Raw genomic sequence first — 72089 nt, 5'->3', positions numbered from 1 at the left:
TCTTATTTGCACTCGCAATTGGTTACATGGTTATGCTATCGGTAATTTTGTTTAAAATTTTTTAATTATTCTCTTGAGTCTTGGCTTAGTTGTAAATTGATATATTAATTTATTTTGATTTTAATTTTTAACTACTTTCATCTTTGTGCATTTTATCTATAGATAAAGGTAATGAAGGCACTTCTATTATTTCATCAACTTTGTCCAAGCAAGGATCAAATGCTCAAGAGGATATTGATGAAGACATTGAAGATGAAAGTGATGAAGGAGAAGAATTTGATATGGACGATGTCATGGTTGATGAGATTTAAAGAACATTGGCTTTATTGAACTTTATGCATATGAATTCTTTAAGTTTTTTTAATTACTTTGTTGAAATATTTGGTTATGTATTATTGCAATTTCTGTTTTATGGACTGTAGTAGCCCGTACCCTAATTGAGTAATTAAAAGATTAATGCTAATTAAATAAATTGGGTATCGGACGGATCGAAAGCTCCGAACAGGATCGGAAGCTCCGATGAGCGATCGGAGGCACCGATGATATTACGTCATCCATGACGTGTGGTTGGATTGGAAGCTCCGATCACCCCTATCCGAAGTCAACAAGTGATATTTTGACACATGGAAGATCAGGATCTTCGGAAGCTCCGATGGCAGAATCGGACGTTCCGATCGAGGTTCGGATGTTCCGATCGAGGATCGATAGTTCCGATCGTTGTCTATAAATAGAGGGCCGAGGCTTCATTTTCAATTGCCAATTCCGAGTATTTTCCTCTCCTTTTTAGTCTATTTGAGTTGTTCTAGCCTTCCTAGGCTTGACCCGGCGGTCGGCGAGGCGTTCGGAAGTCGTAGCAGAGTTGTGCCCAAGTTCTGGAGGCATCGACATCAAAGGGCTAACGACGGACGAAGGTATAGCTTTTGCTTCCTATAAATATTTAGGAGTATGCAATAGCTTAGTTAAGGCTTTTAGAGCACTTTAATGATAGTAGTATCATTTGACAGTGTAGAGCAGACTATAGGCGTAGACCTAGAGTTGGTAGAGCTTGCACTGTTTTGAGGTACGGAAGTACTGTTCGAGATATCCTGACTGAGTATGCATGTATTATGTGACTGCATGGTTTATATGTCATTGATTTATGCTGCATTCATTTGCATACTGAGCTATCTCCTTCGAGATGTCTGTTAGTAGGGTTTTTCCCTATCCTGTTAGTGGTTGGACTTCCATCGATTTGGGTCCGGCATATCCACTGGTATTATGGTATGGGAGCCACCTCCTGAAGCGATGGCACAGCGTGCTACATACCAGGGCCCAGTCTATCTCTGTTATCTGATCCTTGACCTCGAGTTTATAGGGAGTTCACTTTGCATGCATGTATACTCATACTCTCGTACTGAGCATTTTATGCTCACGTCTCGTACTCTGTGTTTCTAGACACCCTATTCCATGGGGCAGGTTTGCGATTGGACGAGGAGGGTGGATCCAGGAGGGGCTAGTCAGTGGTTGGCCAGCTGGAGCTTCGTCTAGGTTTTATTACTGTTGTTAGGGTTGATACAGCTATTCGATTTGTTTGTATATTATTTGGATAAATTACAGATTCCTTTACTTGGGATTGTATAATGTTTATGGTTTCCGCAGTTTTATTCTGATATCTGTTTAATTAAGTTAATTGTATGCCTAAGTTCTGTTTAGTAGGTGATCCGGGTAAGGGTCACTACATTTATGGTATCAGAGCATGCATAGTATTCTTGGGATTTAGACTCTGCATAAGGTAACCGTGAGGTATTTTTGTAGATGGCAGATCGTGACGACCGGAGTTCTCATGGCAGTATTGGTGGGCGTTGGGGTGATGCCGACCGGGAGCCTCATCGAGAACGGCGTCATCGTCATCATGACGACGAGCATTTCACTGTGCGTCGATTCTTAGCTATGGGTCCTAAGCCCTTAGTTGGAGGTGAGTCTCCGGAGGATGCGAAGAATTGGTTAGACCACATGGAGACGACTTTTCAGAATTTTCAATGCACCGAGGAGCAGAAGATGGAGACCCTGGGTTATCTTCTGGATGGACGTGCGCGCAGGTGGTGGAGGTTTACTTCTGCACCTTTTGTGGAGGCGAGAGGAGTGGCCACCTGGGCCGAGTTCCGCACAGCTTTCCAAAAGCGGTATTTTCCTCCTGTACTCCGTCAGTCGAAGGCAGGCGAGCTACTGAGTCTGCGACAGGGAGCCATGTCTATCGATGAGTATCAGCAGAGGTTCTTTGATCTGCTATCTTATTGCCCCGAGATTGCTGATAGCTCAGAGATGAAGTATAATCTGTTCCTTCAGGGCCTTAACCCTGAGATCCATGACCGTGTGGCGGTTGGCGACGACATGTCCTATGAGGGTTTGGTGAGCCATTGTCACGAGGTGGAGGATAGCATTCGGCGGAACAGGTCTTTCCCTCAGTCGAGGCCTGCTAGTTCTTTGTGTCCCCGTGCCCAAACTTTCAAGAAGTCTGGATCTACTTCTTCCTCTCGTTCTGGAGGTGTTGTCCGTTTCGGTAAGAAGGACAAGTGTGATCACTGTGGGAAGAACCATCCATCCGACAAGTGTCGTAGAGCTTTTGGAGCTTGTTTCCGTTGTGGAGAGACTGGTCATATCCGGAGAGATTGTCCACTATCTGGGGGAGGCGGTTCTGGTTCTGGTTCAGGATCTGGTTCTCAGGCCACCGTTCAGTAGAGGTTGCAGGGACAGCCTGCTGGGAGTTCTCATTTGAGGCCATGAGCTTCCGGCCAGGTGTTTGCCCTGAGACATGATCAGGCGGTGGAGGAGAATGAAAAAGTCATCGCAGGTACATTTCTGCTTTATGGTATACCTGCTCTTGTACTTATTGATACTGGTGCATCTCATTCCTTCATTTCTGCACGTTTTGTTAAGAGGCATAAATTACCATGCATTGCACTAGACGTAGTGATGTCTGTTTCTACTCCTACGGGCCAATCTGCTTTGGCTAAGCGTCTAGTGATGGGTTGCCCTTTAGAGTTCGAAGGGAACATTCGGTTAGAGAATCTCATGATCCTGGCGATGGACGACTTTGATTTCATTCTGAGAATAGATATGTTGACTACCTATCGAGCTTCAGTGGACTGCTATCAGAGATTAGTATGCTTTCATCCAGAGGGGAGTGAGAGCTGGTTTTTCTATGGAGAGGGAGCGCGACCCCCGATGCCTTTGGTATCAGCTTTGAGAGCCTGTCGAGCTCTAGAGTCTGGTGGGGAAGGCTACCTTATCTATGAAGTTGATTTGTCCGCTGAGAGCATTGGGATAGAGAGCATTCCTGTTGTGGATGAATTTCCAGATGTGTTTCCTGATGAGATTCTGGGTTTTCCTCCTGTTAGGGAAGTTGAGTTTGGCATAGAGTTGATGCCGGGTACTTTGCCTATTTCTAGAGCACCGTATCGTCTGGCTCCGTCAGAGATGCGTGAGTTGAAGAATCAGCTACAGGATCTTTTGGACAAGGGGTACATTCATCCTAGTGTATCTCCTTGGGGAGCTCTTGTTCTCTTTGTGAAGAAGAAGGATGGGTCGATGCGGCTGTGCATTGACTATCGGCAGCTGAATCGAGTCACTGTGAAGAACAAGTATCCGTTGCCTCGTATTGATGACTTGTTTGACCAGCTGCAGGGCACGTCAGTTTACTTCAAGATTGACTTGAGATCTGGGTATCATCAGTTGAGAGTCCGTGATCAGGACGTAGCCAAGACTGCATTCCGTACTCGCTATGGGCATTACGAGTTCCTAGTGATGCCATTTGGTTTGACTAATGCGCCGGCTATATTCATGGATCTGATGAACCGTGTCTTCAGGGAGTATTTGGACAAGTTTGTCATGGTATTCATTGACGACATCTTGGTGTATTCACGTAATACGGAAGAGCATGTTTCTCACTTGCGGTTGGTACTGCAGACTCTTCGAGATGAGCAGTTGTACGCCAAGCTGAGCAAGTGTGAGTTCTGGATGGATAGAGTGGTCTTTCTTGGCCATATCATATCCAGGGAGGGGATTTCTGTTGATCCATGCAAGATTGAAGCGGTACTTAATTGGTCGCGTCCGACGACAGTTGCTGAGATCCGTAGTTTTCTGGGTCTAGCAGGGTATATCGTCGCTTCATTCTGAACTTATCTCTGTTAGCTCGACCGTTGACGCAGCTTACCCGCAAGGGTGTGGATTTCGAGTGGTCCTCCGAGTGTGAGGAGAATTTCTGTGAGCTTCGACGGCGGTTGACTTCTGCGCCGGTGTTGGCATTACCGTCAGGATCTGGAGGGTATGTGGTATACACTGATGCTACTCTTCAGGGATTAGGTTGTGTTCTGACTCAGAATGGTCATGTGATCGCATACGCTTCTAGACAGCTGAAGCTTCACGAGGACAACTATCCAGTCCATGATTTGGAGTTAGCAGCCATTGTGTTCGCTTTGAAGATCTGGCGTCATTATCTGTATGGCGAGAAATTTGAGATCTTCACCGACCATAAGAGTTTCAAGTATTTGTTCACTCAGGCGGAGTTGAACATGAGGCAGAGACGTTGGATGGATTTGCTTAAGGACTATGATTGCGAAATTAAGTACCATCCAGGAGCTGCTAATCTCACCGCTGATGCTTTGAGTCGAAAGGTGCGACTATCCGCACTTCAGACTTGTTCGATGTCTAGTGCGATCAGTGACTGTTGTACTTCAGGTTATACCTTCAAGCATAAGAAAGGTATGCAGAGTATCCAGATGTTTGCGATATTATCTGAGCCAGCTTTGTATTCGCGGATCCGAGATGCTCAGATGACTGATTTGAAGACCCAGCGTTTAGCTCGTCTAGCTAACGAGGGTAGCTCGTCTGGATTTCATTATCAGTCAGATGGCTTTTTGTGTTTGTCTGGTAGGCTTGTGATTCCGCGGGATGAAGAGTTGCGAGAGGAGATTTTGTCTCAGGCACATCGTACTAAGTTGAGTATTCATCTTGGGAGCAATAAGATGTACAAGGATCTACGCACTCGTTTCTGGTATAAGGTTATGAAACGCAGTGTTTATCAGTTTGTTTCGAGATGTTTGGTGTGTCAACAGATCAAGGCAGAGCACCGACGACCTGGAGGATTGCTTCACAGTCTGCCTATTCCTGAATGGAAATGGGAGTTTATCACAATGGACTTTGTGACCCATTTGCCGGTATCCCCGAGGAACTGTGATGCTATCTGGGTTGTGGTGGACCGACTCACCAAGTCAGCGCATTTCATTGCCTATAGCCGAGAGTACTCTGTGGATCGCATGGCACGGATATACATTCAGGAGATCGTTCGACTTCATGGAGTGCCTGTGAGCATTGTCAGCGATCAGGACCCCAGGTTCACTTCTAGATTCTGGGGGAGTGTTCAGCGTGCGATGGGTACTACTCTCAGTTTGAGTACTGCCGATCATCCGGAGACTGATGGTCAGTCAGAGCGCACTATCTGTACTTTGGAGGATATGCTTAGAGCGTGCGTCATGGATTTTGGTTCAGCCTGGCAGGATCATTTGCCGTTGATCGAGTTCGCGTACAACAACAGCTATCATACTAGTATTGGGATGGCACCTTTTGAGGCGTTGTACGGGCGACGTTTTCTTACTCCACTCTTCTGGGAAGAAGTGGGGGAGAGACAGGCTGAGGGACCGGAGCTTATCCAGCAGGCGGTAGACATTGTCGATCAGATCAAGAAACGGATTAAGACTGCACAGGATCGTCAGGCCAGCTATGCTAATATCAAGCGTAGGCCTTTGCAGTTCGATGTCGGGGAGAAAGTGTTTCTGAGAGTGTCACATTTCCGCAAGATTCTCAGATTTGGCCTTAAGGGCAAGTTGTCTCCCAGGTTTATCGGTCCGTTTGAGATCTTGGAGAGCATTGGCGATTTGGCTTATCGACTAGCTTTGCCACCGCATCTATCCAGTATTCACAACGTGTTCCACGTATCTCTGTTGCGACGGTATGTGGCGGATGAATCTCATATTCTGCAGCGGTCTGAGGTTCAGGTGAACAAGGATTTGACTTATGTTGAGAAACCTATTCGTATCCTGGATTATAAGAATAAGGTTTTGCGAAACAAAGTCATCCCTCTTGTTTTAGTTCAGTGGCAGCGCCGAGGCACTGAGGAAGCTACTTGGGAGCTTGAGGACAGGATACGTGAAGACCATCCTGAGTTGTTTTGATTACATTCTTAAGTTGTATTCAGTTGCAAACTCTGTAAACGTTTGATTTGAATAAAGAATGTTTCTGATTTCTGTATTGCATTCAGTACTTAAGATCTGATTTCGAGGACGAAATATCTTAAGTGGGGGAGAATGTAGTAGCCCGTACCCTAATTGAGTAATTAAAGGATTAATTCTAATTAAATAAATTGGGTATCGGACGGATCGGAAACTCTGAAGGCACGATCGGAAGCTCCGAACAGGATCGGAAGCTCCGATGAGCGATCGGAGGCACCGATGATATTACGTCATCCATGACGTTTGGTTGGATCAGAAGCTCCGATCAGGATCGGAAGCTCCAATCACCCCTATCCGAAGTCAACAAGTGATATTTTGACACATGGCAGATCAGGATCTTCGAAAGCTCCGATGGCAGGATCTGACGTTCCGATTGAGGTTCGAACGTTCCGATCGAGGATCGGAAGTTCCGATCGTTGTCTATAAATAGAGGGCCGAGGCTTCATTTCCAATTGCCAATTCCGAGTATTTCCCGCTCCTTTCTAGTCTATTCGAGTTGTTCTAGCCTTCCTAGGCTTGAACTGGCGGTCGGCGAGGCGTTCGGAAGTCGTAGCAGAGTTGTGCCCAAGTTCTGGAGGCATCGACATCAAAGAGCTAACGACGGACGAAGGTATAGCTTTTGCTTCCTATAAATATTTAGGAGTATGCAATAGCTTAGTTAAGGCTTTTAGAACACTTTAATGATAGTAGTATCATTTGACAGTGTAGAGCAGACTATAGGCGTGGACCTAGAGTTGGTAGAGCTTGCACTGTTTTGAGGTACGGAAGTACTGTTCGAGATATCCTGACTGAGTATACATGTATTATGTGACTGTATGGTTTATATGTCATTGATTTATACTGCATTCATTTGCATACTGAGCTATCTCCTTCGAGATGTCTGTTAGTAGGGTTTTTCCGTATCCTGTTAGTGGTTGGACTTCCATCGATTTGGGTCCGGCATATCCACTGGTATTATGGTATGGGAGCCACCTCCTGAAGCGACGGCACAGCGTGCTACATACCAGGGCCCGGTCTGTCTCTGTTATCTGATCCTTGACCTCGAGTTTATAGGGAGTTCACTTTGCATGCATGTATACTCATACTCTCGTACTGAGCGTTTTATGCTCACGTCTCGTACTCTGTGTTTCTGGACACCCTATTCCATGGGGCAGGTTTGAGATTGGACGAGGAGGGTGGATCCAAGAGGGGCTAGTCAGTGGTTGGCCAGCTGGAGCTTCGTCTAGGTTTTATTACTGTTGTTTGGGTTGATACATCTATTCGATTTGGTTGTATATTATTTGGATAAATTATAGATTCCTTTACTTGGGATTGTATAATGTTTAAGGTTTTCGCAGTTTTATTCTGATATCTGTTTAATTAAGTTAATTGCATGCCTAAGTTCTGTTTAGTAGGTGATCCGAGTAAGGGTCACTACATGGAATATTTTATGGTGATGCTTATGAATTATAATTATCACTAATAATTAGTTACATGTGGTCGCAAATGATTAGTCACTTTGTTGAACTATTTTAAATATTTTTAGGTGGGTTGGCCCGCCTAACCCGCAACCCACCATGGGTTGGGTTGGGTTAAGATTTTCTAACTTGCTAGGATGGTGGGCCGCCCCGCCCCACCAAATGGCAAGCTTTTGGTGGGCCGCCCCACCCCGTCATGGTTGGCCCCGTCTGACAGTACTATAGCTATGGGGATAAGAATACAAGGTTTTTTCACATGAAGGCAAGACACAAAATCATATTAGTGGGCTGATCTCTAACCATAGTGATCTTTTGCTTGATCAGGGAGGTATGACATCTATTATTCTGGATTATTTTGACACTTTTTTTTACGTTTACTACCCCCTCCCCGGATTTGATGCATCTTGTGATAGATTGTGTAAGACCTACAATGACAAGTTCTATGAATGATAATTTGTGTGCACCTTTCACGAGTTAGGGAATTAAAGCTTTATTATTTGATATGAGCCCGGATAAATCTCCTGGACCGGATGGAATGTCGACTGTGTTCTATTAGAAGTATTGGAATTTAATAGGAGAAGATGTTTCGAAAGCAGTTTTGGAAGTTCTCAATGAGGGAGCCCCTATGGAGGAATGGAACAGTACCATCATTACTCTGATTCTCAAGGTCCCAACCCCATTGCTAATGAAGGAATTTCGCCCTATTAGCCTCTGCAATGTTTGATATAAAATCGTGGCCAAGGCCTTAACTAACAGATTAAGATCTCTGATAGAGCTTGTTATTGATGAAACTCAGAGCGCTTTTGTTCCAGGAAGACTGATTACAAACAACATTATACTCGGGTTTAAGATGATGCACTGGATGTGGAATAGACAGAAAGGCAAACATGGGTATGTGGCCCCTGAAACTGGATATGAGCAAGGCAGCGTGTGACAGAGTTGAGTGGAATTTTCTAGAGGCAATCATGCTTAAGATGAGATTCTGTGAATAATGGGTTGGTAAAGTTATGCGATGTGTTATGAGTGTCAGCTATTCTTTCTCTATGAATTCTCAGGTGGTGGGTAATCTAAAACCGAGTAGGGGAATCCGTTAAGGTGATCCCCTATCTCCCTATCTTTTTACCCTTTGTGCTGAAGGTTTATAATCAATGTTCTCCATGCTGGCGACTAGTGTAAGGCTAAAAGGCATTTGGATGCCTTCAGCAGCCCAGTTCTGACTCACCTCTTCTTTGCAGATGATAGCCTAGTGTTCTTTAATGCAACAAAAGAGGACTTCTCGTGTGTAGTTGATTGTTTGAGTGCCTATGAAAAAGCATCGGGACAGGTTATTAATTTTGAGATATCGGCACTTTCCTTGTACTTTCAGAGTTCGGTGCATGTTTGCCACGTTTTGTATGGTACCACCACAGTATAATTTCAATAAAGGCAGATAATATATAATACATCACAGCGGTAAATTTTTCTTGTATGGTACCACCACAGTATAATTTCAATGACTGATGCAGTTCAATCAATTCATTATACTATAATTTGCAAATGAAAGTGATATCTCCAATTTATCAATACTTATCCTTAATGCAATCATTGGCATCTAAATAGAAACCCCATACAACTTGCATCGGCACCGGCCACCCTCGTAACAATTCAAAAAACCAAAAACCAAATATTCCCACAGACACGCCTCTCCCATATATTCCCCGATGAAAAGGCTAAATTAAATGCACTATCGCCCTTTGTAATTCTTATTTTGTACTTGACCTCGAATTCAATTATGTCTTTTCTCCACCCATTCACCAAAATCCCAAACAACAGTAAACCTAGACCTTAGCATCTACTAAAAGACCACGAAGCAAGAGAACGAAGCTAGAGAACAAAGAAACAAAACTTACACAGTGATGGTCGCGATTGTAGCGTCGATCTAAGCTGTAAACTTGAGATTGAAGTCACGATTGGAGTTGCTAAGGCATGGGCTAGCTGAAAGGAGGTCGGACGACTATTTTCCGGCGATCGATCGGCGTCTAGAGCGCCGGAGAAGAGCAAGGTTGAAGGGGCGACAGGTTGGGGCTAGGGATTGGGTTTCTATTTTTCCATCGCACTTAAGCCACTGAAGCGTGTGTGTAGTAGGTTATTTTTTTTTTAGAGTGTAGTAGGTTATTATGTATATATATGTGTAAATTTTTTTTAAAATTAAAAAACAAATAAAAAAATAAAAACGACAACGGATTAAAAAATGTGTTGTCGTAGATCCAAAAAAAACGCATATAGACAACAGTTAATTAAAACCGTTGTCATAGGTAAAAAAAACAAGCTCATAGACAACGGTTTTTTAAAACCGTTGTCTTTGACATATATACGACAATGGTTTTTTAAAAACCGTTGTCGTTTTTAATTAAAATACGAACAAAGACAAGTGTTTTTGTAAAAACCGTTGTTAAAGACTAAAAGACAACAGTTTACAAATAAAACCGTTGTCGTTTTAGTGTGGTTAATTACAATATTTGTTGTAGTGGGAAAGAAGCTATAAATTCTGAAATAGAATCTATTTTGCAAAATCATACATGGGAACTAGTGGACCTTCCTCCAGGAAGTAAACCTCTAGGTTCAAAATGGATTTTCAAAAGGAAGATGAAATCAGATGGAACAATAGATAAATATAAAGCCAGATTGGTAATCAAAGGTTACCGTCAACGTGAAGGGCTTGATTACTTTGACACTTATTCTCCAGTAACGAGAATAACTTCAATCAGGGTGATACTTGCAATTGCCACTTTGCGGAATCTTGAAGTACACCAAATGGATGTAAAGACTGCTTTTCTAAATGGGGATTTAGAAGAAGAAATTTACATGGAACAACCTGAGGGATTTTCTGCACGTGGGCAAGAAAATAAGGTTTGTAAATTGGTGAAGTCTCTGTATAGCTTAAAGCAAACACCAAAACAATGGAATGAAAAATTTGATAAAGTCATGCTAGGAAGTGGATTTAAAATCAATGAATGTGATAAATGTGTGTACGTTAAGGACACTGAAAATGAATATGTTATTTTATGTTTTTACGTAGATGACATGCTTATCATCGGGAGTAATGATAAGATGATTCAATCCACTAAAAAATTGTTGAACTCAAAATTCGACATGAATGATTTGGGATTAGCCGAAGTCATCATTGGAATTAAAATCCACAGAACATCCGAAGGAATGGTTCTAAGTCAATCACATTATGTGGATAAAATTCTTGAGAAATTTAATAAGGATGATTCTGCATTGGCTAGAACCCCGATAGATACAAGCCAACATCTATCGAAGAATCGGGGTGAGAGTATCTCCCAATTAGAATACTTTCGAGTCATTGAAAGTCTGATATACTTAATGAGTTGTACACGACCAGACATAAGGCTACACTATACAAGATATCCTGCTGTAATTGAAGGATACAGTGATGCAAACTGGATATCTGATATGAAAGATTCAAAATCTACAAGTGAATTTGTATTCACTTTAGAAGGTGCAGCAATTGCATGGAAATCTTCTAAAAAAACTGTAATAGCCAGATCCACGATGGAATCTGAGTTTATAGCACTTGATAAAGTGTGCTGAAGAGGCTGAATGATTGCGTCTATTCTTAGAAGATGTTCCAGGATGGGTAAAACCTGTACCGGCTATTTGCATTCATTGTGATAGTCAATCTGCAATCGGAAGAGCACAAAGCAATATGTATAATGGTAAGTCTAGACATATACGTCGTAGGCACACTACCATTAGACAACTACTCTCAACTGGAGTTATCTCTATTGATTATGTAAAATCAAAGGATAATATAGCGGATCCGTTAACCAAAGGTTTAACAGAGAGTTAGTTGCAAAATCGTCAAAAGGAATGGGACTGAAGCCTAAATAATAAATTGGTGCGAAGGAAAACCCAACCTAAGCTGACTGGAGATCCCAAGAACTAGGTTCAATTGGACAACCTAATCGCACTGGTTTGGTAGATCATTGTGGGGGTTATCCCCAGTGTATTATAAAACAGTGAGTATTGAGGATAATCATATGACTTTTAATGATTCTGATGGAATTAAACATAGAATCACCTATGTGAGAGAGAAATGGGGTTGCTTCGAAGGAATTGCAAGACACAATTCTAGACCCTTTCACAAAACCAGGCAAGTGTTCATGGCCAAAACGAACACGATCATGAGAACTGAATTGTATCAGGGAGAGTCCTGTGTGAAGTATATCTTAATTTACTAGAACGGCTGTGCAGTTCAAAGACATCGCGTCTACTGTCAACTAGTGAATTACTATGCTTTCACAAGGGAAGGTTCAAGGGGTAATACCTACCTATCCTATGCAGGATTCAACTGTTGAACTTTATCACGTATATCTTAGTTTCTCTTTCAATTTCCATTCATGTTAGGGATTGTTGGACTAATTTAGATGTGAATGGAAGTCATTAATGTGCTCGGACCCTCCTCATTCATTCTCCACGTTTTGATGTTGGGAAATAAAATAATGGTTGGCCCTAAACATTTATTATGACCAGCTGCTATGATTGCTTCTTGTCTGGCTGCTACTGGAGCTTTTGTTTTCAGTGCATGCATGTAATTGCCTATATGTTTGAAGTTCGTTTCCCTTCATCTAAAAACACATGCTTCGCACTCTCTTAGCTTCTGAGCTACTGCTTCGTCTGAGTTTCTTTTTTCTTTTTCTTCAGCTCTTGAAGCTTAGCTACCTATATATCTTCTTGTGTTTTGCTCTTTCAAGCCTTGAGAAGCTTCAGATGCTGAGTGCTTCAGCTCAAAGCATATACTGTTAATTCTTCTGTTACATGCTTGTGCTTCGACGTGTGTAGAGATTCTGTTCTTTAATACTTAAGCTCATTTACCGCTCTCGCTCTGCGGATTGTTTTCAAATTCATTGTTCTTCCCAGAATTTTGAGCTTCTACATGATATCGTTACGGTACAATTTTAGTTCGCCGGTGTAGTACCTTCGTGCTAGGTGACTACAGAGTTTTACCGTTGTATCCTGGAAAACAGACGTTCGTCGTGATCCTCCGAGCACATTCGAGAGTGGACGAATCTGTTTTAAGAAAACTGTAATTTTACGGGCCTCGGTTGTCTGTTATATGTTAACAGTGGTTTTTGATTTATTCAAAAGGTTCACGTGACTAGTTTGTACTACAATAACATGACAATATTTCCATATATATACCAACACAAGGAACTATGCCTTTAGAATTAAATTCGATACTTATAATGGATCTTTAGGAGTACCTCGTGAATTAATAGCTAAAAGAATAAGAAACTTGTACCATCATTCGTGGTTAGAGCCACCAAGACTTGTTGTTTACCTCTGATTTGATAATTATCTAATTCTGATTTCGACTCAATCATTACATTAACAAGGAAAAGATGGTACTTCCCTTAATTGCTTCACTCTGCTTCGTGGAAGAGAAATATGTACTTTAATTTCTTGTTTTATTTGTGGTAAGTAAGACTATGCACTCTTCTATCTAACCTATATATACTCACACACACTATAATTAACGTGCTATATATATTAATTATATATTTTACTTAGCTAATTGCTTGCACAACGTTATTGCACTCCAATTAATGAAGGCGCATATCAATACACGTGTAAATCATGAGCATGCAGATATTGGCTAATAATTGATGTAGTTGCCAATCACATAGTATTTGTGTTACTATACACACGTTAATTAATATTTACAACATAGGGTTTCTTTCGTTTATTTACTTATTTTGTTGCAATAGCACGGATCTGGGTTCGGTTTTAAATCCTCGTGGCGCGCATGTGTGTTATAAAATCAAATATATATGTATTTTAATATATATATATATATATATATATATAGAGTTTCTTTCAAGTGCCCACCTATCATGCCCACTACCATGCCCACCAATGATGTGTCACTATTCTATTGGACCACATCTTTATCACATCCAATAGAATAGTGACACATCATTGGTGGGCATGATAGGTGGACACTTGAAAGAAACTCTATATATAGTGCCCACCTACCATGCCCACCAATGATGTGACACTATTCTATTGGATGTGATAAAAATGTGATAAATTGTAGGTCCAATATAATAGTGCCACATCATTGGTGGGAATGATGGTGGGCATTGTAGGTGGAGACTTGATAGAAACTATATATCTATATATATATATATAAATTTTTAGGACTAAATTAAGAATTGTACGTCCCGGGGCTAATAAAACAAAATATATATATATAATGATTCACTAAACAAAATTTGGTTTATTTGTTTAATTACGTACCCACATGAAAGCTTGTTATTAAAATCATTATGATGATCTGTTAACCCAACGCCCACTCTGCGGCGCAATTTATGGCAGCATTCAAGTGCAACATAATTCCCCAGCATGCACTGGTACTCTTGTTTAATTCATTCTTGGAAAGGTTTCGTTTAAGTGTAGTACTGCATTATATATATATAATTCGTTTAATTTTCTCGTTCAAACCATAACAAAATAAACATGGAGATAGAGATATCTCCGCCTCCTCCTCCGGCCGCTTTCGACGATATTGAAAGCGGAGGAGGAGGAGGAGTTGAGGCCTGTTTGGCGTGGCAAGATTTAACAGTGATGCTCCCGAATTTCGGAAGCGGGCCCACGAAGAAGCTGCTAAATGGGTTGACGGGTTGTGCTTTTTCCGGGAGGATCATGGCGGTCATGGGTCCTTCCGGTTCCGGCAAGTCTACGTTTCTTGATTCCTTAGCAGGTTAAGTGCATGCCGATCTCTAGCTACTTTTTTTATATAACAAGTGTCTATATATATATATATATATTGGTAAATTTCATTCCACACGAAAAAAATTAGGATCAAAGAAGTTAAAGTTATTATAAGTAACATCTCATTTAGAGAATCAAAATAGGAACCAAAATAATGGTTATATATTCTCCAATGTTGTGGCATTACATGAGTACTTGTCCGTAATCCCTATAAGTTTGCATGCAAATTTATTGAGATCTCACACGTCCCTTTGAATGAATCTGCCTCATGTGTGTGGTTAGCTAGCAGATCTATTTAGTTACGTATTAAGATATTTTATATTTGTATTTCAAATATAATATAAATTGGAAACCTGCAAAATTAATTGGGTTTAATTAGGTCTTTTGGTATTTCTTTCAAGTCATGTTACCGTGACATCGGACGCCTCGGATCCGAGTGTCACGATATCATTTTTCGAAACTATCTCATCATTTCCCCCTACTTTGACATAAGTTACCTGAATAAAATCTAGTTTAATTACTTTTAAAAAATTCAAAATTCAAAATTCAAAATTAACAAACCGTAGGAGACAAATTTACTATTTTCTCACTATATTAAAACCCTCTGTAAATTAATTTCCGTTGCTCAACTCTTTCTTTCTTTTTTTTTTTTCTCTAGTTTTACATCTAAATTAATAACTAAAATTAAAAAAGTAGGTCTTTGAATCTTTGTCCGGGTTAACACTGTAAATAATAAAATTAAAAATAATATTTTTTATAAATTACCTAAATAGAAGATTTATCTAATAAAATTCACCGGTAAAACCATGTCCAAAGAGTTTTGTGAAATATAAAATCTTACATTTGTATCGTGCTGCAATAAATTGACAATTAATGATTTTCACGACGCTCATTTCAAGACAATGCTAAATTTATCATAATCTCGAATCTCGTTAGAAAAGCAAAAGAGTAAAATTCCACTTTTTATCTTTAATTAACACTATATAATAATTGTAAATAAAGACACGGACATTAATTGTAGGGTCCAATATAAAACATAAATTCCACCTGTATAAAATTCATACTCCTTTAATTTGGCCCCAGTGATAAATGCTTGTTAATTTCCTTTTCCAGTTGTTTCAAGTTCAAACTTATAATCCAATTTTTTTTTTCAGTCGTACTTTCTGTTTGTTTGTTTGTTTTTTTTTTAACTGTTACACCCTTATGAAAACTAAAGCTTGAAAACATTTTCAAAAAAAAAAAAAAATCCTAAAGCTTGAAAACGCGCCACTGGTTTTTTTGAATGAATTAAAAAAACAAAAATAGAAAATTTGCTTGTAATATGTGAAAAAAAACAAACAAACTTATATGTTCGGGTTGGAATTAAGGAATATATATATGTTGGGAGAAAATGATATTTTTAGTGCAAAAACTTTGTACCAGTTTGCCTCAATTTATTCAAAGATATGGGCGAAATACAATTAATTTGGATTCAATCCATGAAGAATTAAAATTTAGAACTCCGAGGGCTCCGTTTGGATAGATATTTTTTTAAAATTTGTTTTTATAAAAGTTTTTTTTTATAAAGTTATTATAAAATTTTTTTAGAATAAATATGTGTACGTTTGGAAATTATTCGATAAAAATATTTTAATAATTAAAAATTAATTAGTATGTTTCGTTTTCCATATTTGCTTTCCATTTTAAAAACATAAAAAAAAAAAAAAAAAAAACCACACCACAATTGTTCTTGAAAAACTATATTTGAATTTTCAATAATATTTTTTATAAAAAATATGTTTCAAAAACGTTTTAAAAAATATTATCCTAACATATTTTAAGTTTTTTCACTTATAAAAACTTAAAAATATTTTTAAAACATTTTTCCAAACGACCTTAATTTAATTTCTCGGTTTCCATTTACAAAAAAATCCAGGGATACATAGTAATCGTTTCAAAATTCAATAGGTATATATGTACAATTCTTGGTGTGCATTTAATGCACACATAAATTCACGAAACCCTTGTTTGGTCGCTATCCATAACAACAAATATAGATAGACATCATAATTCACACTAGTGCCGACTGCCGGCCTTTGCATGCGTTAATGCATGATTATACCAAATATTTATCCAAAGATGATATTTTGTTATTTTTAAATAAATGAAAATTTTAAATTTTTTTATTAGGAGTGATAAACTATTATGAGTGGGCGACATGACTCATATATATATATAATGAAAAAAATTAAAGTAATATTTTTTTTATAGAATCGGTCGATTAAGAATTTGTCTTGCAAAATTGAGACTATCTTATATGAGTTTTTATGAAAAATGAATTTTATTTTATGGGTTGAATAGGATTAGAGATTCATCTCACAAAACTAATATATGCGACTGTCTCATAAGAATTTTGTGGTATATATAATTCATTTTTATCTACTAATTTAATCTAGAATTTTTATATATATATTTCCAAATTTGTTATATCGATCATATTAGGAGTACTTTGTATATTATATATATATATATATATATATATATATATATAATATACAAAGTACTCCTAATATGATCGATATAACAAATTTGGAAAAAAAAACTAATAAATAAAAAAGTTTAAAGTTCTATGCAATTTATTGTTAAAAAAAGACACTATCGATATCAAGCTACTTAAATTGATTTTTTTTTTTCCAAAGAAATTTCAATCATTAAATAAATCCTAATTAGATAGACTGGATGAGCCATATGTGTATTTATTAAAAAACTTAATGCTGCTGACCACTAGTTGGAATACGAGAAATTAGGTAAGGTCAATTGTAGTGGGCTCTACGTACAGTGGATGTTTCAGTATAATAATTTTCTTTTTAGCAAAATATAATAAATTTCATATCATACATGAATATACAAAAACTCTTATATCTCCCTTGTTAATTTCATGAAACATATATATACTATTTAGGCCACTCACAAACAAATATTACTTTTTTTATAAAAAAATATTATCTTTTATTTTAAATATAAACAGGGTTAACTCGTCTCACGTATAAAGATCCATAAGCTGCTCATATAAATAAGTAGGTCTCTTGTGAGACGATATCTTGGATCTTTATCTGTGAGACGACACAATTCTATCCATATTTACAATAAAAAGCCAAAAACTCATATCAGACGGTCTCAAATGTCATTTTTTTGAGACATGTCTCTTATATGGGTTATCCATTAAAAAATATTATATTTTATGTCAAAAATATTACTTATTATTATAAATATGGGTAGAGTTAACTAGTCTCACAGATTAAACCGTCTTACAGGAGTGTTACTCTAAAAAAATAGAGTATATCCTTCTAAGACGGGTCCACGAAGTTATTAACGTAAGATAATACGTATTATTTTTTTACACAAAAACTCACGTGAGACGGTCTCAAAAATATTTTCGGTGATAGGTGTTGACCCAAATCATATTTAAAATAAAATGAAAAGTAATACCTTCGACATAAATTTTTTTTTATGGGTCAATTCGAATATGTTCATTTAACAAAATTCTTTAAGACTTTCTCATCGAAGTATTTGTGTATTTGTAAATATGATTTATATTTATGGAGACAACTAGGATGGATGTCTTAATTTTGATTTTTTTTTTTCAAAATGTCTTAATTTTTTATGGTTTTCTTTTGGAAAATGTTTTATTTTTTACTTTATTTTTATTTTCTGAAGATGAAAATGTCTTAATTAATTTTGTTTTGCTTGCAGGCAGACTGTCGGGGAATGTGGTGACGATGGGAAATATTTATATTAATGGTAGCAAAAGAAGAACTCATGATTACGGTGTCCTTGTAAGTAATGCAAACTCAAACTCAAATTCAAATTCAAACTCAAATCAAACACAAATATTTCCACACAAATATACATATATAAATATAAATTTTATTTTATACATATGTACGTATACATATATATGTATATCTATTATCATTATTATTAATATTAAAGTTGAGGTATTTTATTAACCGATTTTGTATGGTGATGAAGTTTGTTTTCAAATATTTTATAAATACCTTTAACTTTCATCATTTATAATGCATTTAACTCAAATTCTGGTTTGCATTATTCGGTATCATCTCTCACAATCTGAACTCTCTTTTGAATTCTTCTTTTACCCACACGTTCATATATATTCATAAAAATTAAAAAAAAAAATTCACAAAAAATTGTGTGTATATATCGATGAGAAAATAAGTTTTTTGTTCCAGTAACTTTACTTCCTTTGGTTTTTGGTCCATTAACATTTCTGATGTGGGTTTTGGTACAATTATTTTGCATTTTAGTATTTTTTGGTCCAACTGCATACGTGTCAACTTTTGATTGGTCTACTTCATCAGACATGGACCTATCAGAAATTGACACGTATGTAATTGGACCAAAAACACTGAAAATGCAAAGTTAGTGTACCAAAACCCACATCGAAAAAATTAATGGACCAAAATCAAAACATGAACAAGTTATTAGACCAAAAAACTTATTTTTCCTATATCGATTTGGTATGATTGTGAAGCTTTTTTCAAATATGATCTCATACATACGTATGCACGCAAACGTGCATAAAAGCACTATGTGTTATTTTCTAAACCATCCTAAAATTTTTGTTATATAAAATATTCATAATTCAAACTTTAACATGTTTCTTTCCAAAATACCTATTACATTTATTTTTATCTGTATTATTATATATATATATATTGAAAATATTAAAAGTACACCTTTGTGACCTCTCAGAATAAAAAAAATATGCTTCGTTCTCATTTAACAAAAAAGTACAAAATTTTATTTTAGTATGTATACAACTCACTGATCACCAACATATTTAATCGAGTTTTCAAAAGTTTTTAAAACAGATAAACTATTTAGTTTATCTTTTTTTAAATAATATTATAAATAATTTACTAAACACCCTATAAAAATAAATTATAATGTTTTTAATTTTAAGATAATATTTCTATTTTTTACACAAAATTATTTTATACAATATATATATATATATATATATATATATATATATATACATGTATCAAGGGTCCTTGAATGTTAGTAATATATTAACTATTAAGCACGAGGATATGACTTATAAGAGTGGCAATTTTGGTTCCATGGTATGACCTGAAACGTAATTACCATGTTGCCCGTACTCTAAAAGAATTATTAAAAAAAATTTGTGATATTGTTTTACTCTTTTATTTTGTTTGACAAATTTTTTATTTGATCCGACCAATAAAAAAATATTACTTTTTATGTCAAATGTATTATTTTTCAATATATATATATATATATATATATATGATCGAACGGTCTCACGGATAAATTCTATGAGACCTTAACACAATAGACCTCCCCAAAAATAATTACTTTAATATAGTTATTATTAATTAATTACCACGAAAACTTGTAAAATATTATAAAATGTTTTTTTAAATAATTTCTTTGAATTCCACTTCATCTTAACCGTAATTACCATACTGCCCCTAGTGTATAAAACAATATATTCCTCCAACTATAGAACATAATATGAATACACACAAAAACTTATACAATATCACAAAAATGACACATCTTTAAATAAATATCTAGATTTTTACAAAAATAATAGCGTATAAAAAAAAATTATACATGTACACAATGTGCACAAAAGCATTTAGTGTTAATAATTAGTTATATATTACTTTTTACAAATTAATCTATGACCAAAAGAATTACTAAATAATTGAAGTAAAAACTTTTTTTTCCTATGTTTGTTTTTTTGTGATTTTGGTCTTGTGTATTATCAAATTTCATTTTTAGTTTTTCTTGGACAATTTTTGTCATTTTGTAGACTTGACACTGAATGGAGCAATGCAGTATTGGTGTGTGTCCCCTCTCATCTTTTGTCATATTTACTCTAGAAAGCAAAAAATGTGTTGGCCCTCCGATCCCGATTCGTGGAATTTGTTCTTCGGATAACATGGATCCTTCATTTTTTACGAGTCCAAAAATTCGTGTGTAGCCGTGCTGTGCATCATAGAATTTTAGCAACAATGTAATTGATGGAATCCCAAAACAGTTATTTTTATTTATTATTTTTTCCGGTTTAAAACTATGATTAATATTTACATAGTTATAATGTGTTTATTTGAAATTGTCAGGCTTATGTAACTCAAGAAGATACATTCTTGGGGACACTTACAGTTAGAGAAACCATCACATACTCTGCTTTGTTAAGGCTACCAAGAAACACAACAAAGGAAGCGATCAATGAGACTATAGAAAACACAATCACTGAAACGGGGCTTCAAGATTGTGCAGATCATACCATTGGAAACTGGCATTCGCGAGGCATAAGTGGTGGGGAGAAGAAGAGGTTAAGCATCGCCTTAGAGCTCGTAACACAACCGCGCCTCTTGGTTCTTGATGAACCAACGAGTGGCCTCGACAGTGCATCGGCTTTCTTCGTGATTCAGGCTCTTAAGAACACTGCATGCAATGACAGAACGGTTTTGTCGTCCATTCATCAGCCTAGCAGCGAAGTTTTCGCGCTGTTTGATGACCTCTTACTGCTGTCAAATGGCGAAACGGTTTACTTTGGAGAAGCTAAAATGGCGGTTAAGGTATACATGTAAAAGTAGTTTATGTGTTGTTTTACATACTTGAATTGTCATCTTGTTCCTGATATGGGGATTCTTGACTGTCATTTTACAGTTCTTTGGTGATGCTGGATTCCCTTGTCCCAGTAAAAGGAACCCGTCGGATCATTTTCTTCGTTGTATTAATTCCGACTTTGATTCTATAAACAACATTACAAAGAAATCTGGAGAAAAAAGTGTGAGTAAATTATGGATGCTTCACTATCTTGATAGTAAGTTTGATTATGACTGATAAGAAATCAGAGGACTCTCCTTTGAGATAACTTTTTGGATGGTGTATTGGTGGAGTCTAAGCGGAACTGCTGTTGATAGGCGGCTCTTTTTCTCTTTTTCTGTGATTCAATATGGGAAAAAAACACAGAAACTAACTTTGTTTAAGGTGTTTTTGCCCCTCAACAGGACACACAGAAAGTTCCTTGTTTGATGTCAGCAGAAATCAGAGCAAAGCTCCTTCACAACTATCAAAGATCGACAATCGCATCAAGAACACGAGCCACAATTCGAGAGATCCCAATCACTGTGAGCATTTTTTCCATAGTTCTTGCAGTGATTGAGTATTGGTTATCTCGTTATGAATAGCTCGATAAGAACAATAGTATATCCATGCAATGATTTGGAACTCTTGTGAGTTGACTTAAAGAAAAGTGACATTCGGAGCCTCGCCATTGATGTCTCTGATAAGTCCTGTATGTATATGCTTTTGTAAGAAACATGTTTTCTGCCCTCTGTTGGTTCATGCAGGAAGGGAATTTCTTGTGGAAAACTAGTGAGACCAAAGCAAGATGGTGGAAGCAAGTTTCGACGCTAACCATGCGATCTTTCAAGAACATGTCTAGGGATTTTGGATACTACTGGCTGAGAATCATAGTGTATATTGTGGTATCAATTTGCGTTGGTTCGGTCTTTCACGACCTCGGGGATGGCTACAATGCACTCTTAGCACGGGGATCGTGCGGTGGATTTATATCAGGTTTCATGACATTCATGACCATCGGAGGCCTCCCATCATTCATTGAAGAAATGAAGGTAAATCATAATCTCATTTTGAAAATACAAGTAATGAATATCACATTGAAACAAGTATGAAACCAAGATTTTGAAGTGTAGTTTCTGTTATCAAATGGAACAGATATTTTACAAGGAAAGGCAGAATGGACACTATGGAGTTGGAGTATTTATAATTTCAAACTTCATCTCCTCATTTCCATTCTTAGTAACAATGTCATTTAGCTCAGTGTCCATCACATATTTCATGGTGAAGTACCACCCCGGCATCTCACATTTCATGTACGCTGCACTCGACCTACTTTTCGCCATGGCAGTCGTGGAGAGCTGCATGATGGTCGTGGCTGCCATCGTTCCTAATTTCCTGATGGGAGTCATAATCGGGGCCGGTTTTCTTGTAAGTTATTTAGCCTACCAATACGCACTTTGATACAGATAGACCTGCAGAAGGTCACACATAACCTTTATGTTTATGTTGTATGTTACTGCAGGGGATTATGATGGCTACAGCTGGTTTCTTCCGATTCATTTACGACCTTCCGAAACCATTTTGGAGATACCCGATTTCCTACATAAACTACATGGCATGGAGCCTACAGGTAAAAGTTCAGTATTCATAATCTTGAAGTACTCCTACAAAGAATTAATAATGCATCTTTTCTTAACTGGGAAATACATACAAAGGGTGCATACAAAAACGAAATGATCGGACTGGAATTCGAGCCTCGTGAGCCCATCCCCGGATCACCAAAGCTGAAAGGAGAGGACTTCCTCACATCTGTGCTTGGAATTTCATTAAATTACTCCAAGTGGTGGGATCTGGCAGTCGTTTTCGGCATGCTGCTGGCTTACAGATTTCTGTTCTTTTCCATCCTCAAGTTCAAGGAGAGAGCTGGACCAATATTTCAAACATTTTATGTAAAGAGAACTCTCAACCAACTCAAGAAGAGGCCATCATTTAGAAAACCTGCCTCATTTTCTTCTAAACGTCACCAATCTTTCCATTCACTTTCTTCTCAAGAAGGTCTCAACTCTCCATTACACTGATGTTAATTATATACAGAATCTTGAAATATATGCATGATATTTCTTATTGAATGTCATTACTTATATAGTATATACGTACAGGGCAATTTTTGTACCTTTTTTGTAATTTTTTTTATACTTTATAAAAGCCAAGAAAGTGCTGTTTGTAGTATAAACCACAGGTAAGCAAACAAATGAAAGAGAGGGAATATAGTTTTATCCGGGCAGGGAGAAACGCGAGAGAGTGAACATATTGGTGGGATATGGTTTGTTCGATTCATCTTCTGTCCAGAAACTTTCCTTGTATTCTGCTGCTGTCAGTGAACCATCCTTATACAATGGTGCTGTCAAGGAACTGCACGAATCTCTTGCTACAAAATCAGAGGTTCGAATCCAAGGCGCGTACACTCGCTTTTCTTAAGAAACTATTTGCTTCCACCACGGTGATGCACTCGGACTAAACAAATATTCCTCCAGGATACAATGGATTCCTAAGAATGTTGTTTTCAAAGTGCACCCTTGAAAATAACCACGAATACCTTGGATGTCTTTCAATTTGATAATCGAACGTTTGTATATTTTATCTGCAGTATAACAATATCCAAACCACAAATATTTTGAAAAAAAATATTTTTTCCTGAAAAGGTCGAGGAACTCGTGTGCAGAATTTTCTCAAACTCTATTTTTTAGATGATTGTGTTAGGATATGTTGGAAGATGATTAATGCAGTATTTGTAATGAGCGAATCATTTTCTATAATAGGACACGTCTTTATGATGATACACATTCGTTGAATCATCAGAAACCGCCAAAACCACGAAGAAATGCCATGAACAGAAGTCTTTGTTCGTTACAGACCTGAAGAAACTTCACATCATGGTGCACCGAGTTCCTGCTTCTTTCAGTCTGGTTCTCCTCCTACTTTGGTTCCTTGGTTCTTTAAGGTTCTTTTTGGTTACTTCAGATACTATCTATCATTTCAACATGGGATCTTCCATTTTTATGGAAATCACCAACAATCCTCCACCATTTTCATAAAAATGAATTTTAAAGAATTTTTCCGATTATCAAGCTGCAAGTCTATGCATGATAACCAATAGATTTGAACCTTTACATAGTGAAGACCTCTCAAATGCTAATCAAGGTGACTGGTAAACTAGCTTGAACCATCGATCTTACACGATTAACCGGAGGGATCTCACACATAGACTTTCCTTATCCTTGTTATTCATATTGGCGACACGTGGATCGACCTTGTGTCTTACTACCCTGGATTTTCACGAATATTTATGTAGTTAAGCCAAAACACACTGGAGACGGCACGATCTCCTATATTCACATAGGTGGATGTTATAAAGAATACCCACGTAACTAAGTATTCAAAATTGATTGCCCTTTATAACTCCATTCAAAAGTATAAAGTTTTTCCTGACTATTCTATTACGTGAATAAGCACTTCCTTTGGGACAAAATTTAAGTGCTTCACTCATTCATATAGTATATTTTGCTCATTAAACCCAATATTTGGAAATCATCCGAAGCTAAGTCGAGTTTCTACTATTGATGATCAATTAGTTGGCTTCAGTTCCATCTCCTTTGACGTTTTCAAAACTACATCCCTTGCAAGGCCTTTCGTCAAAGGGTCCTCCAAGTAAAACTTGACCTCACATAGTCCACAGTTATGAAACTCTCAGATATTAATTGTCTAACTGTACTATATATCAATCCAATATGTCTCGACTTCCCGTTATATATATTGTTATATTTCCTTGATAGTGTAGCCTCGCTATCGCAATGTATAGCAACCGGAGGCACTGGTTTTGGTCACATAGGAACTTCTATCAACAGGTTCCTCAACCATTATGATTCCTTAGCACACGAAGCAAGAGCTATAAACTCGGCCGCCATTGTGGAGTCAGCAATACAAGTTTGCTTTTTGGTACCTCATGTTATGGCTCCTTCACCAATTCTGAATATACATCCATTTGTAGATGCATGATCATCTAGATCGGATATCCAACTTGCATCTATATATCCCTCAAGAACATGAGGATAACCGAGATAATGTATACCATAATCCATAGTGTGTCATTGCATTCCAATGCAATTGTCCCGAATTATTGGTGTACATACTCAATTTTTCAACTACAAATGCAATATCAGGTCTCGGTATCATTGGATACATCAGGGAACTGATAACCTTGGCATACTCTAGTTGGTTCATTACCCTTCCCGTATTAGGATGTAGTTTAATACTTGAACCAAATGGTGTTGTGACTGTCTTACAATCAAAATGGTCAAAATTTCTCAATACCTTTGCAATGTAATGAAATTGTGAAAGAACAAGACCTTATTCCTTTCTTATGATCTTTATACCTAATATCACATCCCCTTGACCTAAGTTCTTCATATCGAAGCATAATGACAACAATGACTTAGTATTATTTACACTAATCATATCGGTTCCATAGATTAACATGTCATGCATGTAGAGACATATTATAACACCTTTACCATTCTCAAACTTACTATACACGCATTTGTCAGTTTCATGGATCTTAAATCCATTCTTAATGATTGCTTGATCGAAATTCATGTCAATTCTTAGGAGCCTGTTTAAGTCCATATAATGACTTAACCAATTTACATACTTTATGCTCTTGTCCAGGCATAACGAACCCTTTCGATTGTTCCATATAGATCTTCGCATCTAGCTTTCCATTTAGAAAAGCCGTTTTCATATATTCATTTGATGTATCTCAAGATGATAAATTGATCCTAATGCAATCAAGGTCCTTGTAGTAGCAAACCTAGCAACGGGTGCATAGGTATCAAAATAATCTAGGCCTTCTTTTTGTTTAAAGTCTTTTGCTACTAACCTTGCCTTGAACTTTTTTATAGTTCCATCAATTTTCATCTTTCTTTTGAAGATCCATTTACAACCGATTGGTTTTGAGTCATGTGGAAGATCAACCAATTTCTACTTTTTATTGCTTATCATAGAATCCATCTCATCATGTATTGCTTCTTTTCAGAAAGAAACATCCCTTGACTTCATTGCATCTTCATATGTTTTGGGATTGGATTCTACCATATCGGATATGGAAATTTGTTTCACATTTGAATCCCGAGTTCCCTCCATTAGATGCATTACAAAGTCAGATCCAAAAGATTTCTCTTTTCGAGCCTTTTTACTTCTCCTTATTTCAGGAGGATCCACATTGACTTCATCATTGACAAATTGTGTACTAGTATAATCAAGAGGAACTTCAGGATCTAAAGTTTTAGGTATAGTTTAAATCTATTTTCATAGAATACAGTATCACGTGACTCAAATATGACATTTACGTTCATGAAATCATTAGGTTCAATCACAAGAAACCTATACGCCTTACTATACTCGGCATAGCCCAAGAAGATGCACTCAATGCCTTTCTCTCTAACTTCTTCACTTTTGGTTCAGGAAGTCTAACAATTGCACGACATCCCCAAACTCTCAAGTAAGATAGCTTAGGCTTGCGTTTCTTCCATAACTCATATGGGATGACATTACTTCCTTTGTTAGGAACTCGATTTAAAATATGACATGCAGTCATCATCGTCTCACCCCAATAACCCTTACTCATTTGTGAATTACTTAACATAGTATTCGTCATTTCAATAATAGTTTGATTTTTCTTTTCCGCTACACCATTTTGTTGAGGAGTATACGCAGAAGATGTCTCATGTACAATGACCATATCCTCACAATATTTAGGAATGTGGTATTCACCTCCTCTATCACTTCTAAGACATTTAATCTTAGAATCACATAGATTTTCAACTTCAGCCTTATGTACTTTAAATTTATCCAACACTTCATCTTTAGTCCTCATTAAGTACATATGACAATATCTAGAAAAATCATCAATGAAAGTAACAAAACAACATTTTCTTCTCCTAGTAGGCGTAGCATGTAAATCACATACATCACTATGTATTAATTCCAACATAGAACTTGTTCTCTTTATACTAGGAAATAGATTTTTAGTTATTTTATTTTTCATTTGCATTTTTCTAGCATATTATCCTTACATTTTGGTATCAAATCCATATTATTCATTTCATGCATTTTTCTAGAATTAACATGCCTTAGACGAAATTGCCACAAATTAAATGAGTCAACCATGTAAATAGAAATAGTATTATTTATATATTCATTTTGAACATTCTATCATGCACAAATCTTTTAACAACAAATGCAACTCCTTTGAGGATGGTTACAAAGTCAGATTTAATGACAATCTTGAAGCCACACTTACTAAGTATGCTTCCGGAAACAAGGTTCCTCCTAACTTCAGGAACATGATACACATTAGTCAAAGTAAGTGTTTTACCTAAAATAAACTCTAGTTTGAAAGTGCTAATTTCTTTTACATTCGCCGTAGAGTGATTCCCCCTATATATAATTATATCTTCTTTCTACCGATGAATAGGTAGAGAATTGGTTTCGGATGATGAAAATATGCTTAGTAGCACCAGTATCCAACCACCGATCTTGGAAACATCCTTTTATGAGCATAGTCAAAAAATTAGGTTTTTCAGCCTGTTTTTGTTTCATTAGGAGCCGACATTTTTCTTTTGAAGTGCCCTGATTTACCACGAAAATGGCAACTGCCTTTTCTTTTTTGGTTCCTGGAGTTCTGATTTTTGTCATATTTCCTCTTCTTGTTTTAGAGGAGTTCCCCTTATCATTTTTCTTCGGATTCTTAACTTCCTCCACCATAAGAACCTTAGAGGATTGTTCCTTTGAAATGTTAGCACAAAAATATTCCTCAATATGAAGATGACTACCTAATTTCTCTAGAGATATGTTTTTATTTTGTGCTTGAGATTATTTTTATAATCTTTCCAAGAATTAGGATGTTTGTTAATTATTAAAGACACAACAGTAGCTTCATCCATATGCATTGATTAAAATGTGTATGACTTCATGGAATTGCTCAATCACTTTCCTAGTTACGACCATGCGATATTGGAAAAACTTGAAAACCAAACATTTCTTACTTTTAGCTTCAAGTGAGTCCCAAATTTCCTTTGCGGTTTCCTTGTTGTAGTGCTGGTCGAACAAAGCATCGGATATTGCGTTGCAAATATGGCTCTTGCACACATAGTCATCTTGGTCTCACTTTTTGTCTCGCCCTTGTTTCTGCCATGGTTTCATTTACCTCCTCCACCGGTTTTGGTGTGGTAAGAACACACACTACATTTAGCGACGTGAGTAGAAAATGCAACTTCTTTTTCCAAAGCCGAAAATTTGCACAATCAAACCTTTCCAACTTGAAAAAATCCGCAACAAAGTTACGAAGCGAATTCCCTTGAGAAGCCATCGATTGCACAATATAGTTTTTTAAGATTGTTGGTGGGATATGGTTTCTTCGATTCAGCTTATGCCCAGGAACCTTCCTTGTATTCTGCTGATGTCAGGGAACCCTCCTTGTACATTGGTGCTGTCAAAAAAGTGCACAAATCTCATGCTACAAAATTAGATGTGCGAATCCAAAGCGCGTACACTCGCTTTCCTCAAAAAACAATTTGCTCTCATCACGGTAATGCACTCGGACTAAGCAAAAATTCCTCGAGGATACAATGGATTCCTAAAATTTTGTTTCCAAAGTGCAGGCTTGAAAACAACCATGAATACCTTGGATGTATTTAAACTTGATAATCAAAATTTTATATCGTATCTGCAGTATAACAATATTTAGAACACAAATATTATGATGAAAATTATTTTCTACTAAAAAGGTCGACGAACCAGTGTGCAGAATTTTCACACACTCAGATTTTCAGATTGATTGTGTTAGGATATGTTTGAATGATGACTAATGTACTATTTATAATGACTGAATCATTTCTTATGGTAAGACACGTCTTTCTAATGATACTCATTCGTTTGAATCATCGGAAACTGCCAAAACCACGAAGGGATGCCATGAACATATGTCTCTGTTCGTTACAGACCCGAAGAAACTTCACATCATGGTGCACCGAGTTCCTGGTTCATTCAGTCTGGTTCTCCTCCCACTTTGGTTCATTGGTTCCTTTAGGTTCTTTTGGTTCCTTCAGATACCAACTATCATTTCCAACATGGGATCTTCCATTTTTATGGAAATCACCAACAGAAAATACAATGTACTGAGTGCTTTTGTTGTTTTGAATTTGTTCCTAGTACATTAAATTGGTTTTTTTTTTTCCCTTTAATTTAAATTTAGCTCTATTTTCTTGTGAATTTTGATATGGAAGCATTGGACACTATCGAGATCACATAGGCGGACCTACGTGGAAACTAATTCTCGGAAACCACAGAGATTAGTGAGAATGCTAAAATTGTAATTGCAACTGTAGAGAGCGTTTTTTGAGTAATCATGAAAATTATCAAAAACATCAATTCGTAATCGGTTGGGAGATGATATGTAAATAATTGTTTGGTATCGTATATTGAATGAGATATTTGATACATTTGATAATGAAGATATTATTCAGTATATTCAAAGCATGAAATTTGGGAAAGTATTATTGCAAAAACAAATAAATTTAATATATTTTTTTTGTGCATTTTGTGTTGTATTAATGTCTTTAAACTATTGAATTTTCGGCCTGTGATCGGTAATTCTGGGTATGCCATTGGACTTTCGTGCTGAACATTATAGACATGATCATGTCAAATTTTGCTAATATATCAAGGTAAAATAGAGGCCAAATTTCACAAAAAACATGAAAGGAATCACACTTTTCCACATTGCTACAGAAGCAGTAATCTGCTTAGCAGGAACAACTTTCGAAGAATCTTCTCGGGCTTTCGGAGCGCGTAGATACTTCTCTCTTTTGTATCAAATTAAAGGCACGTGGCATTGATAATTGTGAGTTCATTATATACATATCCAAGCAAAAAACTTATATCAATGAAACTCGTGTTTAATTTGTAGTTTATGTGTCTTTATATTAGTAATCTTACTAGGATATATAATCTGCAGAATAAAAAAATAAAGACACCAAATTTTAACGTGGTTCGGTCAAATCAAACTACATACTGGTTCAGTCAAATCAATCTACATACACGAGGCCAAACCCAGATATAAAATGATTCACTAAAATATAGTTTTGTTACAATCATGCAAAGGACTTATTCAATAACTAAACACTCCTTTTTTTTTTTTTACGACGCCTCTATGATGTACAACTTTCTCTCCCAAGATTTTAGTATGACTGTGTACCACAATCAAATTAAAATTTCAACACATAATGAATTATGCGGTACTGAACATGTCTTGTCTAGGGGATGCCGGGACACACAAAGAACAGAAGTGTAACAAGAGCATATTTCTCTTTCAGAAAAGTGTCACGCATCAACTGATACTCTCTCAACAATATATAAGCGTAAACTTGCATACATGAATCCTCATGAAATCTTCAGAAAATTGACAAATCTTACCTCTATATCAACATTTATCACATATCATTATCATATATAGAGTATAAAAATTTTTTCCAATGAACCTAGACATATTCCCAATATTTATTCATTAGGCTCATCAACTCCAACACATATTTTTTGTTCACTACGATATAAGATATGATAATCAAAATAAATATTATCAAATCTAAAGATATGAAAATAAATATCTCACCCATCAAGATCCCAAAATATATCAATAGTCCAAAAAGATCAAAATATTCAAAATATTTTATCTATCTATCTCAATTCATAATACAACAATATTAAAACATAGAATATCCACCAAAATAATCAAAAGAACCCAAATAATATTATTTCTAGCGATGTAGTGACCCGACTTGGACCACCTACTAACCAGATACTTAAGCATGAAATAATAGTAATAAAAAACTTAATCAGAGATACTGCAAAAATTAAAACCAAATACTAAACTTGTCGAATACAATCGGTAAATAAAATCCAATGCAAAAGAATAATACAAACCAATCGAATAAAGCTACTCCAACAACCTGGTAGCTAACTCTGCAATCCAGCCTTGGTCACCAACTATGCACAGGTCCAAGGTAAACCACCTGCAACTACTCTATCGAATGGGATGTCCATGAAAATAACACAAACATGAGCGAACTACGCTCAGAACGTAAAGCACAATTATACAGACTAACATGATGCATGCAAAAATGAATGACTGGGTAACTGGGTATACATGATCAATCCAAATCAGACTGGCGCCAATGTGTGAGTAGTACCACTGGGGACTCAAACCACTGGGTAAACTCTCTCACTCCAAATCGGACGTGGATCTGTAATGTCCAAGAAAACTAGAGCACATAGACCATTGTGACTCTTCGTGTCTATCTGCCAAAAACAGGGTTGAGCGACCCTTCTGGAAAGGCTATCTCGAAGGAGATACATGCTCAACATGATATATACACATGAAACAAAATATATCAAAACAGTAAAAACATGGATCATGACACATAATATACAACACATAAGCAATCATACTCGCTGATTATCTCATTCAGTACTTTACGTACCTCAACAACTGTAAGGACCGAGATTATTTAATTTTAATTCGAGAATATTTAATTTGGAAATATTTGAAGTTTTAAATTAAATTCTAATATTCTTAAATGAATTAGGATTGAAATTGAATTAAATCGCTTTTTTGGGGACTGAATTGCAAATAGCCAAAAGTTCAGGGACTAAACTGCAAATATGCAATACATATATCATCAAACCCACTTGCTTAGTCATTATTTTTACACGACATATTAGATTGAAGAATAAGGAAAAAAATCAGAAACCTCAAGAACGCCATTTTCAGCCCTTTCAAGCTCCGATAACTTTTGATCCAGCCGCCAGAAATTCGAGATAAATATATATCTGCGATCACCGCTCCGAGACCTTTATTTTGGTACAAATTTTATTGAGTTTTATCATATTTGATTTTTATGTTGAAGATGGGTTTGGCTTATTATATGCATATAGGAGCTGTACCGATTGTATATTCGCAGACGGGTCGGTAAAATATTGTCGTTCGGATTTTATATGATTTATTGAAGCTATTTTGAAAATTCTCAAGGTCTGAATTATGTTTAGTCGTGTATATACATGCTGATATGTTGGAGAATTATGATCTATATGATTGTTGGACTGAGTTGTTTATAGTTTGGATTGCCGGTTTTTAGCCGTTACGCCGCTAGTTTCAGAATTTGTACATGTTTGAACTTGTTTAACTAGCTATGTTGAGATTGATTTGGAAGTTGATGTTTATGATTCCAAACACTTCATTTCAGCTTTTTTATCGAAGTAGTCGGATTCGGGAATCCGGAATTGAATCAGCAAAAAGGTCAAGAAGGTTTGAAGCCTTTTGCATTTGAAGTTTGAGTTGAAAGTTGAGCAGCTTTTTGATATGAATTCATTGATGTATTTTCAGATTTGAAGTACTTTCAGACTCGACATTGAAAGGTATAAATGACAGCATATTTAGAAGTGATAGAACACTCAAGATAGATATGATTCTCGAGTATTCCCTTGTCAATCACATACTTGTTTGATTATGTGCCTTATGTGATTAGATGATTTTGTTTCTTTGCTTTCTTATTTGATTAGATGTTCAAGATGTTTTACAGTCTTTAATGCATGCAGATTATGATGCATTCATCTTGAACTCTAGACTAAAAAACACAGAAGGTTGAAAGGCCTAGAGTGCATATGACGTTTGGAGGGCTATAGTTGAATGGCACGGAATGTACAGTTGCTTCCAGAGCTAGATGACTCACTATAGTTGTACCAAAATCAGGGAAAATGAGATACTTGACGTCATCTCGATTGGTGATTTGGTGATTAATTAAGATTTTATTCTTCGGGATCCCAAGAACCGAAATTCTATTGTTATCAGACCTGATAGCCTACTTTTGGAACATGCATTGCATTCATGTTTATTATCTCGCATGTTATGTTATTTATACTGGAAATTGTATTTTTCACCAGAGTTATCCAGCTATTGCTATGTTTTGTATGTGTGCATGACAATAGGTGGGGCAGGAGCTGGACAGAGAGGTCGTGAACAGCTCGAGATAGCAAGATTATCATGTGGTGATTTTGGGTTTAAGAAGTAAAATTGATGTCAACCTTTGTATTTAGATCTTGGATATGTTTTGTACTATGAATACTTGAACATAAAGACTTGTATGTTTGTCAAGAATAAGACTATGTAAGATCTTGTGGATTGTATATCAAGTTCCATGTTTAGTTGCTTGGTTAGCTTATGGTTATGCATGCTTTTGCTTAGATTTTGAAGCATGTATCATGTTTGAAAAGTTAGATGATGTTTGAGATTCAAAACAGGGGAAAAACCTTCATTTTTCAGCTGTTTAGGAGTGAAATCCGAGGCTTAGGCACGCCCGCTCAGCCCAAAAGGTGCGGCCGCGCCTAACCAAGGCACTTTGGATGCCTTGACCCGAGCCTTGGGCGCACCCACGCGCCAAGTTTTTTTTTAAAAAAAATATTTGTCGATCTTTTCGCGACGTGTTTGTGCATCGCCAAATGTAAGGTTTTGCGTCGCCAAATGTCCGGTATTGCAGATTAACTATTTTTAGTTATTAATTGCCCTATAAAATTAGATCAGCACCCGAGGTCTCCACAACAACTGTCCTAGATGTACATGCATCTACAGTCCATCACTAGAACTCAAGGTAATTATTCATCACAAATACTGATATAAAATACTTAACTAAGCTAATAAATATTCCTTAATATATACTACTAGTGATCTCGGAATTTACCTGAGTCTGTCGTCATCCTGCTGATGTCGAAGGCCCTGACCCTGGCACAGCTCTGCTACAAGCCTCGTAGCACCTAGCTATCGCCCGACGCTCGAGTATAAGGCCAAAACCATAATAATATAAACAATGTACACTCAAACACATCCAAACACACACTGATCGTGATGATCAGCCCCTATTTATAGGCAAGGTTTCGAAAGCTCCGATCTTAGGTTTGGAAGCTCCAAACTTGCATAAATGCTACGTCTTGGAAAAACAATGATCGTAAGCTCGATCTTAACTTTGGAAACTCCGACCCATTTCGGAAGCTCCAAACTCCCACTTTGGACGTTCCGATATCATACATGCATCTACGTGTCCAAATGTTGTTGACACCTCATTAGTACGCATGACCTAAGCTTCGGAAGTTCCGATCACACGTTCGGTAGTTTCAAACTCGAACCTCTGCCTCCGAGCTCCGTCGCTTGTTCCGGACTCTTCGGACCTTCCGAACTCTCTTTGGTCCATGTTCGGACCTTCCGAACTATCCGAGCCAACATTGCTCCTTGGACCATTTTTGGACATTCCGAAGTCAATTTCTAGGTTCGTTTGATTATATAAAAAATTATTAATCATGTTTTACTATTTTCATGTTTAACCAACTTAATTACGTAAAACAGAATTCGGATTACTACAAACGATCAGAATTCAAATATAGCAACATTTATTAATGCTGTTTAATTATATTGTTTTTCATTCGGTTGAATACACCTATGGGCTAAAATTATTCCATGTAAGATAATGATCATATAATATAGCAATGTGTAAGAGTGATTGGGGGCATAAATTTTGATACTTATAGCTTACAGGAATTATAGTACTGATCATTGTAGAGAAAATTCGAAAAATTAATAGTTCCATCGCGTGGCCTATTTTAAATTTTGATAATCTATTAATTGATATGTCACTCAAATATATTGTTGATCTGACGTCGAATATTGTTGACATATTTGAATTCATCTTAACACTTCAACAAAAAATCGAAACCAATTTTTTTATGGCCTGAACTCTGTCTTCTAAACCACAACACCATAAGCGAAACAGAAACCTGCAGAAGTAACATGACTTGACTCACAACAAACATAATTTGCATGTTTTTTCCTATCACCCTGAATTTTTATTTGTAGTACTATAACTTGTATATTGTTTTTTATTTTTTATCCTTTAACTTGTATTTGCTTTCATTTTCGATCTTTTTTTATCATCGAAAAACACAATAGACTACGATAAAAAAAGATAAAAGATAAAAATAACATATAATTTAAATGATTAAAAATAAAAAAAAATATATACAAAAGACATGACTAAAAATGAAAATTCATCGTAATACGACCAAAAATGAAAAAAAAACATAAAAATTACAGGACTTAAAATACAAATTAACCAATATTGGGACCAATTAAGTGAAAAAAAATACAAATAACATAACAAAAAATGTTCTTCTTCCAATAAGTTACTAATTTTGTAAATTGAAATTATAAGATAAAATAATAAAATATAAAAAAATGTTTTTATAGTATAGTAAAGCCATGTTGCTAGTTTGATAAGATGGTGAATGCATGTTTAGACAAATCCAAAAATGACACCATGACTCCATATAGTTAGTATAAGTTTTTTTTTTTAAAAGTAAACCTCAGGCTTAACAATGACTTACAAATCAAGCGAGTTAGGTTAACCGTATTGAGTAAGATCTGTGCACCAAGCTCGCGAGAATGTTTTGGCATAGAGAATTGATCTCACGACCATTAGTTAAGCACTCGCCTACTCTACCTGCTCGGATATTTCATGGGATTAGTGAATGATGCTCTTATATTATGGATACAAAATTAAATATCCTTTCAAATTTAAATAATCATTATATTAATCGCATAATTTTGTCCAAGTTAGCTTTCGAGTAGGACTCTTTTAATATGATTCCCCAAATTACTGTAATTAGCTTTTGAGTAGGACTAGCTCGTTTAATTTTTCTTGGCTCCGTCCAACTTCCACGAGCTTTTTACATCTCAGCTTACCTAAAGTTGGCCCCACACTTTTCTACTGATGTTATTTCAAAATTGAGTCCTACAAAAATAATGCTCATATATCCTATGTTACAGATAAAAAATTGTAATTTTTTAAAAAAATTAGTTTAAATGATGATTATTATTAATTTTTAAAAGGCATTTATTATTGGATGAAGTTTAGAGAAAGATATATATGTATGTTTATTAATTTTGAAAGAAATTGCAGTAGGAAGTCTAAGATCATCTCAAATAATTAAAACCCAAACTTATTGCAATTATCTCCACGGCCCCAAACTTATAAATATTTCCAAAATTTAATACTAATTCATATTTGAACAAAATTTGATATCTACATTTTGAGTTGAATTTTATCTGATAGATAGGAGATCAATTGCTGATAGATAGACTATATCTGTAAAAACACGACCACAAACGATATGATAATACTAATCATAATCAACACTTCCGATATGATCTAAAATGTGTTATAAAGATATATGGCTCTGATAAAGATAATTTGTAACAACAGATATATCATGACACATGCGATATATGTGTTGCATAAAAAAAAATATATAGAATGAACTAGTTATTTTTTTATTTCAGAATGAAAGCTGTTAAGTTTTGAAATTAAAAAAATAAGATAGAAAATTAAATGTAAAGGAAAATGTGGTAAATATAATCAGATGGTTAAAGAGTGTATTGGCCATTGGGAATGTTTTTTTGTTTTTTTTTTTCACTACATAGTAATGTTAATTGAACCTAACTCAACCCAAAAAATTAATTCAAGGGAGGAGGATTGTCCAAGTTCATATATGAAACTCACATGAACTCTGTCCAAATAATGTGTGAGACATTTTAGTAAGTAAATATTATTTAACTTTAATAAATAGTATAGATATTGAGAAAGTTTATGTTCGAGAAGGTTAGGGGGCGAGCTAATTAGAGATGCTGACTAAAGTTCAGTCCATAAAATTACAGTTTTGGTGCCATAACTTGCACATTCTTTATTTATTTTTGGTTTTATAATCAGTCAAATATTTATGATCTTAGTATGATAAATAAATTGTCGGTAGATTTTATCCGTAAAAACACGAAGAACGATTTTTTTTATTTTTTAATCTTTTTTTTTAATTTGAAATGTGTAATAAAAATAGATCGTTATAATATCGATCAACTGTATAACTAGAAATTTCACGATCGAGGAGGTTATTGGACGAGCTTAGAGATGGCTAATAATTTCAATTGGAAAAATTATAATTTTGGTCCTATATATTTAATTTTCGTCACTCAAACATTTATAATCTTAATTTATTTATAATTTATTATTAATTTGCATCTCTCTTTTAATTTTAGTAATTTTGTGTGCATATTTTCTCATAGCAAGTAATATAATTGAGCGAGTGCCATCACTATATATTCAAATATCATCGATTAAATAAAGATTCCCCTAAAATCCAATTTCTCCTTGAAAAAACACCACCTATAAATTAATTATGCAGATCCACATGCAATATCAAAATCTCCCAAAATAATTTTCACTCAAGATGCCAAACCCATCACTATCTTCTAAAATCGACCATTTCATCTACTCAAGAAACTTCTACCAATCCCTACTAATCTCAGGCCTTGTTCTCTACGTAATCTTGACCTCCTTTTACCCCTCAAAAAACCTCGATTTGATCTTGAAATGGGCTCCTCCCTCTGCATCTTCCTCGTTTTCTTCTTCTTCTTCTTCTTCTTCTTCTTCCCCGCCGACGAATCTGAGCCACGTAGCTTTCGGGCTTCTGGGGTCGATAAAAATGTGGCCGCAGAGAAAGGCATACCTGGAAGCATGGTGGAGGCCCAACAAGACCCGTGGCTACGTTTACCTAGACAAAGCTCCACCGCCGGAGTTCCTCCCATGGCCGGCTACGGCCCCGCCGTACAGAATCGTGGACGACTTGTCGAAACTGTTTGAAAAAACGAAACCCCGGTTCGAGCTGATGCCGAGAATGGTGCATGGGATACTGGAACTGTTCAGAGAAGAAGACGAAAACATGCGATGGGTTGTGATGGGGGACGACGATTCGGTGTTCTTCGTGGATAACATAGTGGACGTGCTTGGGGAGTACGATCACACAAAGTATATTTACTTGGGTTGGCATTCTGATAGTGTGATATCGAATTTCTGGTTCTCTTTCCAGCAAGCATTCGGGGGCGGGGGGATCGTGCTGAGTTACCCTTTGGCTCGAGCATTGGCTAAGGATATGGAGAGTTGTCTGCTTAGGTACGCGCAGATGAGCTCCGCAGATTTGATAACAATGGCGTGCATTGCGGACGTTGGAGTCAACCTCACTCCACACAAAGGGATTCATCAGGTACGGTCCCGTAAATATATCATTTAAATAAATATAATTAGTAGAACCCCTTCAAATCTAAAATTTAAATATATGGGAATATATATATTTCACAAAAAAATATATGTATGTATATTTTTATATCAGAAAAGATATATCTTTTTTTTTTTTTACGGTAAAATTTATAGTATTATCACATATTTTCGAACTTATGATGGTAACGAATAACAAACTTCATTTTTGGTAATTGTAATACAATATTTTTTAATATATACATAAAAATACATTAAAAAAAATTGTAAAACAGATCGTGAAAAAATATTATTTTTTATATTAAGAATATTAATTTTTATTTTAAACATAGATTAATATATATTTCTGATAAGGAGGCTTATTGATTAAAAATATAATTAATAGTAACACCATCATATAAATAATTAATTAATCTCTTGTTTTTCTTTATTTTTCTCTTTTACTTCGCTTATATTACAAGCTTACGCATTCTCTTACTTTTATACATCCAGATAAACTATTTAACCATCTAACATTATTCAATATATCAAGATTGATTAATTTATCTATTGGTCAACTCAATTGTCTTGGTTTTTGGGCTTTATATTTATGTATATATATATTTTAAAAAATTATTTTATTTTGGAGGCCACTGATCGATGTTTATTTTATTATTATTATTATTATTATTATTATTATTATTATTGAAGTTGAATTACGGATATACAGATTTCATGACAATTAGGCATATTTGATTTCAAAATCAGTTCCATTTATTTAATGGTTTAAATTTCATTAATTAAATGATTCTTGTAATCCGTTTCAAATTAATATAGCGATCGAGTTTTTTTTTTTATTTGCACAATTTAGTTTTGCAATTTTTTTAGATTTATTCAGGATGAAATATACTTATACATATATATATATATATTACTTATTTGCTCAGTTAAATTTAATGAAAAAAAATTTTCGAGAAATTATTTGTATAAGAATATATGCTTTATTTCTTATTTAAGTTTATATGAATTTTCTAATATCTCGAATAATTATAAATTTATTATATATGTGACAACTAACTGTTTTATTTTATTTTTTTGTAAAACATATCTTTAATTCCTTATCATTTAAGTACAACATTACTCAAACCATATCTTATTTTTAAATTAATTACCATCATCATATTTTGTTAATTTTCTCATATATCTGCTAGCAAGATTAATTGCGAGTTTTATGCTTTTTCTTTATAGTATTTGATTGAATAATTTGAAATCGTAATAAAATATTCGTGATAAATTGATAATGTTTAAAGAAGAGAAAATCTTTAGATTACAGATAAACATGAGAGCTTATCTAATCTGAAAAGATTTGTTAAATCAACGACTTTTGATTTGCTTTACAATTAAATGAAAAAAATAATCGGCATTCATATAATTTGATCTTAATTAATAACGCACGATTTTCTAGATTTTGGAAATTGAGTTTACATTTTTCTAAAAGATTAAGTAGTGATGTCTACTCAAAATAATACTTTTATCATAAAAATGCTCCCTCGTTCCCATTCATTTAGACTACTATATTTTCTTTTTCATCAGTCACAAATATATATTCTAGTTTTTATATTTAGGTACTGTTTGATGTAAAAAAAAAGTTAAATGCTTTATAGAAACTATGTTAAACACAAGACAATTGCCTATTGATATGAGAGACAGAGGGAGTAATATTTTTGATTAAGTGGTTTTGTGTTTTCTAAAAATTTTGTGAATTTGGGTTCAAATTATTTTAGTAATAAATTTGTTTAGGTGGATTTGCATGGCGATTTCTCGGGCTTCCTCTCAGCGCACCCCAAAGTCCCCCTCATGACATTCCACCACTTCGATGCAATGGACCCCATTTTCCCCGGCAAGGACCGCTTCGAGTCCACGCGCCACCTCATGAAGGCGGCCGACGCCGACCAATCTCGCCTTTTACAGCAATCCATCTGCTATCACCGCCGAAATCGGTGGTCTTTCTCCATCTCATGGGGCTATTCCGCTTATATATACGAGAACATTCTGCCTCGGAGCTACCTTCAGATCCCCCTCGAGACTTTCACGCCGTGGGCCGCCGGACCCGAACGGCCCTTTTACATGTTCGATACGCGGCTGCCGTCCAATAACCCCTGCGAAGCTCCCCATGTTTTCTTTTTTGATTCAGTGAAGAAAACGTCTCTGGGGGATAAGTTTGTTACTAGATATGTTCGAGCTCGAGCTCGAGGTTTCGGGGTTTGTCCCTTAGGAGGTAACCATTCTGCGGAATCTATAAAAGAAATCAAAGTCTTCTCGCCGGTGAAGAAGCGTCTCCAGGTATATATGCCAATATTTTAGTTCATGCATTAATTAATTTTTATCTTCACTATATAGAAGTTAATCATATTAACTTATTATATTCTCGCTTGAAAAATCTGCTACACTAATAAAGTTTAATTTTCCCTCAGATGGATCGATGTGAATGCTGTGATGTGGTCCGAGTGGGTAAATCCAAGGCCGAGATAAACTATCGGGAATGCAAGATGGACGAGATTATTGCGTGATTAAATAATTTAATCTAATTTTAATATATATAATTAATATGCTACAAAAGTTCTATTAATTGCAGGTTCTATAGAACCCTTTTCCCCGCGGTTTTCCAAATTATTGTATCAGAATATTACATTTTAATCGGGTATTGTAATCCTATGCGGGAGAAATTTAAAGGACCTTTTTCCTACTGTATGATCTTTAACGGAAAAAATTATATTTGAATGTGTAATTTACTCTCTAATACATTAGATTTTTATCTTTCTTTAATGTAAATTTTGTAGCATGTGGTTCAAAACTTCATGCATTAATTCAAGACGGATTAAATATTGTTGCATGTTGCTAATCAAAATAGGACGATACGATTCGTCTCTACATTGATTTAATCTGCCGCTATTTAGCGATATATTTCATCCTAATGATTCAACTGATGCGAGGCGGGTGTGAACAATTTTTTTTAGAAGCAATGACTGTTCTTGGTACCGGAGCAATCGAACTTGGTGCCACACCGTTGATACTATATCAAAAGATTAGGGTTAAACAGTTAAAAAGCGTTGTGTTTTTTTTATATACAACGCTTTTATTGAAAAGTGTTGTCTATAATTTTTAAATTTATAAAAAACAACGTTTTTTGATATTGTAGATGAGCGTCTTTTTAATTATCTACAATAACGCTTTTAAAAAAACGTTGTTGTTGAGCGTTTTTTTACTATCTATTACAACGCTTTTTAAAAAACATTTTCTATTAATTTTATTTAAAACATAATCTGGCCCCAAAATAAAATATTTCTTACAAGTATTATTCTCTCTCCTCGCATAGTCTCTCTTTCACCGAGCTATGTTCTTTCTTTCTCCCTTCACCATTTCGAAATTTCAAGCTCCGATCTACACCGCCGCGTTGCTTGAAAAATTGATTTGAGCATAGATTTAGAATCCTCTCGTCTAGGGTTTTTTTCCAGTACATATTTCCCTAATTTTTAAGCACGCTCCGTCGAACCTTTTTTTCTGCCGTCGTCGTTTGGCCGTCGCCGACTGTTGCCTAGGAGAGAAGAAAGGTTTTTTGGATCTTAATTTTGAAGCCTGGAGGTATATTTTGAATTCTAGGTTTTCGAACTCGGGAATTTTTTTAGTTGTTTCTTTTTTTCTCGATTCATTTGGTCTGTGAAATATGGTTTGGAATGATTCGGTGTTGTGTATGTTTCTGCACGATGAATTTACAAAGATTGAATTCTTGTCCTTTGGAGTAGGTACATCCGTACATACCAATAAAATTTGTCAGAATTGTAAAAAAAAATTTCATTTTCATTGTCTTAATTAGATGGCCAAAAAAATTGTTGGAAAGTGAGGCGTGGACAACCTTTTTTCTGTTGCTGGTTTTTTTTTATGAATACCCAGGGAAAGGCTCCATTCATTTAAACTATTGAAGCTTTTCTGTTCTAATTTCCCATGTTGAATTCCAAAAATTAATTAACATTGCTAAATACTTTGAACTTTTCTAATATTGCTGATATTGCTTGCATTTTCTTGATTGGTGGTTCTTACTGACATTCTCTCTTTTTCCACTCTGTACATAATAAGATGCTCTGATATTGATTACATTTTCTTGAGTTGGTGGTTCCACTCCGTACGTAATCTTGACGCCAAAGCCGTGCTTTGTTAAGTTGCTCTTGTTTGATATGGTTATATGCATTGAATTCGATTATGTTACTGAAAATGTATGAATTTTCAATGTTGGACCATGTCGAGTAGATTTTCAAGACTCTTTAGAATCTAGTGTGCTACTACGGGGAAAAAATCTGTGAATTAGATTTAGCTACAGCACAGGTGATGCCATGGGGATGAACATTATTTGAAAGGTGTTCAGAATTCTTACACTTCCTTGAAAATGATTTTCCTGAGATGGATGTTATTGGCATTTAAGGTGAGTATGGCTGTTGTTATGTTTCAGCCTTCTTTACTTTGAGTTTCGACATTATAAGCTCGATTCCAGTTCTTACGTACAGGATTGAGATCTTCCAATGCTTCTTCGACTCGTCACAGGTTTTTGATCTCTTTTTTTTTGCTGACATCAACGCTGGAGAGGTGAGTTTTTTTGTCTCAATTTCTAAAGAAGCGGGTTTCATGTTTTTTTGCCTTTCTTGATTTGGTCTGTTTCATGCAAGCATGAATAATACAATTACAAGACTAATGTTTTATTTTTATTTTTCTTTTTCCCTGTGTTTATCCCTCACTAATTTTTGATCAATTTCATTTGAAAATTTAACTTTGTCTCGAGTAGAAGGTCTTAAATTATGGCACATAAATTTTTTGGAATGTGGATATACATACAAATGATGAGGTGTAGTGCTTGGGAATCTGCAAAATTGGTTAGTTCGAGTTTGTACAAAATAAAAATAGCACCGATTGCGAGAACAAACGAGAATTTTCCGTGTAGTCTATATTCCAGACTTGTCATAAATAGCTTTACGTACTTCATCCTGTGGGGAAATTGTAAGAATTTAAATAAAATAAAATAAATAATTTAGTTCAAGTAATTAATAAATTATATTGATTTCACATTTTCACTTACTAATTTATTAATATTTCATATGATATATATAAATTAAATGAATTTGTAACTCCTGCTATCATCGTTATACCTTGACGCCCCCATAGTGTAAATATATACATGTACAAATCAACAAGTTAGATTACAGTGCGTGAAGCACAAATTTGGCTCTTGATGAAGAAACGTATGTTTTTCCCTTGCTTCCAGGATCCTGTTTTTTCCTTGAGAATATCAAAGAAGCTAGAGGTGAATTGCTTTTCTTTGTTATGACAATAATGACCTTGAGAATTTTCTAATCAGGTCAAGTTGCCGAGGGTCACAATTTTAATGCCTTTAATGGGGTTTGGGGAACACAATATTCATAACTGGAGAACTCCGATGACTTTACCTTATATTAATAGCGCTTCTTCAAAAACTTGCACAAGTGTTTGCTTTTTTTTTTTGTAAGAATTCTTTATACAGATATTTCCTATCATGAATCACTATTTATCAATAGCTACATAGTTCGATCTTCAAAAGGAAGCCGACCTTCAGAAATGAGAGGTATGTAAGATAGTAACTACCAACTTCTAATGATTTTTTTTTTGTGATTTGTATTAGTGACCATCAGGTTTCCATTCATGATAGTATTTTAACTTATGCCAAAACATATTCATTAAATCTTAATAAATTAAAGGTAACGTCTTGATATCCAAGTATATTCTAAATATTATTATCATGATATTCTTATAATACTACAAGTGATGAATGTACATTGGCTTTGGATCAGCTCCACGATGTCCGAAATGAAGTTAAATCACTTCGAACAACTACACAAAGATTGATATTGACACAAGAAGAGACGTATCTACCGATTCTGAAACATCTCGATGCTTATACGTTTCAATCTTTTATCCATACACATGTAATTCACAGTCTCTTAAATCAGGAAGAGGTTGTTTTGAAGAGATGCTGGCTTGCTCGATGCTAGAGCATATGCCTTCGCTGTGGTAATTTTAGTCCACTCTTACATTCCTAAAAAGAATTATCTTGCTATTTCTTCCCTTTCTTTTTTTCCTGTGAAGAAACATATAGATGGATGAACTTGGTTTACCAAAGTGTGTTGTTTCATCAACATTTTTGCATTGTTGCTCCTATTCTATGTTGCAAATGGCGACAACCCATATAGATTTTACACTTGGAAGATAAAATCTGGCGATATCTATCACCTAGGTGTTAAGAAAGAGGTACTTTTTTTTTGGGTGTGTGTGTGTATGTGTGGTGTAGTTTCTTGGATTTTTTTTGATCAGAAGTCCTTGATGGTAAGGAATGGTGATGCTTGCTGAGTTGTTTCTACTCTCTTTGCCCGTGTTTGCATGGGTGTGTAGTGTCAAATTAGGAGCAGAATGTTCTTTAGGTATTTAATCCATATGAAATGAACCACGTAATTTGTGATAAAAGTTGAGTAGTCTGGCTTAGTTCTTGTCATGTTGTTATGAATCTGTCTTTTATATATCATTAGATTAGAATACTAAAATGGGAACTTTTTAAATGGAAAGTGAACTCTTCGCTAGTCTATTGTGTTGGTATTGCCATAGAATATGTTGAAGTTTATTTTTCACATTCAATTTGTGATGGGGTTGTACGAAAATTTCACTTGTGACGTCTAATTTTCACATTTTTCAGAGAGGATATGTTCAAAGTAATAGTTTGAAATAGAGCTTAATACCCCATGTTTATGTATGGCTAGTTTTGAGTCATAAAGCAGAATATGATACCTTTTTTAGGATGAATTTTTTTTGTTAAAGTTGCTTGATGTTGATGGCTAATTGTATTTAATATATTTGGTTCAGTTCTGTGAGTGGGGAAGTTGCTCGTGCTGATTGTGTTTTACTTCTACAAAAGCGCTGAGAAGATTTGGTTTTTCTTTGAAGGTAGGAATCTGTGATTGATTTTGTTCTGTTGTATTTGGCATTTGAAGTGAAAATTTTAGTATGTGTTTTTAAGTTTCCTGGCTTCACTGTTATTTAATTCATAAAGTAATGGTTGCTAGATTTATTTCGAATTTTGTCCCTTTTTGTCGTTATATTAATTATCGGATTGTTGTAGGTTCAATCACTGGACAAGTTCAGTATCGGAGATGTTGAACTTTTGGATGATGAGGAGCATATTTTCAATATGCGAATTATGCATTTTTTTCCAATAATAATATTATGTCGGGGTATTGGAGGCATTCCTATGTTTAGAATTCGATTATTTTTTGTATTTGAATGATTTATAAAGATTGTATGTTAAATTTTATTTTTGAAAATTTGAATTTTGAGTTATTTATAATATTGAAAATTTGCAAATTAAATTTTATTATTTTTTGTTTTTTATTTGAAAAAAGACAACGCTTTTTTCGCGTTGTCTATGTGGCTGAAAAAACGTTGTTAAAGTCAGTGTTGTAAAAAAGTTCGCTCAACAACAATGTTTTTTTCGCGTTGTTTTTTTTAAAAAGACAACGTTTTTTTAAGCGTTGTCGTTTCTCAAAAAGACAACGTGGAAAAAGCGTTGTCGTTGAGGAAAAGCGTTGTTTTTTCTCAAAAAGACAACGCGGAAAAAGTGTTGTCGTTGAGCGAACTTTTTTACAACACTGGCTTTGACAACGCTTTTTCAGTCACATAGACAACGCGAAAAAAGCGTTGTCGTTGACCTTTTTTGTTGTAGTGACTTATTATGAGATGGGGTAAGTGGCAAGCGATAATGCCTCTACTACAGAGCGAACAAGACTATATTTGTGTTGCTGTTGAGTTAGATCGAAATTACACTATTATTATTAGTTATAATTCTGGTGAATCGACGGATTCTTGATCATAAAAGAATTGAGCCAACTCATGAGTTTTTTGAGTTGACTAAAATATTTTTCTATTTGAAAGTATGAAATTAGAATAAAAATAATAACATACTCAACATATTTTGTCGAACTGGTTCTGAATCAAAATTATTTTGTTGGATAGTTTGACATCCGCTTGCGAGCAAATTTGATATTAATTTAATATCACTGTATATTAAACAAATTTGATTCTCCCTAAAATTATTGAATTTGTATCTATCCGAGCCCATTACCAATAATAAACTCGATTAGTTCAACAGGAACTTTACTCCAACAAGGTAACCAACCCCCTTCGCTTCTATAAATACCATTCCAATGGCTCAATGTGCCAAACATTCACAAGTTATGAAACAGAATGAGGTATCTGTGAATGAGCTCTCGAATATCAAGCAAGATATTTGGGCCGAGCAGTGGCTTTAGACAAGAAGAAAGCCACATGGGCACCAACAAAAAGAAAGATGATGTTTTACACATATTTTGAGGAGGAAATGGACAACAATCCTCTGATACAAGTTTTTGGCACGCCCTCCCCTGCCAAGGAGAGAGAGCCAAGAACACAAAGGATGAAAAAAAAGCCAAGAAGCAGATGAAAATACAAAGAATAAAAAATTTAAGCCTCTCTATGAGGTTTCTCAACATCCACATTCTCACTCGATTGTCCCTCCTCACTCGCTACAAGCTACTCGACCGCCCTTTACTACTCAACCGCCACCAGTTGAACAAAAAGCCAGTAGTTCCACCTGCTCCAACGACCACCACCACTACACCGATTAGTGGTATAAAAATTAATGAAGGATGTGCTCCTTCATCCACTACTAAGGTGCCTCCATTGGACCCTAAGGACAAAGGAAAGAGGATTCTAGTCTATTTCCCACCTACCCACCCCCCCTAACCGACACACACACACATACACACACACACACACATTAAGAATCTTCTTCTATGGTAGAGCATGAGGTAATTATCACCTTGTCAAAAGTGATCAAAGCTGTCAACCGGCGTCTCAAGGAATATGAAAACTGGTTTCTTTAAAGAACTGAAGTCCACTTCTCTCATATTTTGAAAAAGATGTGCTTGGCCAAGTTGGCCAAACTTGAAGATCGTATGCTCACTTGGACAGAGACGGACAATGTTGAAGCTTCTTTGCTAAGGCAAAGACTAGTGGATTTCCAACTCCGAGAAAGCCTGTTGAGGCTTATCATATTTCAGAGGAGGAAACACTTTGATCAAAGGATCAAGACTGCTGGCAATGACTTCATTGTCCTTGATCAATTGGAGCATAGTGCCAATATGGCTGCTAAGAAAGTTCATGAGAGAATAATGGAGCATGAAATGAGCCAGTTTATAACTGACCAGTATATTAATATATACCTGCAAGAAGCTCTATCCATGTTCAAGACCATGACCGTAGTCGAAGAAGGAGAGGATCAAGAACCGGTCTTTAAGGAGGAACAGGAAATCGTTTTATGACTCAAGGACGACGATGTCTCTACATCAAAGCAGGAAGCAAAGTACTCTGGTTCAATGGACACTGAAATGGTCTAGGAGCCGCTCTCGAACAGTGACACTACCACTGTCCCTTTAAATGTTGAATAAACCAACTCCTTGACAACCAAATCCACCACCATCACAACTTCTGGAACATCAACAACAGTTGAGGTTGACACAATTGCTGGAACCAATCCATTTGGTGCTCAGCTTGAGGTACCTAGTACTCCACTCTCTCCCCCTCTTACTAAAGGTACTGCTGAGATGGAGATCTCCCTCCCTGAGGATCCCTTAACTTTAGTAGATGAGATGGTCAAGTCTATGACAGATTTTGAACTCTTTGGGGAAAATTTCACACATATGGACACTGAGCAAACTGCTGGCCCTAGGAGTCCATCCCCTGAGACTAACTATGAAGAATAGGTGCCCAAAAATCCTTCTCACCTGATTATTCCAAAGAATTTCTCTACCGCCGCTCCACCTGTTATCCAACCTCGACTGCTACTGAGACTAATACACTAATTGTATTTACCACTTTTGTAGTCACTCCTCTTACCATTAATCAAGAGAATTCAATGGCTATTTTTCCACCGATGATCCCACAAGAATCTTATACTGTTTCCTCCCACCTGTTCACATAGAAGAAGCCAAGGATGCCTCGCATGTTCTTCCTACTTGAGAAGGCACCACTGGTGCAGACGAGATGTAGAGGATGATGATGAATCTGACTCCGATTCTGAATATTATGATCATTAGCAGGATGAAAACCAGGTAGATACCATTGCTCTTAAAGCTCATGTGAACACCGATGTTGTAGTAACCCGCATCTCGATTTAAGTAATTACATGATTAATCAAAACTAAAAAGATGATTTGACGAACAGAGCTTCCGTTGGCTATCGGACGCAACAACGGGGTGGCGAAACGAACGCAACGTTGCTGTAGAGATAGGCATGCATGAGGTGGCTTGATGACTAAGCTACGAGTTTTGACAAGTGTCGAACATGCAGGAACGGACGCAACGAACCAGGAAAGGACGCAACGTTCGTATCCGGAAATTTGCCTATAAATAGAGGATTTCTGATTTAGAATTTTCATATCGATTTCTGAGTTTTTTTTTTCAGTTATATATAGTGTGAGTTATACAATTGAGGGCCCTATCAGTTATAATAGAGGTTCTGGAATAACCAAGGTATGGTTATAGTCATCCGGGACTAGCGACTTCAGAGGGCTTAAGACGGAGGAAGGTATGGTCCGGGAATCTATTTAAGATTTGGGAGTACTTATTAGTTTAGTTAAGGCTTATAGAACTTGTGTAGTGATACGGTGAACTTTTGAATATAGGCTTGGAACCTAGGATCCTACTATACTTGAACTAGCCTAAAGGTACGTACACATCGACTGAGATTGCCAGCGAGTATAAAACATGTTGCATTTATTTGGCATTATTATGTGGCATGATGTATGTTTTACCGCTTTCTATATTCATATATCATGTGCACATACACATTGAGCCTATACCTTGATATACCTGATTATAGAGTTTCTCAGCTCTATACTCGATAGTCTGTCACGGAGAGTACCGCGACGGCGGGGACATGTATGTATGACTACTCTGGTGTACTAGATGAGTGTGGTTGCACCCAGAGGTTGATCCGTACGGTGGCAACACTCATGTGACGCCGGTACTGAGCATGACTTTTCAGATGACCCTTTACCAGTCATCATGTTGCATGCATTATATACATATGTTTACTCATGTTTATGTACTGAGCCTTAGCGCTCACGTCCTAGTTGTTATCTTGGACACTCTATTACATGGGGCAGGTCGCAGGATGGACGGAGCCGGTAGTTTGAGGCAGGAATAGAGAGCCGGAGCCTGTCAGGGGATTTTATACAGCAAGATTTGTTTAGCTGTATAATGTTTACTTTTAAGTTCTTCGATATGGTTGTATCACTACAGTATTAGCCTGGACTTGTTGAACTAAGCTGATATGTAAATTATGGATTATGTTTTCGCATGTTTTACTCTGTTAAGCATTTTGTTGTATTAAGTTTAATGCATGCTATTAGTTGCCAGTTAGTAGATGATTCCTTGCAGGGTCACTACATTTTTGGTATCAGAGCATGCTTAGATTTTGGGATTAGTACTTGGGATTTACTTTAGTCTTAAGTAATTATTGCGCATTTGGGATTTTAATGTGCAATTCTTTTCAGGATATGGCTGACGAGAGTCATGGTAGTGTTGGCCAGGGAGGTGGTCATCATCGTCATCATCGCCATCATGATGATCGACATCGTCCTCATGAGGGTAGACGTCGCTACACTATCAATAAGTTCATGCAAGTAGGACCGAAACCCTTGGTGGGAGGTGAGAATCCTGAACAAGCGAGAGGATGAATGTCCAAACTCGAGAGTGCTTTCCAAGCTTTCGAGTGCACTGAAGAGTAGAAATTGGAAGTTCTAGAATTTGTTCTAGAAGATCGAGCACGCTTATGGTGGGATGCCAATGCTACTCAGGCACGTACGGAGAGAGGACATGTGACATGGGGGGATTTCTGTCAGCAGTTTCAAAAACTGTATTTTCCTCCAGCATTCCGACAGGCACGATCTATGGAGTTGCTGACTCTGAGGCAAGGATCAATGACTATTGATCAATGTCAGCAACGATTTCTTGATCTGCTACCTTTTAGTCCTCATATCAATGATAGTGATGCGTCCAAGTATGATATCTTTCTGCAAGGATTGTGTGACGACCCGAGTTTTAATCTCTCATTAATCAAATCATTGTAAATAATAGACATAGAATCAAAGTCTAAATAAAGTAAAAAAAAAATTTTTTTTTTTCAAAAATGGAGCACCTCGCTCGATCGGTAAAAAGTTACCGATCGAGCTAGCACTTAAGCCCAAATCTCGGTTAAGTTCAAATGTGGCCTCGCTCGATCGGTCATATTTCACCGATCGAGCGAGCCAAGTTTGCTCACCTCTCTGTTCTCAATCCATGGCCTCGCTCGATCGGGTACTTTCTACCGATCGAGCGAGCACAAAATGTTCAAAGTTCTGCCTTCAAAATTAAGGCCTCGATCGATCGGCAGGAATCGCCCGATCGAGCGAGCTCATTTTCCAGAAAATCCATGTGGTGCAATTTTGCTGTCAAAATGTGTTTCTTACTCCTTCATCAACTACTATCAACTCATACAAAGCCTATTCCAAATCCTAAGCTATCATGCATTCTAAGATGATCATGTTGATAGAAATAAATCATAACAAAGCCTTAAAATCAATTCAAGATAGGCTAACATATCAAACAAGAAGCATTGTATACAACAACCATTCAAGTCCTAAGAAGTAATATACATCAACTAAGGTTTTGAGCATATAAGTAATACATCAAACTCATAGCCAACAAGTTTTAGTGCATGTAACTACAACAAGATCATGTTTTTAGACTCAACTCTAACATTGACAGCTCACACAAACCATCTAAACTCGGATCATCACGCTATTCTCCTCATCCCTTGTTCTTCAAGTTCGCTTTTGTCCTGTTCCACTCCCGCCTATTTCCATGACACATACAACACAACAATAGCCGGATAACTCTGGTGAAAAATATATTTCCCAGTAAAAGCAACTAAACATGCATATCAAAGCATATATAAAATTCATGATATAAAAATAACTACAATGCATGTTTTAAAACAAGGTTTTCTAGTTCATCGTTTGGGATCCCGAGAAGAAGATATCATAACTAACCACCGACTCTCCCGATCGAGGTGGGGCTACTTATCTTGCTTCTCTAGACTTTGAAGCCATTATATATGTAAATCAGACGCTAGGCTAAGTCAACCACCCAGGCCATACATATATAATCCCTCAAATCATCTAATCGAACGTTTCCGTTCATTTCAAAATCAAAGAATAAGTCTTACAAGATGAATGCAACATATATCATCATAATAGCATTCACAAACATCAAAGACTCATTCAACAATTCAAAGAAGAGCATATAAAAGCAATTAAGCAATTAAGTATGTGATTTAGGGAACTCGATACAAACCATCTCGAGTTATAATCCCATTCGAATCCTAGTTCACTTTTACCTTTCGAATGCGAGGTTTCAAGGTGTCTTCTAGCTTGTCAAAATCTGTACAATACAATCACCAACCTATCTCAAAATCTGTTCAAGCTTCAACCAAACTTCAAGGCAAAAAGCTACCAACCTTGTTCTTTCTTTTATCGATTTTGAAGTTAAGATTATTGAGTTGAAGTGCCCTGTTTATGAACTGAAATCACAGCATATAAACCAAGTAATCATCAGCTACAACCCAACAACATCTTAGTCCAAGATACAATAGCAAAACAACCTCAAATCATAAGTTTGACGGCGTAACGGTTAAAGTCGGCAATCCCGAACTCAACTATAACCCTTCTATAATAATACCAGCTGAATTTCAATCAAAACCAGCAGAATATAGAATAGAAATGTTGCAATACTTGCTGAGACTTCATACGAAATGGATACAACAACCATATTCAACCCAACTTCAACAAAACACAACATAGAAGTTCAATAACAACAATTCATACACAATTCTAATCTCTGTCATTTTTGAATTCCCAAATCATAATGAACTAAGAGAAAACTTACATCAATTCGAAGGTCTTCTTGCAAGGATTCCAAAACATCTTTCGGAATCGAAATCGGATACCCGAAACAAAAGATACGGCAATTGGAAGATGAAGAAGAAACTTGGGTTCCTTTGGTCTTGCTCTCGGTTCCTTCTCTAATTTTCTGATGAAAATTGATATTATACATGTGAACATGCATGAATCAAACACGTGTCCCAACAACTTTCCAATAATTGCACTTAGGCCCCTCAACTCTTCCAAAAATGCAATTTGGTCCTCAATTTCTCAATTCATTCAATTTTAATCCTAAATAATTTAAGAATATTAGAATTTAAATAAAAACTCTAAATATTCCCAAATTAAATATTCTCGGATTAAAATTAAATAATTCCGGGCGTTACAGATTGAATCAAGATATCTATTCACAAGTTGTCGTTTGTGATAATCCGACATCGTATGAGACTTTGGTGAACCGTTGCCATCAAGTGAAGAACAGTAACAGGCGGGCACGGTTGATGATGCCAGGACAACCTAGTGAATCTCTTGGGCCTAGGGCTCAATCTGTTGTGCAATCTGGACCTATGTCTTCTTCTACTGCTACTACTTTGTCTGGGTCTCGTGGATCACGAGGTACATTCCGTTTCGGAAAGAAGAAGAAGAAGGAGGCGTTTTGCAGCCACTGTGGTGGGAAGCATCCTGCAGCATCATGTCGGAAGGCTACTGGTGCTTGTTATATTTGTGGTGAGCAGGGACATCTGCGGAGAGATTGTTCTCAGCATATGGGATCTGCTAGTGGATCGGGATCACAGGTTGGATCTCAAGCTTTTACTTTTCCACGTCAGCAGACAGCAGCACAGAGTTCTTCTGGTTATCGTCCACAGACTCAAGGGCAGGTGTTTGCTCTGTCTCAGGAGCAGGCTACTGAGGGAAGCAATCGCATGTTGGCAGGTACCTTTTTGTTATGTGGTATTCCTGTACTTGTTTAAATTGATACTGGAACATCGCATTCCTTTATTTCTAGTCGCTTCGTTAAGAGACATAGATTACCTTATGTATCATTAGATATGGATTTAGTTGTATCTACTCCATTAGAGAAGGAGGTAGTAACTAAGCTCCCTTTGCATAATTCATAGAATCCGCAAAATTATCAGGCCTAGTAGTGTTCACCAACGTGAAGATCTCGGGGTTCAAGCCATTAATGAACTGGCCGGCTTTTGCTTCTTCGTTGTTTCGGAAAAGTACGGTGCAAACTTCAGCAAACTATCAAACTTGGACACCTACTCCTCAATATTCATGTTCCCTTGCTTCAGAGTGGCAAACTCAGCACCTTTGTCCTTTCTATAAGACACTGGAAAGAAACACTTATAGAACTCAGTCTTGAACAAACTCCAAGTGACAACTGTACCTCGATTCTCAAGGGCCTTTTTCATCCAAATCCACCAGCTCTTAGCAACACCCTGCAACTGATGAATCACTAACCTGATTCGGCGGTCATCTGAATAGTCGATAGAATCGAACAACTGATCTATGTCCTCCAGCCAACTCTCACAGTCAATAGCATTCTCAGAAACTTTCAAATTTGGCGGTTTGAACGACTGAAACCTCTTCAGCAAGGTTTCCATAGGCGTCGCTGTGATGTCCATCTGATAAGTTTCGATACTAGCCTGTTCGTTCGGAGGAGTAACTGGCGGTGGGTTTCTGTTAATTACTCGACAAGGACCCATCTGATAATCAAAGGGTTAGGACACAATATATCTCAATCTCTATAATTTGGTGCCCTTCAACCTCTTTGGAATTCGGATACAAGTCGATAAACAAAAACAGTTATATCTCAAATAGTCCATGCTTTATAAATTAAATCACATAATCATGTAATTAAAATAATTCTCAAATAATAAAGCATGCAAGCATGAGATTCAAATAATCAAATAAATAACTCAATCACATGCGAGAAGCCAATACAAGCGGACTCGATCTACCTCGCTCACTTCTAGTTCAAACCAAGAACTTATTGCTCTGATACCACTTAATGTGAGGAACTAAGTTCTAAACATTTAATCAAGGATTAACTATCAAGCATCCACAACAAGTCAAGGCTTAAAGCCAAGAATTTTTTTTTTTAAAATTCGAACATCTCGCGCGGCCGCGCGAGAGTTTCGCATCTATGCGAACCCTTAGCGCGGGCGCGCCAAAAGGCCGCACGGCCGCGCAATGGGTTCGCATAAATGCGAACCTCCACGCCCAGGGGTGGCGCGGGCGCGCTGCCCCTTCGACCTGCACTCTTAAAAACTCCCAGAAATCAATCCTAAAGCTCGGGAAGGTGCAATAACCATAGACCAAACTAATATAAACATGCATTGAAACACCAAGATGTCAAAATACAATACATTAAGTCCTAGAGTTGATCGACTGCTCAAAAGGATAGAACATGCATTGGTTCTAGCTATTACAAACCGAATACAAAAACAAAACAAGTTCAAACTACATATTCGACTTCTAAAATACCAAGTCCTCAATTCTATAAACTCAACCACCTAGCCATGTGATCTCTGACTTGGTCCTGCCCCATCTGTCGCCAAGTACACATAAAAAGCAAAGCAACAGCCGGATAACTCCGGTGAGAATGATATTATTAGTAAAAGAAACATGAAAAGCAATAACAAGTAATATATCAATAACATGTTATAAAGGCAACATACTCAATGTTGATACGAATGAAATGCATGTATTTAAAACTGGGATATCAACTCTGATAAACAAGGAATTTCTGCTATTCTTTTGGGATCCCAAGGATGAGATCATGTAACAACTCACCGACTCTCCCGATCGAGGTGGTGACTATCTCCCTCCTCTAGACTTTGGTGCGACTATAAGAAGTATGCTGACACTATGTGAACTTCTACAACCCAGGCCACTCGCAATATAGCCCCCAAAACGTCTAAACAAAAAGGGTGGTACAGCCCGCTGAAATCAAAGATTTTGCTCGAGATGAATGCATATAGAAACACAAGCATTAAACCATATTTAAAATAATAACAAGAGTTAAAACACAAAATACAAGTTCCCCTCTCTAGAACCAGTATTGATGCAAGTATGTGATTTAGGGGAAACTCAAGAACCATCTGTCTTGAGTGTTCTATCCCACTTAAACGATGTCTGCTTCTACCTTTCGATTCAAAAGCTCCAACTCTGGATGTAGTGACCCTTACCCGGATCATCTACTAAACAGAATTTAGGCATGCAATTAACTTAAACAAAACAGTAATCAGAATTCAACTGCGGAAACCATAACATTTACAACCCCAAGAAAAGGAATCTGTAAATATTCAAAAATATACAACCAAATCGAATAGCTGTATAAACTCAAAACAACAGAATAAAAACCTAAACGAAGCTCCAGCTGATCAACCACTGACTAGCCCCTCTTGGATCCACCCGCCTCGTCCAATCGCAAACCTGCCCCATGGAATAGGGTGTCTAGAAACACAGAGTACGAGACGTGAGCATAAAAACGCTCAGTACGAGAGTATGAGTATACATGCATGCAAAGTGAACTCCCTATAAACTTGAGGTCAATGATCAGATAACAAAGATAGACCGGGCCCTGGTATGTAGCACGCTGTGCCATCGCTTCAGTAGGTGGCTCCCATACCATAATACCAGTGGATTTACCGAACCCAAAGCCATGGAAGTTCATCCAATAACAGGATAGGGTACAACCCTACTAATAGACATCTCGAAGGAGATAGCTCAGTATGCAAATGAATGCAGCATAAATCAATGACATATAAACCATGCAGTCACATAATACATGCATACTCAGTCAGGATATCTCGAACAGTACTTTCGTACCTCAAATCAGTGCAAGCTCTACCAACTCTAGGTCCATGCCTATAGTCTGCTCTACATTGCCAAATAATACTACTATCATTATAGCGCTCTAAAAGCCTTAACTAAGCTAAATCATACTCCTAAATATTTTTAGGAAGCAAAAGCTATACCTTCGTCCGTCGTTAGCCCTTTGCTGTCGATTACCTCAAAACTAGGCCACAGCTCTGCTACGACGCCTGGATCGCTATGCCACTTCCGGATTCTCGATGGGACGCCTAGAATTCCCTAGATCTGAGTTAGAAGGCTAAGGAATCGAGAGAGAAGAGGTGATTGGTGCGTCTAAATCTGAATCTAGGCCCTCCTATTTATATACAATGATCGGAACCTCCGATCTTCGATCGAAACTTCCGTTCCTCGATCGGAACGCCCGATCCTGCCATCGGAGCTTCCTAAGATCCTCATCTGCCACGTGTCAAAATATCAATGGTTGAATTCGGATAGGGGTGATCTGAGCTTCCGATCCTGCCACTCGTCATGCCTGATGTAATACCATCGGAACGTCCGATCCTGCATCGGAGCTTCCGATCCATCCGGTACCCAATTTGTTTAATTAGCATTGATTAATCCCTTAATCACTGATTTCGGGTATGGGCTACTACATTCTCCCCCACTTAAGATGTTTCGTCCTCGAAACAGATCTTAAGTACTGAATGTAACACAAGGTACAAAAACATTCTTTATTCAAATCAAACGTTTACAGAGTTGCAACTGAATACAACTTAAGAATAAAATCAAAACAACTCAGGATGGTCTTCACGCATCCTGTCCTCAAGCTCCCAAGTATCTTCTTCAGTGCCTCGGCGCTGCCACTGAACTAAAACCAAAGGAATGACTTTGTTTCGCAAGGATACGAATAGGTTCCTCAACATAGGTCAAATCCTTGCTCACCTGAACCTCAGACCGCTGCAGAATATGGGACTCAATTTCCACATACCGTCGCAACAGAGATACGTGGAACACGTCGTGAATACTGGAAAGATGCGGTGGCAAAGCTAGTCGATAAGCCAAATCGCCAATGCTCTCCAAGATCTCAAACGGACCGATAAACCTGGGAGACAACTTGCCCTTAAGGCCAAATCTGAGATTTTGCGAAAAGGTGACACTCTCAGAAACACTTTCTCCCCGACATCGAACTGCAAAGGCCTACGCTTGGTGTTAGCATAGCTGGCCTGACGATCCTGTGCAGTTTTAATCCGTTTCTTGATCTGATCAACAATGTCTACCGCCTGCTGGATAAATTCCGGTCCCTCAGCCTGTCTCTCCCCCACTTCTTCCCAGAAGAGTGGAGTGCGACAACGCCTCAAAAGGTGTCATCCCAATACTAGTATGATAGCTGTTGTTGTATGCGAACTCGATCAATGGCAAATGATCCTGCCAGGCTGAACCAAAATCCATGACGCACGCTCTAAGCATATCCTCCAAAGTACGGATAGTGCGCTCTGACTGACCATCAGTCTTCGGATGATAGGCAGTACTCAAACTGAGAGTAGTACCCATCGCACACTGAACACTCCCCCAGAATCTAGAAGTAAACCTGGGGTCCCGATCGCTGACAATGCTCACAGGCACTCCATGAAGTCGAACGATCTCCTGAATGTACAACCGAGCCATGCGATCCATAGAGTACTCTCGGCTATAGGCAATGAAATGCACTGACTTGGTGAGTCGGTCCACCACAACCCAGATAGCATCACAATTCCTTGGGGATACCGGTAAATGGGTCACAAAGTCCATTGTGATAAACTCTCATTTCCATTCAGGAATAGGCAGACTGTGAAGCAATCCTCCAGGTCGTCGGTGCTCTGCCTTGACCTGTTGACACACCAAATATCTCGAAACAAACTGATAAACACTGCGTTTCATTCCCTTCCACCAGAAACGAGTACGTAGATCCTTGTACATCTTGTTGCTCCCAGGATGAATACTCAACTTAGTGCGATGCGCCTGAGACAAAATCTCCTCTCGCAACTCTACAACCTGCGGAATCACAAGCCTACCAGACAAACACAGAAAGCCATCTGACTGATAATGAAATCCAGACGAACTACCCTCGTTAGCTAGATGAGCTAAACGCTGGGTCTTCGAATCAGACATCTGAGCATCTCGAATCCGCAAATAAAAGCTGGCTCAGATAATATCGCAAACATCTGGATACTCTGCATACCTTTCTTATGCTTGAAAGTATATCCTGAAGTACAACAGTTACTGATCGCACTAGACATCGAACAAGTCTGAAGTGCGGATAGTCGCACCTTGCGACTCAATGCATCAGCGGTGAGATTAGCAGCTCCCGGATGGTACTTAATCTCGCAATCATAGTCCTTAAGCAAGTCCATCCAACGTCTCTGCCTCATGTTCAACTCCGCCTGAGTGAACAAATACTTGAGACTCTTATGGTCAGTGAAGATCTCAAATTTCTCGCCATACAGATAATGACGCCAGATCTTCAAAGCGAACACAATGGCTGCCAATTCCAAATCATGGACTGGGTAGTTGTTCTTGTGAAGCTTTAGCTGTCTAGAAGCGTATGCGATCACATGCCCATTCTGAGTTAGGACACAACCTAACCCCTGAAGAGAAGTATCAGTGTACACCACATACCCTCCAGATCCTGACGGTAATGTCAACACCGGCGCAGAAGTCAACCGCCGTCGAAGCTCACAGAAGTTCTCCTCACACTCGGAGGACCACTCAAAGTCCACACCCTTGCGGGTAAGCTGCGTCAAAGGTCGAGGTAGCTGAGAGAAATTCAAAATGAAGCGACGATAATATCCTGCTAGACCCAAAAATCTACGGATCTCAGCAACCGTCGTCGGACATGACCAATTAAGCACCGCCTCAATCTTGCTTGGATCAACAGAAATCCCCTCCATGGATATGATATGGCCAAGAAAGACCACTCGATCCATCTAGAACTCACACTTGCTCAGCTTGGCGTATAACTGCTCATCTCGAAGAGTCTGCAGTACCAACCGCAAGTGAGAAACATGCTCTTCCGTATTACGTAAATACACCAAGATGTCGTCAATGAAGACCATGACAAACTTGTCCAAATACTCCCTGAAGACACGGTTCATCAGGTCCATGAATATATCCGGCGCATTAGTCAATCCAAATGGCATCACTAGAAACTCGTAATGCCCATAGCGAGTACGGAATGCAGTCTTGGCTACGTCCTGATCTCGGACTCTCAACTGATGATATCCAGATCTCAAGTCAATCTTGGAGTAAACTGAAGTACCCTGCAGCTGATCAAACAAGTCATCAGTACGAGGCAAATGATACTTGTTCTTCACAGTGACTCGATTCAGCTGCCGATAGTCAATGTATAGCCGCATAGACCCATCCTTATTCTTTACAAAAAGAACAGGAGCTCCCCAAGGAGATACACTAGGACGAATGTACCCCTTGTCCAAAAGATCCTGTAGCTGATTCTTCAACTTACGCATCTCTGACGGAGCCAGACGATACGGTACTCGAGAAATAGAAGAAGTACCAGGCATCAACTGTATGCCAAACTCGACTTCCCTAACAGGAGGAAAACCCGGAATCTCATCAGGAAATACATCTAGAAATTCATCCACAACAGGAATACTCTCTATCCCAATACTCTCAGCGGACAAATCAACTACATAGATAAGGTAGCCTTCCCTGCCAGACTCTAGAGCTCGACAGGCTCTCAAAGCTGATACCAAAGGCATCGGGAGTCGCTCTCCCACTCCATAGAAAAACCAGCTATCACTCCCCTCTGGATGAAAGCGTACTAATCTCTGATAGCAGTCCACTGAAGCTCGATAGGTAGTCAACATATCTATTCCAAGAATGCAATCAAAGTCGTCCATCGCAAGAACCATGAGATTCGCTAACAGAATGTTCTCCTCGAACTCTAAAGGGCAACCCATCACTAGACGCTTAGCCAAAGTAGATTGGCCCATCGGAGTATAAACAGACATCACTACGTCTAGTGCAATGCATGGTAACTTATGCCTCTTAACAAAACGTGCAGAAATGAAGGAATGAGATGCACCAGTGTCAATAAGTACAAGAGCAGGTATACCATAAAGCAGAAATGCACCTGCGATGACTTTATCATTCTCCTCCACTGCCTGATCATGTCTCAGGGCAAACACCTGGCCAAAAGCTCGTGGCCTCAAATGAGAACTCCCAGCAGGCTGTTCCTGCGACCTCTGCTGAACGGTGGCCTGAGAACCAGATCCTGAACCAAAACCAGAACCGCCTCCCCCAGATAGTGGACAATCCCTCCGGATATGACCCACCTCACCGCAATGAAAACAAGCTCCAGAAGCTTTACGGCACTTGTCGGATGGATGGTTCTTCCCACAGTGATCACACTTGTCCTTCTTTCCGAAACGGACAACACCAGCAGAACCAGAGGAAGAAGAAGTAGATCCAGACTTCTTGAAAGATTGGGCACGGGGACCCAAAGAACTAGCAGGTCTCGACTGAGAGAAAGACATGTTCCGTCGAATGCTGTCCTCTGCCTGGTGACAACGGCTCACCAACATAGGACATGTCATCGCCGACCGCCACACGCTCGTGGATCTCAGGGTTAAGTCCCTGAAGGAACAGATTATACTTCATCCCAGAGCTGTCAACAATCTCGGGGCAATAGGATAGCAGATCAAAGAACTTGTGCTGATACTCATCAATAGACATGGCTCCCTGTCGCAGGCTCAGTAGCTTGCCCGCCTTTGACTGACGGAGTGCAGGAGGAAAATACAGCTTCTGAAAAGCTGTGCGGAACTCGGCCCAGGTGGCCACTCCTCTCGCCGCAACAAAAGGTGCAGAAGTAAACCTCCACCACCTGCGCGCACGTCCATCTAGAAGATAACCAAGGGTCTCCATCTTCTTTTCCTCGGTGCATTGGAAAGTCTGAAATGTCGTCTCCATGCGGTCTAACCAGTTCTCCGCATCCTCCGGAGACTCACCTCCAACCAAGGGCTTAGGCCCCATCTGCAAGAATCGACGTACACTGAAACGGTCCTCATCTCGATGACGATGGCGGCGTTCCCGACGAGGCTCCCGATCGGCATCACCCCAATGCCACCAATACTGCCATGAGAACTCTGATCGTCACGATCTGTCATCTACAAAATTAACCTAACGGTTCTCTTATGTAGAATCTAAATCCCAAGAATACTTTGCATGCTCTGATACCATAAATGTAGTGGCCCTTACCCGATTCACCTACTAAACAGAACTTAGGCATGCAATTAACTTAATCAAAACAGTAATCAGAATTCAACTGCGGAAACCATAACATTTACAACCCCAAGAAAAGGAATCTGTAGATATCCAAAAATATACAACCAAATCGAATAACTGTATAAACTCAAAACAACAGAATAAAAACCTAAACGAAGCTCCAGCTGATCAACCACTGACTAGCTCCTCTTGGATCCACCCGCCTCGTCCAATCGCAAACCTGCCCCATGGAATAGGGTGTCCAGAAACACAGAGTACGAGACGTGAGCATAAAACACTCAGTACGAGAGTATGAGTATACATGCTTGCAAAGTGAACTCCCTATAAACTCGAGGTCAAGGATCAGATAACAGAGACAGACCGGGCCCTGGTATGTAGCACGTTGTACCGTCGCTTCAGGAGGTGGCTCCCATACCATAATACCAGTGGATTTACCGGACCCAAAGCCATGTAAGTCCATCCACTAACAGGATAGGGTACAACCCTACTAATAGACATCTCAAAGGAGATAGCTCAGCATGCAAATGAATGCAGCATAAATCAATGACATATAAAACATGCAGTCACATAATACATGCATACTCAGTCAAGATATCTCGAACAGTACTTTCGTACCTCAAATCAGTGCAAGCTCTACCAACTCTAGGTCCACGCCTCTAGTCTGCTCTACACTGCCAAATGATACTACTATCATTATAGTGCTCTAAAAGCCTTAACTAAGCTAAAGCATACTCCTAAATATTTTTAGGAAGCAAAAGTTATACCTTCGTCCATCGTTAGCCCTTTACTGTCGATTGCCTCAAAACTAGGCCACAGCTCCGCTACGACGCCTGGATCGCTATGTCACTTCCGAATTCCCGATGGGACGCCTAGAATTCCCTAGATCTGAGTTAGAAGGCTAAGAAATCGAGAGAGAAGAGGTGATTGGTGCGTCTAAATCTGAATCTCGGCCCTCCTATTTATAGACAACGATCGGAACCTCCGATATTCGATCAGAAATTCCGTTCCTCGATCGGAACGTCCGATCCTGCCATCGGAGCTTCCGAAGATCCTCATCTGCCACGTGTCAAAATATCACTGGTTGAATTCGGATAGGGGTGATCGGAGCTTCCGATCCTGCCACAAGTCATGCCTGACGTAATACCATCGGAGCTTCCGATACTGCATCGGAGCTTCCGATCTCGATCGGAACGTCCGATCCTGCATCGGAGCTTCCTATCCGTCCGGTAACCAATTTGTTTAATTAGCGTTGATTAATCCCTTAATCACTGATTTCGGGTACGGGCTACTACACTGGATACGCTACAAAAGGAGATTAAATCAAAAACCACACAACCACTAAAACAAACGCTCAAGGTAAAACTCTTTACCGCTCTTCGTCTAACTCTTCGACGATCGAATTCTACTAACTCTAGGCTCAACAACTTCAAACGAATCTGTATGAAGAAAAATAAGATCAACAACGACAATCAAACCCAACTGCCAAAGGTTCAACAATTCAAACGAATCAAAATCCCAAAACTCAAACCGGCAGCATAACGGCTATATTCTGATCAAACCAAAAACACATACAGCAGTATAACATCGCAATCAACTCAAACCAATACTAAAACAACAATATCTATTCAAAACCAACACATCAAAAAATCCCCATTTTCAAATATATTCTACAAAAATCATAACAATTCCGAACGACGCTCTTTTTACGATCCAACTGAGAATAAACGATAAGAACTAGTTCAAGAACATCATATCCAGAACTCAATAGATTCTAACAACATCCAAAGAATGAAATACAACTGATCGGAGAAAAAATTACAATAGAACAAATCTCTCGTTGCCGGGATCGCTAAACTAACTTCGGATTTAAATTCTACCGGACGGATCGACTGAAAACCGAAGAAATAAAGCTTGAAGATGGCGCTTCCAAGCTTCAATGGAGGAGGCGGCTTTGGGGAGAAGGATAAGGGTGAAAGAATGAAGACCAAGTCAACTTGCAAGCTAAGATATTATAACAAATCCCCGTTTTGCATTTTAGTCCCTGAAATTTCCAAAAATTGCAAAATAGACCCTGATCAAAATCAAATCGGCTCTTGAATTCCATAATCTCCTATTATCTCAAATAAACTCAATTAAGATAAATTTGGGGCATTACACCTTTGATCCAGAATATCCTACCCCATCGCCTTGGTCTGGTACTGTAGTTTCTGGTGATTTTTGTTCTGATGACGGCGGAGAAGATAATGATGATAATGCCGAGTCCTGAAGCTTGGTGACAAAGGTACATGTCCTTTGTTTTTCTTGTTTCAATCATTAGGAACAATGATTGTACCTAAGTTTGGTGGGGGGGGGGGGGGGGTTCATTTTTGTGAAAATGTTTTGAGATTTCCCTATGATGATGTTTGGTTATTGTTGGAAATGAAGTGAAAAATTTGAAGTGGATTGAAAGGATTGTTTGGACAGCTTTATTGGTGAATTTTTTGCATGTTTGTTTTGTTTGTTTTTGTAGAGTTTATTTGGTTTTTGTTTATGTTTTTGAATTTGGAAGAAAAAAAAAAAAGAAAAATGGCCTATGATGATGTTGAATGAAAAAAGGAAAGTAATGGAATATGAAATCTAGTATTGGAGACATTGTATCTTGAGTTCTCACACAATTGAACTATGCTTTGATTGTTGATTTTTATAGTGATTAGAGAATATTTGTAACATTGTGAGTGGAGTGGTTGAATCAATTCTTAACTTTGGTGATTTATACTTGAGATCGAGGTAAATTTGTACAAGCATAGAAGTAATTTAGGCGAATTTTGTTGAATTCATTGAGCCTTTTTAGCCTTATTCTTTTGTTAACTTGATATGAAAATCCAAAACCAAAAATGAGTAGTTAAAAAGTGAAATTAAAAGAAAAAGCAATGGTGGAGATAGTAAGGTGAGGGAAGACCTTGAAAAATGAAAATGGATTGAAATTCGAATCAATTTCAAGGCAAAAATAAAGTGGAAAATATATGGAGTAGAGGAAAAAAAGATGAAAAATCTAGCTTGAAATTTTTTTAGCCATTCATGTTCTTTCATATGAAATTGTGCTCATTCCATTTGCCTATATCTTTAAAAGTGCTTACCTTGACATATACTTTGAGAAATACCTCCACTTGATATAAAAAAGCTGTGATATACCTTGAAAAGTCCTTTGATCTTTGTAAGTAGAAGTTGAACTTGGTAGATAGTGTTTTGAAATTATAGAACGAAGTTGATGATTCTATAAAACAAAATTGTTACATGAGTGTATCTAGGTGGATAGACAAGATTGCAACACGAGAACTCTTAAAAAAATTAGCCATACTTGGATTAAATGGATTAAACATCTGAGGCGAGTTGGATTATTTTCTTGTTTGTGTTGTGTTGTTGATTTGAGTTTCATTGTTTGGTTATGCTCGGGACTAGCAAACATTTAAGTTTGAGAGAATTGGATAAGTTCATTTTATGCACTTAATGGTTTATGATTTTAATTGATCTTTATTTAGTTTCGAGCAGAATTATGTGTTTTTGGTGTTGTTTGTGTATAAGAAGGAAAATACAAGAATTGGTGAAAAGTTGGGAAATTAAAAGCAAAATGGAAATTTTTTTGGAAAAGAACAACTAAAGCGCTTTTGTGCTTGATTTCATGCGCTTCTCCGCCTCTGTGTAATTTTGGAAAACAATAGAGTTTTGAAAATCTGAAAGTATGGATTTTTGGGCTTGATTGATGGGCTTTCATCTACAAATAAAAGTGATTTTGAAGATCACATTGAAAGAAGGGCAACCACATACTTTCACATAGCAAATTCAGAGTAAACCATAAGATTGAGAGAAGAGACAAAGGAAGAAAATCTACATCAGTGAAGAACTTCAAAGAACAAAGACGAAGATCGCGCAACCGGACACGGAAGAGAGACTTTGGATTTGTTATTCTTATTTGAACTTTTTACTATTGAATTGATGTTTTGATTTTTGAACATGAATTATTTTTATCTATTTTTGATTATGAACTAAATTTTCTTAGTCTAGAGGATGATGTAACCTGACGTAGACGACCTCTATGACTTTTGATTTTATTGGATTAAATTCTCTTAAATTAATTGTGTTTTCTAGATTTGATTGTCTTTTCAATTACTTGATCACAAATTGAATTGTCATATTTATTTGAAATCGATGATCGGGAGAGAGGATTTTGAATAAGACATTAGAAAATACACTGTTATTGTTTATAGAATTGGGAGAGTGTATATATTTAACGGAGATTTTGAAAGAACATCATTTTTCACATATCATTAAGCCTAGATTTTTAATAGGGATATTGGAATCGAATCTTAATTGATACACTTTCTTTGTTGCTCGGGAGAGAGAATTAAAACAACTAAGTGTTCTTAGCTATTAATTAAATAAAATTCATGAAAATAATTTAATTTGAATTAGTTTTTGTCGAAACCAGGTGAAATCAAATCTTCTCTAGACCATTATTCTCTCATTGATATTTCTCTAAATTTGAGTGATTGACTTGCTAAAGTTTCTTAATTATTTAAGTTTTCAGTAAAAAAAAACATTTTTATTTAAATTTTCTAAATAAAATTTAGCCTATTTTAATTAGTTTTCACTACTACTCCTCATGGAACGATACTCTACTCACTCAATATTAAAACTTAACAATCCTGCGCTTTCTTGCGAACAAGAAATTACGCAACAAAACCAGGCTGATACCATTGCTCCTAAAGCTCATGTGAACGCCGATGTCACTCTTGCTAAGGTGTATGATCATATGCAGCAGGTCCAACATCTAATGCTTTTCATGGATGCTAATTTGACTGCTATTGATGTTGGAGTATCTAATCTTCGCAAAGCTATAATGGGAAAGGTTCATGAACCGAGTCAAGAGATTGGGGGTTGCATTTCACAGACTAAGGCCTCTGCCAAATAAACAATCAATGAACTCATAACCTTTTTCGGTCAGTTGTCTCAGACTGAACAAAGGCTCAATGCCTGTATGGAAAACTTGCAAGCCACCATTAATGGCACAAAGCTCATAGAACTTTTTGATCATATCTCTAATGGTGCTGTCAAAAAGGAGGAAGAAGAGCGTAAATGGTCATAGGAGACAAAGAAATGTCAAGAAAGACGACAAGAGCAGGCCAGGAGGACGAAGGAGGAAGAAGACAAGAGAAAGAGACGGGGAGGATTAGGAATTAGTTGGTTTAGGAGATAGATTTTTATGCATAAATAGGTGTAATAATATTTCTATTTATTTTTGCACTCTTTGTAAAAATGAAATTCATTACTGTTCTTACAACTTGTTCTATGTTTAATTTATATTTACAAAATAAGGTATAATTAAACATACAAAATTCATATAATTCCACGAAAAAGTTTACAAATATGTATAAAAATTTTGCAAAAATTCTGCCAGATTCCATAAAAATCCATTTGAAAATCCGTGAAATAGTCCATAGAAATATGCTTTGACATATATGAGATTTTATGAAAGTCAACAAAAATCTATCAAATCCACAAAAGTCTATCATTTAAAAAAGTCACTAACAGTTTGCTAAAAAAAGTCACTAAAACTAATTAAGGCAGTATTTACAACCTCTAAAAATAAGTAATTGTGAATTTTTTTTATTCACAAATTCATTAAGAAAAACTCCATAATCAATTATTTTTAGAGGTTGCAAACACTACCTAAATTTCTGGATTGAATACACCTTGTTTGGCCTATAAAATAGAAAGTCATAAATAAATTTTTCAATAAATAAAATTTAATATTTTTAAATATTTGGATAAAAATCGATTTTTTTTATTTTTCCTATTGAATTTTTTTATTTTTCGTATTTTTCAGTTATTTTTAAAATTATCATATTCCTATTAAAAATTATATTTACAAAATAAGGTATAATTAAAGATACAAAATTCATATAATTCAATGAAAAAGTTTACAAATGTCTATAAAATCTTGTAAAAAGTCTGTCATAATGCATAAAAATATGTTTGCAAATATGTGAAAGAGTCCATCTAGAAATCTGCTTTGAAATCTGTGAGATTTTATAAAAGTCAAGAAAAATTTATATATCAAATCCACAAAAGTCTATCATTAAAAAAATTCACTAAAAGTCATTAAATTTATGGATTGAATACACCTTTGTAAAGACACAAAAAAATTATTAACTAGTGCAAATAATGAAATACATTTTGAAAAAGGAGCAAGAATGAGATTGAGAGGAGAGGAGAGAGGAAATCTATCCAAACCAATTTAGGTTTGATCAAAAACAATTATTGATAACTTAATGTTGCGTTTTTATGCTTTAATAATAATTTAACTTTTGTATTGTAATGGATTCTATGGAGTTGTTAAAAGTCGGTTGAAATTTTGAATACCATTTTTTGTAGAGTCTTTGAAAGTTAAATTGAATCACTTGATTTTTTTAAAACTCAACAAAAATCTATTTTAAATATAACTATACTTTTATAGAGTATACAAAAATCTAAATTGAATACCTATGGATTATTAAAATATACAAAAGTAATTAAATATTATCAAATCTCTCCTAGATTGAATACACCCTGTTTCTAATTCCTATAAATATATATTTATCATATATATATCATCTTCTGCATTAATTCTCCAATTAATTTTCGTTTCCATAACGTTTCCGATCACAAATTCACGTTCAGAAACCCATATGTAATTGATCCGAAGATGACTTCTCGTTTTTCATCCGAAAAATTTGGTGTAAGTAATCTCTGGAAAGGCCTGTTGATTTTGGGTGTAACCCTTTACTTCATCTCCATGTTCATAACCAATCAAAATCCTGCTGGTTGTCCATCGTCCGAATATTTATTGTCTTATTTCAAGCAAGAACCTCATGTAAAAAACGAAAAGCCTTTTGCACGGCCGCCTCTGGTTTCCAACAGCAGTACTACTTCTGATCAAGAAAAGTTAATTAATATTAATATTGAATCGCCAACAGGCTTGAAGCACATCGTATTCGGGCTTCTAGGGTCCGAAAACGCGTGGCACTGGAGAAAACCCTACATAGAATCATGGTGGAGGCCTAACATAACTCGAGGGTTTCTGTTTCTGGACAAACCCCCGACAGGAGAACTCCTACCTTGGTCGGAAGCCTCGCCGCCTTACAAAGTTTCCGACGATCTTACAACTTTCTTGGCCGAAACGAGAGCTCGTGCGCCTATCATGATTCGAATGGTTCACGGGATAATGGAAGTGTTGAGGGAAGTAGAGATCAAGAGTGATATTCATGGAGATGATCAGATCCGATGGGTCGTGATGGGGGACGATGATTCGATATTCTTCGTGGACAACCTAGTTGGTGTACTAGGTGAACACGATCATTCGAGGTATTACTACCTAGGGGGGCAGTCGGAGTTCGTAATGTCCAATTATTGGTTCCAATTTAACCAAGCATTTGGTGGTGCTGGGATTATTTTGAGTTACCCTTTGGCCAAAGCTCTTGCAAAAGATATGGAAAGTTGCTTGCGGAGATATGCACATTTGATTTCTGCTGATTTGATCACAATGGCTTGTGTCGGTGACATTGGGGTTAATCTTTCTCCCAATAAAGGGATTCACCAGGTAATTAATTAAATTAAATTTGATATATTGTTATAATTATATTTAACTACCTAGCTAGACCTAGTCATGTCTTTCTGTATATATGCATGCCAGCTATATATCCGTGTTTATTCTTCGAGTTTATCTTTAACCTTAAGTTGTTATTTTCAAATTTTGATATATTTAATATACTACAAAGAAACGATTTGCAAGGCACAATCACGTGTACGTAGCTTGTCGGATATGTATATTTGTATTAAAATAATAAAGTGTATTTCAAATAGTTAAGCCGCGCGCCTTAGAGATTTATTTTTGCATAAATATAATTATTAAATAGTACATCCATTAAGGAATTAAAAGTTGTTTGCTCTTAATTTTAGTCCCTTCTTATTATGTCGATTTGATTTGTATATAAAGGTTTGATCATTGATCATATAAAGGTTGTGACGAGATATATAAATAGACTTGGGAATACTACAATTTGATTAAATCGATAATATATTATATGTTGTGACATTACAATTTTTTTTTTATTTTTTAAAAAAATTGCAGATTGATTTACGTGGTGATTTATCTGGTTTCTTATCATCCCACCCCAAATTTCCAATAATCTCCCTTCATCATTTGGACCATGTTGATCCCATATTCCCCAACAAGGACCGCTTCGAATCCACGCGCCACCTCATGAAGGCGGCGGATACCGACCAGTCCCGTCTCGTACAGCAAACCATATGCTACGACAGGAACAAGGAGTGGTCATTCTCCGTTGCTTGGGGATATTCTGCACAAATATACGAGAGAATCATGCCTCGAAGTTACATACAAAACCCCCTCGAAACCTTTAGGCCATGGCACGGCGATCCGCGGCCGCCGCCGTTGTATATGTTCAACACCAGGTTGCCTTCCAATGATCCTTGTGAAACTCCTCATGCTTTCTTCATGCAGGACGTGAACAAGAGCCCTTCCGGGACTCGGACTGTGTATTCACGCGCCGGGCCTCGTGGGCTCGGGCCTTGCGGGTTGACCGGCAATCGTTCCGCCGATTATGTCACCGAGATTCATGTCTTGTCTCCGGCGACCAAGCGGCCTCAGGTATAATATAGATTAATGTCACAATCGAATTTTTATGATATATATTGAAATAATTTTTACATTTTTTGGTCGTTCTCATTACCATCGTCATCATCTTGATTAATTTTTTTAAAATTTCACTATCCTACTAAATTTAGAACTATGGTCAATAGCAAATGAATTAATCTTCTACGCTATGTTCTTTTGAATTTTAGTCCTTCAAAATTAGATCTAATTATTTTAGTAAGCTAAAAAAAGAAGAATAAAGAAAATAGCATAACCAAATATTATCACAAGTTTTATTTTTTATCAGATGCAACGAATCATATATCCTACTTAATTTAGTCCTTTTTTTTTTTTTTTTATTCCACTAATATTAATCACATTTTTGTATTTTGTTTGATGTTTCAGATGGATCGATGTGAATGCTGCGATATCATTGGTGTACAAGGCACGAAAGCTGAGCTCAAATTTAGGGAATGCATGATTGACGAAGTTATTGCGTGATGGATCAAAATATTAATTTTTTTTTCAAATGTCTTTAGGAGTAGATTTGATTTGATATAGAACGGATTTGAAAATTTGAATGATATTCATATTATGGGGTGATTCTATGCTGCCCAAATCAATGGTGTATGATGCGATTATCACAAAATGACTGCCCGGGGATGGGTAAATTCTCGAGCGGAAAAGATAGGTGAAGATACAAAATATATGAATATCTTATCCGTTTGGAGACGAAGTTCTACCAATATTTTTTAGAGAGTGAGTCCCTTCTCTACCTTGCCCCCCAGGATGGGGTTTTATACTCGCCCACCCGGGTCCTCAATGATTACTGGGTATGGCCTTACTGACAACTTTTAGGGTGATAAGATGGTTATCACGTGTGATTTAGACCCCCACAATTTCCGGACAGAACCCACTCCTTTGGATCGTGTTTAGTAATGATTGGATTTGTGATTTGAACCTGACACACTTCAAATAAACGTGGCCGTTTCTTGGCCCTAAAAATAGAAAGGCCGGGGCCCCACTGGTTTTCCTTTCCTTTCCTAACTTACGAAGGCTTACTCCGGGAGGTTCTAGCTCCCAGGCTCCTTACCCATGTTCCTTTCGATCTCCTGTATCGGTCCGAGTGCTAAGGCCTCCCAGGTTAAGCTTTCCTCGTAGATCCCAGGTTAATGCCCCCCAGTCCCGGATTCCTTAATATGTTGCGGTTACACCATCCTCTCGGGTTCAATCCACCCGGGGTATCGTAATATGATATCACCACACTTCCTAAAGATAGTCGGGCTAGGACCTGCTCCGCTGTCCCGAGAAGCTAATACCATCTTCCCGGGTCCAATCCACCCGGGGTATCGTAATATGATATCACCACACTTTCTAAAGATAGTAGGGCTAGGACCTACTCCGCTGTCCTGAAAAGCTAATACCATCTTCTCGGGTCCAATCCACCCGGGGTATCGTAATATGATATCACCACACTTCCTAAAGATAGTCGGGCTAGGACCTGCTCCGCTGTCCCGAGAAGCTAATACCATCTTCCCGGGTCCAATCCACCCGAGGTATCGTCATCCCGGGTCCTATCTCCCGGGGTATTGTGATATATCCATTCTGGGTATCTACCCGAGAGTCTCTACCCTTACGTCAGCCCTAGACGCTTCGTAGTGCGCCTGTCAGAGAATTTGTCAGACGTCGCTTCAGCTTCTTGAGCACTCTTTGCGTATCTCTACCGTTCATTTCAAAATACATGGCTCAGATTATTTTGGCCCCTTTTAGTATTTAATCCTTGCGACCCTTCCTTCTTCTTCTCACCGTCTTTCTTCTCGAACTCATTACCCTTTGGTTTTCAGCGACTGTGCTTCCAGT

General features: G+C 37.1%; 3 protein-coding genes and 1 long non-coding RNA gene across 7 annotated transcripts; all 4 read left to right on the top strand.

The window, feature by feature from the left end:
* The first annotated feature begins 14050 nt into the window (after positions 1 to 14050).
* Positions 14051 to 23305, top strand: LOC140880425 (ABC transporter G family member 15-like). Its single transcript, XM_073284858.1, has 9 exons — positions 14051 to 14489; positions 18233 to 18315; positions 20656 to 21117; positions 21209 to 21331; positions 21553 to 21672; positions 21895 to 22179; positions 22283 to 22555; positions 22650 to 22757; positions 22843 to 23305. Exons 1-9 carry the CDS (start codon positions 14246 to 14248, stop codon positions 23203 to 23205), a joined length of 2061 nt encoding a protein of 686 aa, XP_073140959.1. The 5' UTR covers positions 14051 to 14245; the 3' UTR covers positions 23206 to 23305.
* A 14219-nt stretch (positions 23306 to 37524) lies between these two features.
* Positions 37525 to 41120, top strand: LOC140876183 (uncharacterized). Its single transcript, XM_073280070.1, has 3 exons — positions 37525 to 38377; positions 40168 to 40710; positions 40842 to 41120. The coding sequence occupies exons 1-3, from the start codon at positions 37565 to 37567 to the stop codon at positions 40935 to 40937; spliced, it is 1452 nt and encodes a 483-aa protein (XP_073136171.1). The 5' UTR covers positions 37525 to 37564; the 3' UTR covers positions 40938 to 41120.
* A 611-nt stretch (positions 41121 to 41731) lies between these two features.
* On the top strand, positions 41732 to 45775 carry LOC140874609 (uncharacterized). 4 transcript variants are annotated; one of them, XR_012148173.1, is made up of 4 exons: positions 41732 to 42009; positions 42673 to 44460; positions 45304 to 45384; positions 45560 to 45775. It is a non-coding gene; the product is annotated as an uncharacterized lncRNA (long non-coding RNA). The 4 variants fall into 4 exon arrangements; XR_012148174.1 differs by having other exon boundaries at positions 41732 to 42844; positions 42927 to 44460; XR_012148172.1 differs by having other exon boundaries at positions 41732 to 42844; positions 42914 to 44460.
* A 22414-nt stretch (positions 45776 to 68189) lies between these two features.
* LOC140876084 (uncharacterized) lies at positions 68190 to 70821 on the top strand. Its single transcript, XM_073279937.1, has 3 exons — positions 68190 to 69173; positions 69705 to 70244; positions 70635 to 70821. Exons 1-3 carry the CDS (start codon positions 68280 to 68282, stop codon positions 70728 to 70730), a joined length of 1530 nt encoding a protein of 509 aa, XP_073136038.1. The 5' UTR covers positions 68190 to 68279; the 3' UTR covers positions 70731 to 70821.
* The last annotated feature ends 1268 nt before the right edge of the window (positions 70822 to 72089 follow it).

The sequence above is a fragment of the Henckelia pumila genome, chromosome 1 (genome assembly GCF_033568475.1).
Source record: "Henckelia pumila isolate YLH828 chromosome 1, ASM3356847v2, whole genome shotgun sequence".
Classification (NCBI taxonomy): domain Eukaryota; kingdom Viridiplantae; phylum Streptophyta; class Magnoliopsida; order Lamiales; family Gesneriaceae; genus Henckelia; species Henckelia pumila.
The sequence above is the reverse complement of the archived record's forward strand: the minus strand, read 5'-3'. Positions and strand labels throughout refer to the sequence as shown.

Bases quoted from the DNA above. Each gene is read 5' to 3' on its own strand.
- LOC140876183 (XM_073280070.1), top strand. From the start codon at position 37,565: ATGCCAAACCCATCACTATCTTCTAAAATCGACCATTTCATCTACTCA. The intron at 38,378-40,167 runs GTACGGTCCCGT...AAATTTGTTTAG, and splicing joins CACACAAAGGGATTCATCAG to GTGGATTTGCATGGCGATTT. The intron at 40,711-40,841 runs GTATATATGCCA...ATTTTCCCTCAG, and splicing joins CGGTGAAGAAGCGTCTCCAG to ATGGATCGATGTGAATGCTG.
- LOC140876084 (XM_073279937.1), top strand. From the start codon at position 68,280: ATGACTTCTCGTTTTTCATCCGAAAAATTTGGTGTAAGTAATCTCTGG. The intron at 69,174-69,704 runs GTAATTAATTAA...AAAAAATTGCAG, and splicing joins CCAATAAAGGGATTCACCAG to ATTGATTTACGTGGTGATTT. The intron at 70,245-70,634 runs GTATAATATAGA...TTGATGTTTCAG, and splicing joins CGGCGACCAAGCGGCCTCAG to ATGGATCGATGTGAATGCTG.
- LOC140880425 (XM_073284858.1), top strand. From the start codon at position 14,246: ATGGAGATAGAGATATCTCCGCCTCCTCCTCCGGCCGCTTTCGACGAT. The intron at 18,316-20,655 runs GTAAGTAATGCA...TGAAATTGTCAG, and splicing joins CTCATGATTACGGTGTCCTT to GCTTATGTAACTCAAGAAGA. The intron at 21,332-21,552 runs GTGAGTAAATTA...GCCCCTCAACAG, and splicing joins AGAAATCTGGAGAAAAAAGT to GACACACAGAAAGTTCCTTG.